Genomic DNA, 72,089 nt, shown 5'->3' with positions numbered 1-72,089 from the left:
ATGCTTTTGGGAAATTTTGAGCTTATCTGCTAGGGACCAAGGTGGTGTTCCACACTAACCACACAGCCTTGAGTTATTTGATGGCTAAGAAAAACGCAAAACCAAGGTTAATTAGATGGGTGTTGTTGCTCCAAGAATTTGACTTTGAAGTCATACATAGGAAGGCTTGCGAAAACTAAGTTGTAGATCATCTGTCTAGGATGGAAGGTGAGCAAGTAGTTTGTGAGGATGTTGAGATAAATGATGCATTTCTTGATGAGGAGATCTTATCTACTTCTATGGAGAGAGTGCCTTGGTATGCTGATTTTGTAAACTATGTGGTGAGTAAGGTCATTCTAGAAAATCTTTCTTTCCATCAAAGAAAGAAATTCCTTCATGATATGACACACTACTTCTGGGATAAGCTGTATCTTTTTCAGCAATATGCTAACAACATTATAAGGAGATGTGTGACAAAAGTGGATGTATTGTGCATATTGGAAGCATGTCATGCTTCCCCAGTTGGAGGTCACCATGTAGGTGACCAAACTTCTAAAAAGGTGTTGCAGAGTGGTTACTATTAGCCAACGTTATTCAAGGATGCTCATGAGTTTATGATAAAGTGTAACTAATGTCAGAGGTAGGGGTCGATCTCCAAGAGGCATGAGATGCCTTTGACTAAGATGCTTGAAGTAGAATTATTTGACGTCTGAGGCATCGATTTCATAGGCCCTTTTGTAAGCTCGTATGGAATGAAGTACATTTTAGTTGCTGTGGATTATGTGTCAAAATGGGTTGAATTCATTGCCTTGTCTGATAATGAAGGGAAGAAAGTTGTTGCATTTCTCAAGAAGAACATCTTCTCTCGCTATGGAGTACCATGTACTATTATAAGTAACAGAGGATCTCATTTCTGCAATAATGTGTTCCAGGAAGCTTTGGTAAAATATAGGGTGAAACAACATAGAGTAGCAACTCTATACACCCCACAAACTAGTGGGGAAGTGGCGGTGTCAAATCAGGAGATTAAAGCCATCCTAGCCAAAACAGTGAACGCTAATAGGCAAGATTGGTCTCAAAAGTTAGGTGATGCTTTGTGGGCTTATCGAACTACTTTTAAGACACCAATTGGTATGTCACCATATCAGTTAGTCTATGGAAAAGCATTTCATTTACCAATCTATCTAGAACACAAGGCTTTATAGGCTCTCAAAAGGGTAATCCTGAATCGAAAGGAGGCAGCAGAGCTAAGATTGGGGCAACTGAATTAGATTGATGAATTTTATCTCGGGGCTTATGAAAGGGAGATCTTTACAAAGAGAAGATGAAGAAGTACCATGATCGAAAGATTGAAATAAGAGTTTTCTGGAAAGGAGATGGTGCTTCTATTCAACTCCAGACTCAAATTATTTCCGGGTAAACTTAAGTCCCAGTGGTCAGGACCGTTTAAAGTAAGTCAAGTCTACTCATCTGGAGTAGTTGAACTTGAAAATGAAGACAAAAGCATCTTCAAAGTTAACGGGCAATGAATCAAGCTTTATATCAGTCCAAAAGACTTGATAAAAAGTATTGATACCTTCTATCTTGATGAAGTCTAAGCAATCGAGATATCTGAGTCATGCCGCGACGATAAATCAGGCGCTAGTGGGAGGCAACCCACAAATTGTTATTGTAACCATAGTTAGAGTTCATATTATGTGTTTGTGCATTTTTTATGTGTTTGTGAAGTGTGCAGGACAAAAAATGCACTAAAAAGGGGGAAGGAGGGATACAGTTGAAGATAGGACACAAATCTAAGCTACTGTAACAAAATTGATGGTTGATTTGGTGGACCACCAGTCATCTAACGAACCAACATTTCAACCATCAGAAAAAGGCAAGAAAGTTCATTTATTGGATTGAGTTGATGATACAAGTGGTGGGATGTCACAATCTTGGTGGGCCATGAAATCAACTGTCAAAATCAAGGTGGGTAACCTACGTTCTAGTAAGGTATGGCAATCAAATTGGAAAACCATCAAAATCTTGGTGGTCTATCCCATTGACCGTCACAATGAAGCAGAATCACCAAAATATTGGTAAAGAGCGACGGCCGGGGTGGTAGCCTATCGTACTTATGACGGACCATCAGTATCTCCTTCGTCTTAACCCTAATTCTAAATTGGTTCAGTTTAAATCTATACTTTTATTAAGTGATCCGTATTTGACCCAAACGAGTGTTTAGGAAAAATTGAACAGTTCCATTCATTGTAACTATTTCATATCCTTTGACTATTCCTCTACCTTAGGATTTAAAGAATCTAAAGGGAGTTCTTCCATCTAAGACTCCCCATCTCCTTCAAGTTCCCTTATTTAATCAAGCTCAATCTCTCCCTCTCTTTATCATAAACAATGAGTGAAAGAAGTGCTAAAGTTCTAAGCTAATTTTTTCCCCTAAAGTTCCAAGCAAGTAGATTACTACAAAACCAAGGTGTGCACATAACCTTCTCTTTTTGTTCTCTATAAGAAATATAAAAGCATGATTTCTTTTCTTGGAGTGCTTTTTTGTGTTGAGTATTGATGCTTTGATTTGAAACTTTAATGTATCCTTTTGGGTGAAGTTTGAATAAATTAAATTGCTTAAAATGAGAAGAATGGTGCTTCAAATGTGAATTTCATGTTGTTGCTATAGCTAAAAATTGATCTGGCATATGAGTTGCTCGACGTAAGGTCGAATCAAAAGCTGTAGCTGAAGATGGAGTGGCAACGGCCAAACTAGTGGATCGTCTACTTTATGACGAACCACCAAATGGACTGTCAAAGGACTCATTGAAATAACACTTACTAGATAAGCCACGACGGACAAGCTGGTGGATCGTCAACTTTGTGACAGACCACCAAATTGACCATTGTAGGGCTCTAAAATTTTTTTGCACACTGGTTAAGGCTTGACGACCAAACTAGTGGACCATCCCATCACTTTTGAACTACCACTTTGACCTTCAAGACATAAAATGCAATGATTTGACTATTTTTGAGCTTTGAATTAATTTCTTACTTCTTTTTTAGGCATTATGGCTCCCAAACTTCCACAAATCAGAGGCAGAAGGTCTCAAAGGAGAAGAAATAAATCCGCACCTGGCTACAACCCCAGAAAATATGAAATAGAAGATTTTGTTCTCTCCCAATTTGAGGACAAGAGTGAGAGTAGCACTAGCAGCACTAGTTTAAGCCCTGATAAAACAATGGTTGCTAAAGCTCAAACATAGCCTGTAAAGGGTGAAACTGAAGCTGCTAACTTGGGAGAACAAATGGAAGTTCCATATGTGGAAGCTGAACTAGAGGATGCTAATGTTATCAGGCGAAAGGATCCCCAAATTTGAGATATAATTAGGTGGCAGATTGAAGGAGTGCAAAAAGAATTCTATGATGGGTTGACACCCACAGTAAGAGGGATCACAAGGTTATTCTTGGAAGAACATCAGATCATGAAGATGGAGCTTCTTAAATAGACTGAGTTGAAATGTCATTTCAATGAGTATGGACTAGCATAGATGAGCAGTCCACCAGGAGAATATCAACAAAACTGGGTAAGATAATTCTTTGCTAATTATCTTTTTATGGTGAAAAAGGACTGCTCAAAGGGGATACCAATCCCAAACAGACCAGACAGAGAGTCTGTATCGGTTCGAGGGGTCATTGTTGATATCTTAGGCCAAACAATCAATAGAATATTGTTTGGGCCTGGATACGAGGCTCCACCCGCTGTCCCTGATTTTGAGTAAAGAAAGATAAGTGCATCCACTTAGAGACCTTGGGTAGCTTTATTGTTGACTGATGACGATAACCCTTCTTGGTTGATGAAGTCATGAGAGCGCATTCAAAAATCAACCCTTAGCTTCAAGGCTAAGTTTTTGTTGGTTGTTGTTCATTTGAGGTTAATGCCAATAAAAAGGGATGGGAACTTGGATCATCACAGATCTGTGTTGGTAGCTAGCTTGGTTTCAGGGCTGCCAATGGATTTTGGCCAGTTAATTATAGATGATTTATTCATGAGGTCACATAAAATAACGAGTTCAGTGCCTTTCCCATGTTTAATCACTGAGTTATGCAAGTGTAATATCCGTTTTTTTTCTTAACTTAAAAATCATCTCAAAGATGTTAAAACTTTCTTTGAAATAAGAATTCATTATTATACATTGGTATTTCCATAATTTTCACTTCCTATCACATGAGAAATTGAATAAGATTTCCATCGATATATAATTCACCCAAATTCGACACCCGAGCGAAGAGTTAGAGCCTTTTTAGTGAGAAAGTGTTTGACCTGAGCCTTCAGCGCGTCATAAATATAGCTCTAATGGCAATTGTCAAATTCCAGTGTTGCTCTGTGATACTGGAGCGTCGTGCCAAACTTCCAGGTCATAGAAGAGGTTGCAACACTATAGCTCTGCATCACTCCACCATGTAATTTCTCATTTGACAATTTTCATTGACACGGCACGATAACGCCGCGTCACGCCAAGGGCCCAACTCAGGAAATTTTATTGAAAATTTAATGACGTGTCCAGGGTTAAAAGGGTTAACTTTCTACTACTATATAATCCCTTTAACACGTTATTCAGCCATTTTTCACAAAAAATATATTAGTTTCTCTCAAGTTTATCTCAAGAACAAACTAGGGTTTCTATTGAGGATTCAAATTCAAGATGGTTTCACCATCAGTATTTACGAAATCACGAACTAAGGTATGCATAGTGTTCATTCATGGACTCCTTTCATTCATGAAGTCCAAGAATCCTTTTTAACTACAAGTTATGGATTTTCTTCATGTTTTCATGCTTTGTATGTTCTCTTTTATGTGATAAATGAGGAATTGATTTCTATTCCATGATTTGATGATAAATTCCACGTGGGTTGATTACTATAGATAAATATTGATGAAATCTCATGAATAAAACCTTGTATGATGGAACTGGAATTGAAGCATGATGTTTAATTGTTGTATAATGTGCTTTACATGTACTATGCCTAAAATATGTTTGATTAAATGCCTAGATGAAGGAAATTTTCCTAACTAGCATGATATCATGGAAATCCCCATGTATGTACAAGATTATGCCTATTAGTGATTTGATGAAATGTTTCAATAAACGTATTGTGGTGATTATCATGTATTCAAGAATATCCAGTCATGTCAGTTTTCTTCCATCGAGTCCTGAGGGTACTTGTACCCAAAATATTAGCTGTGTGCCTAAAGCCATGTCATGTTTTTCATGATACTCTGAATCAAGCTATGAAATCTTAGACTTTAGATAGTCTTATGACTTACGAAAACTCTCTATGATCTCATGACTCAGTCAGTTGTCAGATATAAGTAGTATTTTGTCAGTCACGGAAATTCAGTAACTCGGTCCATGCTTAGTTGAGTTCAGTAAATCATGTTCAGTGTCCATTCAGATGGGAGTAAGAATTAGCACCGACTGAACCCAAGAATAGGGACTCACCTGTTATACGAGGGTATGATTCCTAGAAGAAATCCTTGCATTCCAAAACTATGTAGCCAGCATAGGTTGAGACATCATAGCCTGCTATATAAAGGTAGATGAGGTGGCTTAACTTGTTATGTGAGGGTTCCCACCATTCTCGCTAGATTTACCTATTATATGAGGGTTACTCATATGTTGTCCTTACCAGTGGCGCAGTATTAACACCCTTCCAATCAGGGCATAGATCAAAACCTAGCCCAGCTATTATAGCATATTTGGGGCATGTCAGTTAGATAATAATTTTCATAGTTTCATGTTATAAAATTAGGACTGTCAGATACAGTCAATCAATCTCAGTAATATAACTCAGATAGTTCTTTGTATTTCAAGACTGTTAGATACAGTTAACTCAGTTACAGTATGGAACTCAGATAGTTCCATCAGATTCAAGACGGTCAGCTACAGTCACCCACGTTATTAGTTACACTCAGATATAGTCACCCATGTTATCAACATTATTCATATATAGTCCTTCATGTTATCAGTCATATCAGTTACTAGAATGTCACGTTATCTATGTATACAAACTTAGAAATCATGAAATCACGTTGTCAGTTACAGTTATGTATTTAGGCATGTATTCTTACATTCATGTTAGATAGTCAGTTTGCATTATTCATGCATGTAAATCCTTGCATATAGACTACCTTACATGTATACTCGGTACATATGTACTGACGCATTCACGCTATGGTGCTTTCTTTTTATGTTACACCATGGTTTAGAGACACGAGTTCCAGATAAGTAGTAGATTCCAGATTCAGCAGTCATAGTAGAATTGAGTCCTTATCCTTTGAGGAAATAATGATTTTCTATTATCTTATTGATTAGCTTATTAGTTGGAGTTAGTTGGGGACATGTCCCATCAACTCCTTATTCAGATTCTTCAGACAGTAGAGGCTTTTAGACTATATACAGACTAGATATAGACTATCATATTTTAGACTTCAATTTTATTTTGAATATTCTATTATCCCACACAAATGTTCTGTTATTCAGTTATGTTCATGATTAAACCTTATGGACTTTCAGTGCATGTTTCCACATTATTATGTTATATTATGCAGTATACAGGTATAGATATCAGTCATGGGTTAACTTGTGGTCCTTCGAGGTCATAAGCATCGTGTAGTATTCCGATTCAGCAAATTGGGTCGTTACAAACTTGGTATCAGAGCCTAAGTTTCAATAGAGTCCTAGGAAGTCTGAAAGCCCTATCTAGTAGAGTCTTGTACATAGGTGTATTGCATGCCACATTTATGTGTAAGATGCTATGAGATGTTTAAGAATAGTTTCCCTTCTTTCATTATTGATGTCGTGCCAGTGAGCATAATCATAAGTTAGTCTCTCAGTCTAATCTGCTTCTTTTCTTTATTTCAGAACATGCCTCCTAAGAGAAGAAATCAGTCAGCCCCTTAGCCCGAAGAACCTTTGGGCGATCATGTTTCTCATGTAGAGTTCAGGACCGCATTTACCACTCTTACTCAATCAGTCGTTGTTAGTAATGAACAACCAATAGTTATTTTGGCCAACTCAGCTACAATGGGGATTCAAGACTTTACCCAAATGAATCCTCCAACCTTCCTCGGGTCTATGGTAGATGAAGACCCTCAGGAATTCTTAGATCAAGTTTAAAAAGTGACAGACGCCATGGGGGTGAATACTGTTGAGAGTTCTGAGCTAGTTGCATAATGGTTGCAGGATGTGGCTCATGGTTGGTTCAAATAGTGGAAGTCTGAAAGATCAGATGATGTAGGTCCTATAGAGTGGTAGGAGTTTGTCACTGCTTTCTTAGACAGATTCTTTCCCTAAGATCTTAGAAAAGCCAAGGTGATAGAGTTTATCAACCTCAGGCAGGGAAATATGATAATGAAAGAGTATTCTTTTAAGTTTACTCAATTAGTCAGGTATGCCCCTCATGTGGTTGTAGACAGTAGATCCAAGATGAATAAGTTTGCTTCAGGGGTAAACGACAGCGTGGTTAATGCATGTAGATCCGCCTTGCTAAACAGTGACATGACCTCAGCTAGACTTATGACCCATGCTCAGCAAAAAGAAGAGCAAAAAATTAAGCAGAGGGAAAAGCAGAATAAGAGAGCGAAGACAGGTAGTTTCAACTTTGCTCAGCCTAAATCAAAAGAATGAAACCATTCTTAGTTTCATCATCAGTTCCAGCTCCCTCTAAGACCCAGGGCAGTGTTCGTAGTACCCACACCTATCTTTTTTGCTAGACATGTGGTAAGCACCATCAGGGTGTGTGTAAAATGGGTAGTGGCATTTTTTTTGGTTATGGAAAGCTAGGCCATAGAGTTAGACACTGTCCTCAGCCAGGTCCTCAGGGTCAACAGAATCGCTCTTTATCTCAGTCCGGTCACCCTAATCAGTAGGGTGCCACTTTTAGTGCTACTAGTGGGCAACGCCCAAATTTTCTCTGTTCTCTTTAGACTCGACAAGAATAGGAAAGTTCTCTTGATGTAGTTAATGGTATGTTATAGATCTTTCATATGCATGATTATGCTTTGCTAGATCCACGAGCTTCCTTGTATTTTGGTACTCCTTATATAGCAGTTCATTTCAAAATCAGTCCCAAAATTCTAGGAAAGCCCTTCTCAGTCTCCACCCCAGTAGGTAAAACCATCATAGCTCGGCAGGTATCAGGAACTGCCTATTTATGATATTTCAGAATGTCACTTCAGCAGACTTAGTTGAATTAGAAATGACTGATTTTGATGTCATTCTTGGCATGGATTGGCTTCATTCCTGTTATGCCACAGTCGACTGCAGAAACATAACAATTCAGTTTTAGTTCTCGAATGAACCTGTCCTAGAGTGGAAGGGTAGCGTATCTTCTTTCAGGGAAACTTATTTCCTACCTTCGGGCAAGGAAAATGATATCTAAGGGTTGTGTTTATTATTTAGTTCATGTTAGAGATTCTAGTTTCGAGTCTCCCAGTCTCGAATCAGTCCTAGTAGTGAATGAATATTCAGATGTCTTTCCCAAAGATATTCTAGGAATTCCTTTTGAAAGGGAAACAGACTTCGATATTGATCTTTTCTAAGACACTTAGCCTATCTCTATTCTATCATACAGAATGGTACCAGCAGAACTCAAGGAACTGAAAGAACAGTTGAAGGATCTCTTAGATAAGGGATTCATTAGACCCAGCATTTCCCCGTGGGGTGCACCAGTCTTATTCGTGTGCAAGAAAGAAGGTTTACTCAGAATGTGTATAGATTACCGTCAACTCAATAAAGTCATGGCCAAGAATAAGTATCCTCTTCCTAGAATTGATGACTTATTTGACTAATTTCAGGGTGCCAGTTATTTCTCTAAGATAGACCTCAGATCCGGCTATCATCAACTCAGAGTTAGAGAATATGACATCCCAAAGACAGCTTTCTATACGCTGTATGGTCACTTCGAATCTCTAGTCATGTTATTTGGTCTTACAACACCCCAGAATCTTTTGTAGACTTGATGAACCATGCGTTCAAGAAGTACTTGGACATGTTTGTCATAGTCTTTATAGATGATATTCTGGTCTATTTCCGCACTGAACGAGATCATGTAGACCATCTCAGAATAGTATTCCAGACTCTCAGAAATCATTAGTTATTCACCAAATTTAGTAAATGCAAATTTTGGCTAAGATCAGTAGCATTCCTTAGCCATATTATTTTCAGTGATGGCATTAGAGTAGATCTTCCAAAGACCAAAGCAATAAGAAACTGGCCTCACCTTGTTTCTCCATCAGATATCAGGAGTTTCTTGGGTTTGGCTGGCTATTACGGACGGTTTATTGAAGGATTTTCTTCTATTGGATCTCCTATGTCTAGATTGACTCAAAAGAAGGTCAATTTCAATCGTCAGATTCATGCGAGAATTGAAGACTCGACTCACCTCAGCTCCAGTTCTAGCTCTTCTAGATGGTTCAGATGATTTTATAGTTTATTTTGATGCATCCAGAGTGGGTTTAGGTTGTGTCCTCATGTAGCATGGTAAGGTCATAGCCTACTTCTCCAGATAGCTTAAACCCCATGAGAGGAATTATCCTACTCATGATCTTAAGTTAAAAGCAGTAGTCTTTGCCTTAAAGATTTGGAGGCATTATTTATATGGTGTTCATGTAGATGTCTTCACAGATCATAAGAGCCTTCAGTATGTCTTTTCTTAAAAAAATCTCAATCTTCATCAGATAAGGTGGTTAGAGCTCTTAAAAAATTATGACATGAGTATCCTCTATCATTCGGGAAAGGCCAACGTAGTGGCCGACGCTCTCAGTAGACTATCCATGGGTAGTATTTCTCATGTTGATGATAGTAAAAAAAAGTTAGTCCAAGAAGTACACCAGCTTGCCAGACTAGGCGTTCACTTATTTGATTCTTTAGAAGGTGGTGTATGTGTTCAGAGTAGTTTAGAATCATCTCTAGTTTCTGAGGTAAAAGAAAAGTAAGATAAGGATCCTAGCCTTGTCAATCTAAAAGAGTCAGTTCAGAATCAGAAAATAAAAGTTTTCTCCCAAGGGGGAGATGGTGTCCTCCGTTGTCAGGGTCATCTATATGTTCCAGGTGTAGATGACATAAGGCAGTGAATTCTTGCAGAAACACATGGTGCGCATTAGTCTATTCATCTAGGGGCCACTAAGATGTATTGCGATTTGTGAGAAATCTATTGGTGGAGTGGGATGAAAAGAGATATTGCAGAGTTTGTGGCTAAGTGCTCTAAATGTTAGCAAGTTAAGATAGAGCATCAGAAGCCTAGTAGTCAGTGCTATACAGGAGTTCAGTATTCCTACTTGGAAGTAGGAAGTTGCAAATATAGAATTCATGACGGGTCTACCTCGAACTCATCATCAACATGATTCAATTTGGTTCATTGTAGATAGAATGACCAAATCAGCTCTTTTCCTTTCAGTTCATACCTCTTATTTAGCCGAGGATTATGCCAAGCTCTACATTAAGGAGCTGGTTAGATTACACGGTGTTCCATTGACTATTATCTCAGACAGAGGTATCTAGTTCACCTCTTAATTTTGGATATCATTCAAAAAGGGTCTTGGTACTAAAGTTCATCTCAGTACAGCATTTCATCCTCAGACAGATGGTCAAGAAGAAAGGTCCATTTAGACGTTAGAAGATATGCTAAGGGCGTGTGCAATTTATTTCAAGGAAAGTTGGGATGACCACTTGCCTTTGATTGAGTTTGCATACAATAACAGCTATCATTCCAGTATTCAGATGACTCCATTCAACGATCTCTGTGGTAGGAGATGTAGATCTCTGATTGGTTGGTTCGAAGTTAGTGAGGCCTCAGTCATAGGTCCTGACTTAGTATTCGATGCCTTAGAGAATGTTCAGTTAATCAGAGAAAGACTCTAGGCTTCTCAGAGCCGACAAAAGTCTTATGTAGATGTTCATAGAAAAGATCTCGAGTTTGAGATTGGTGACTATGTCTACATTAAGATTGCTCCTATGAAGGGAGTGAAGACATTCAGAAAGAAGGGAAAGCTCAGTCCCCGATATATCGGTCCCTTCAAGTTTCTTAGTCAATTCATCAAAGTAGTTTATAAGCTTAAATTGCCTTCAGATCTAGGCTCAGTTCATCCAATTATTCATGTCTCTTTGCTCAAGAAGTGTATAGGTGACCCATCATTCGTAGTCCCTATTAAAAGAATAAATGTACAGAACAGTCTCTCTTATGAAGAGATTCCAGTTGAAATCTTAGATTATGAGACTCGTCGATTGAGGAACAAAGAAGTTCCTCTAGTTAAAGTTCTTTGGTGAAATCAGTCTGTCGAGAGAGCTACTTTGGTGAAATCCTCACCTCTTCCCCACCAACTCAGATCAAGCTCAAGGTAACAGTTCTCCTTAAGCTTACTCAGTTTCATGATTAGTGTACATCACAAACTTAGTAACCAGTCTCATGCTCATGTTCCCATGATAACCTTGGTATCAAGTACCACTGCATATTCAGTCATGCATTCATATATCAGATCAGTTTTATAGTTATGCATAAGACATGCATTCTCATTGTGAGAAAACCTAGTTTTTCAAAAATTTCAGTTATGCATTTATGAACCAGTTACGCATGGATCAGATATGCATGTTCAGTATGTTATGTTAAGCTTGTCAGTCACATCCGTCATGAGATCATGTTCCAGTTATTAATGTTCAGTTCATGTTTAGTTTATTGTTTTCCATCTCAGTCAGTCTCATTCAAGGATGAATGTTCTCAAGGGGGAGATATTGTAATACCCATGCTTTTTCATAGCTTGAAAATCATCTCAAGGATGTTAGAACTTACTTTTAAATAAGAATTCATTCTTATACATGTGGTATTTCCATAATTTTAACTTCCAACCATGCGGTAAATTGAATAATCTTTCCATCGATATATAATTTACCCAAATTCAACACCCGGGCAAAGAGCTAGAGCCTTTTTAGTGAGACAGTGTTTGACCTAAGCCTTCAGCGCGTCTCATAGATAGCTCAAATAGAAATTGTCAAATTCCAGTGTTACTCCACAATACTGGCGCATCGCGCCAAACTTCTAGGTCATAGATGATGTGGAAATGTGATAGCTTTGTATCGCGCCACCATGTAATTTCCCATTTGTCAATTTCCAGTGACACCGCACAATAACGCCGCGTCGCGCCAAGGACCCAACTCGGGAAATTTGACTAAAAAATTAATGACATTTCCAAGGTTAAAATGGTTAACTTCCTACTACTATATAATCCCTTTAACACATTATTCAGCCACTTTTCACCCAAAACATATTAGTTTCTCTCAAGTTTATCTCAAGAACAACTAGGGTTTCTATTGGGGATTCAAATTCAAGAAGGTTTCACCATCAATCTTTACGAAATCATGAACTAACGTATGCATAGTGTTAATTCATTGACTCCTTTCATCCATGAAGTCCAAGAATCCTTTTTAATTACAAATTATGAATTTTCTTCATGTTTTCATACTTTGTATGTTCTTTTTTATGTTGATAAATGAGGAATTGATTTATATTCCATGATTTAATGATAAATTCCATGTGGTTTGATTAGTATAGATAAGGATTTATGAAATCTCATGACTAAAACCTTATATGATGGAATTGGAATTGAAGCATGATGTTTAATTATTGTATAATGTGTTTTACATGTACTATGCCTACAATATGTTTGATTAAATGCCTAGATGAAGGAAATTTGCCTAATTAGCATGATTTCATGAAAATCCCCATGTATGTACAAGCTTATGCCTATTGTACATTTGATGAAATACTTTAATATATTGTGGTGATTACCATGTATTCAAAAATCTGGGGGTACTTGTACCCAAAATATTAGTTGTGTCCCTAGAGCCATGTCATGTTTTTCACGATACTCTCAGTCATGCTATGAACTCTTAGACTTCATATAGTCTTATGACTTAGGAAAAATCTCCATGATCTCATGACTCAGTCAGTTATCAGACATCAGTAGTATTTCATCAGTCATGGAAATTCAATAACTCAGTCCATACTCAGTTTAGTTCAATAAATCATGTTCAATATCCATTCAGATAGGAGTAGGAATTAGCACAGAGTGAACCTAAGGATGAGGACTCACTTGTTATACGAAGGTGTGATTCCTAAAGCAATCCTTGTGTTTCAGAACCATGTAGCCAGCATAGGTTGAGACATCATAGCCTTCTATATGAGGGTAGATGAGGTAGCTTAAACTGTTATGTGAGGGTTCCCACTGTTCTCCCTAGAGTTACTTGGTATATAAGGGTTACACACATGTTGTCCTTACGAGTGGCACAGTATTGACACCCTTCCAATAAGGGCATAGATTAGACCCCAGCTCAGCTATTATAGAACATTTGGGGCATGTCAGTTAGATACTACTTCCCAAAATTTTATGTTACAGAGTCAGGACTGTCAGATATAGTCAATTAGTCTCAGTAATAGAACTCAGATAGTTCTTCAGATTTTAGGACTGTCAGATACAGTCAACTCAGTTACAATACAGAACTCAGATAGTTCTATCAGATTCAGAACTGTTAGCTATAGTCACCCATGTTATCAGTTATACTCAGATATATTCACCCATGTTATCAGCATTATTCAGATGTAGTCCTTCATGTTATCAGTCATATCAGTTACTAGCATGTGATGTTATCAGTATACAGACTCAAAAATCATGAAATCATATTTTCAGTTACAGTTACGTATTTATGCATATATTCTCACATTCATGTTAGACAGTCAGTTAGCATTATTCATTCATGTAAACCCTTGCATATAGCCTACCTCACATATATACTCGGTAGATATATACTAACGCATTTGCACTATGGTGCTTTCTTTTTATGTTAAACCATACGTATAGAGAGACGAGTTCCAGATCAGCAGTAGATTCCAGATTCAGCAGTTAGAGTAGAAGTGAGTCCTCATCCTTCAAGGACATAATGATTTTCTAGTATCTCATTGATTAGCTTATTAGTTGGAGTTAGTTAGGGACATGTCTCATCAACTTCTTATTCAGATTCTTTAGATAGTAGAGGCCTTTAGACTAGATGTAGACTATTATGTTTTAGACTTCAGTTTTGTTTTGGGTATTCTATTACTCCACATAAATGTTACGTAATTCAGTTATGTTCATGATCAAATCTTATGGCCTTTTAGTGAATGTTTCTATATTATTATGTTATCTTATGTAGTACATAGGTACAGATATTAGTCATGGGTTAGCTTGTGGTCCTTCGCGGTCATGAGCACCGTGTAACATTTCAGTTCAGCAAATTGGGTCACTACGGCAAGTAAGCCGGTGTACCACTGATTTGTAGAGTTGACAGTGAAATATAGGCTACACATAGAGAGGACATTGAGAATTCGAAAGATAAATCAAAGTTAGAGATGTATCTCACCAAGCCTCTAGCTTATCATCCTCAGTCTGCACCAGCTCCTAATGCTACAGAAATACTTGAAGGTATCTCTTTACCCATCACCACTATGTACCACCTAATTATGTACCCCAAGGTACATTTGCACGGTCAGGTTTTGCACAGTCTATGGGTGGAGCAGATTTTGCTGAGTATAGGTTCAATCCAGAAAACTTTGCTAAAGTGGAAAAGACTCAAAAGAGATTTTAGAGACAGCTAAAAAAGTGGGTTGGAGACTTTAAGCCATTTATTGATGAAATTGTAGCTGAAGTAGTTAGGCCACTTCAAACTATCCAAGTTAGGATGGATAACATAGAATCCCGCATTAACAAAAGGCTAGATTTATTATCTCTCCCTAATCTTGCCAAGCTCATAGCAGAATTCGAGCAAGCAAAGGCTGACATAGCAGAGTTAAAGGGAAAGAAGTCATGGTAGTCTGTGTTTGATCTAGTTTTAGTGGTAAGCAATGATGATAAGGGCATTACGGATCTGATGGGAAGACCCATGAAGGACAAATAAAAGTAGCAAATGGATGAAAAAGCTACAAGAAAAGAAGAAAAAAGGAGGAATAGAGAAGCAATATTACCGGAGGAACAAGAACAACATGCTATTAAGAAGGCTAAAAATAAGTTATTAAAAGATGAAGAAAAAAGGAAAAAGAGATCAAAAGAAGAAGTAGCATGAGTATCTACAAGAGTCGCCCTATCAAGGGGGCAAAGTGCAAGTTTAGTCTGAGAGATAATCCCTCTGACTGTGGAGGGTAAGGTTGTGAGTTCCCTTACTACCATAGGGGCCAACATTGCACCAGTTGAGGATGCAGACATCTCACCACACTTGACAGATGCCTCAGTCTGAATAAGAGGCAAAACAAGTATACTCAATCCTTTGTACCTTACTTTGAATTCTTTAAGGACAATGCATATGATTTTGTGTGGGGGTGGGTGTAATTGTCTCATGGTTGGGTTGTGTTGCTGATATTCTGAACCCTATCATGCATTATCTAGTAGAAGCGGCATGTCTAGGGTGTTCTAGTTCTGCATGTCAGATTTCATAAGCTTGTGATATAAATATCTGTGTTTCATGTTATTTACAAAATGCTCAGTTTCAGTACCTTTGTAGATATGAATAATGAATGATGTTGTCATAAGACTATGAACATGTGTGTATAATTATTTGCTTTATTCATGAAAGCATGTGTACATAACCTTTAGTAAATCTGCATTTGGTACTAATTTGTAAGAGGTGCATGAATCATGTGATGAAGATTCCAAGGGTAGCAGAAGAAGTTTAACTCAGTTGCCTGTGGGTGTGAGAATTTATCTTTTGTTCTTGCATAGTCTAATGCCTAGAACTTGCCTGAGTCATTGATACTATCTTCTAGCTGATTCACTAAGATAGGATGGCAGGCCCCATTGTACCTTCAGTCCGTTGAGCCTAAGTAATTAACCCTACCAAAATTATTTCTCCCTCACTTGAACCCGTTAAGAGCTTTTAGTAGTTTTCTTCTTGACTAGTAATGTTAATTAACTCTCCGTAAGACTTTAGCATTCAAGGTCAACTCTTGCCCTGACCAAATACTGGGTATTGTGCACCTTAATTTAGGCAAAACACCTAAATTGAGGGTGGCTATTGTCAAAATAAAAGTTCCCCGTGTAAAGTTGATTTAGAACTTAGTTAGAAGTATTTGGCAACGATCTGTCAAAGTTATTATGCACCTTAGTTGGGTACATCAGCATAAGTTGAGGGTGGTTGATCTCTTTCTAAAAATAAGTAGAAATGAATAATGAAGAGTGAAAATAAGCTACTTAAAATAGAAGATTGGAGTTTCAAGGATGCTAAAGCAAGGAGAATTAAGTCTTAACGAGTCACTTTACCCAAAAGTGTATCCTCAACTAGCCTGAAACCTCATTGCAAGCGTAGAAAAGACCTATTTGATCTTAGCAAATCAACTGTGATGGTGAGTCGTATGGCAAGGGCAAGTCTATGGGTATTTGGACTATGCTTGTAACTTCATTATGAGTGTAAGAGCTTATATTATGTCCACATGATATAATGAGTGGTGGACTTCTTTGTTTTGAGGGAAACTGGAGTTTTACTTCGGTTTGCTTTTCTCTGTGGGACATAACGTCCATGTGTGTGTGCTGAATTATAATCAACACTGGGTGTAGATCCTGATGTGTTAAATTCATGTGAGTGAAATAATGAGTGAATTATTGTGACAAAATGATTCATTAGTTGGTTGCTTGTCATGATATTGTTCATGTTCATAATTAGGTGTTGAGTTTCTTGAGGCCAAGCAATGATATTAAGTTGAGGGTGTTGATGTTTCATTTTTTGACAAAACATTTTTGCATCTTTTATTAGAAAAATTGGATGTTTTCAAGCAACCAAGGTTGCATTTGATGTGAGTTTTTTGTGTTTCAAGGCAAGGAGTTAGCTGAAGGAAAAGACTGTGGAAAGTGATAGAAAACTGCTTCTGACAGTTGAAATGGTGGACCGTCCACTTTCAAAGGACCACCAACCTTACCGTCAAGTCTTACGCATAACCCAAGGTTTCAAAACTCTCAGCGATGGACCAAATGGTGGACCGTCAGATCTGTGACGGACTACCAGATTGGCCATCAATCTTATCGAGAACATTGCCTCCTGAAAGATTCAACGACAAACCAAATAGTGGACTGACATTCTTATCCAAAATAGTGCCTCCTGAAAGACACAGTGATGGACCAAATGGTGGACCGTAGGTCTCTTGATGGACCAGTAGATTGGCCTTCAGCCTTATCTAGAATGTGACTATCTAGGATCAGCAGTGACGGACCAAATAGTGGACCATCAACCCCTCGACGGACCACCAATTTGGCCGTTAGTTTGGACGCGGTTTTCTGAATTCAAATTTTAAATTCTTTTTTACCCGGGAATGTATAAATACCAGTTTTAGGTTTTATTATTGGGATCTATCTTTCATTTTTCATTTGTTATCATAGTCTCCATATCTAGAAGCTCTTTGTAACATAGTATTTTGGGGAATTAAGCAAATCTTGGGGATCTAATCATTCCATCTCTATTGAAGATTCATGAACAAATTCTTGTAACCTTTGTAAGTAAATCTTGAATTAATTTATGAATAACATAATGATTTATCCTCTTTCTATTAGTGAGATGTGTGGCTAATCTCCCATAACTAGGGTTATAGGAGCCTTGATATGAAAAGCTGAATTGGGTTGTGAATCTAGTACCCATGATTAATTGATATTGCATAAACCCTTCTTCACTTTAATGACTTTTCTTGGTTGCAAACTTGAAAAGTGAGCCAAAGAACATCACTTTTTCAAATGGAAAAGTGTTTATTGGGAAAAGAAAGGGTTTACACAAATCTAAAGGCTTTAACCATTGGATAGAGGGTAGATACCTTAACCTGATCAACACATGTGAGACTATAGTTGAATAAATAATATGTTCCTTATGTTTGAAAGAATTAAGGGATAAAATTACTCATTTAGGTTGAGAAACTAATGGGTAAACCTTAGAATTCTATTACTCTTGCAATTAGAATTGTTCATAGGGAATTCAAAAGAGTTCACAGCCCTAGCTATTTAACTATCTTGGTAACCATAACCCTAGTTTGACTACTCTTACTGAATTACTATTTTTTTATACAATCAACAAGTGGATTATTTTCTGTGACAAGAATTTTTATTCAACTGATAAATCAAAAACACCCTTTTTCTTCAGAAATGTTTGACCAATAGTCTAATAACAACCACAATACTTAGTAAAGACAGTGTTCCCTGTGAGATTCGACACCTAACCCAGTTGGGTTATATATTTGACAACGACCACTTACACTTTCATAAGAAGTTTGTAATTTGGGCATATCAGAATTCTGTGTGGAAGACATGCTCATCCAGGGGATCTGCCTGAACGACCGAAGGTGCTGGCTAATTTTCAATTCTTTTTTCGTTAGTCCTTTTTGGAGGCATATTCTATAAATGAAAATAAATATTGGATTGAACAGAGATTTTAACTTGAGCTCATGCTCACTCACACGATATGGATACTAAAGAAAGGGAATTTGTTCCTAAAATACCTCATAGCCTCTTGTCAATAAGTGTGGCACGTTATAAACCCATGCACAAGACTCTACTAGACGTGGCTTTCATACTCCTTAGGAATATGTTGAACCTTATGCTCTGATACCAAGTTTATAATGCCGGAATCTGCACCCATGATGTAACACGGTGCTTATAATATTGAAAGACTACTAGCTAACCCGTGACTGGTACCTTCTATATATACTGCATAATAATACTGATGTAAATGCAGAAATTGGATTGAAACTGCCATAAGGTTCACAACATAAATTAAATAATGATAAAAGAATACCGATTACTAAATATTTGTCTACAATAATCAAGTTTAAAAGCCTCTAACTGTTTGAACATAGAGTTGTTGGGACAAGTCCCTAACTAACTCCGACTACTAAACATGTTGAACTACTGAAATACTGGAATGATAACTCTATCCTCGAACTATGAGGATTCACTACTAAATCTGTTGCAGATAGTCTGGGCTGCTAAGTACGGTTATGAGCCCATGCATCTGAACCTATGATATAAGACATCACAGAGCAAAATAAAGAGTATGTGTCAATACTTTAAATGTACTGGTATACTAAGTCAGGTAGACTAATATGCAAGTGTTCATATGTATGAATAATGATTGACTGAGTAATATATACGCAATTAAATAAGAGTACATGTATATCTTAAACTACTATAAATACTAATTATACAATACTATGCACATAACTACGTATACTATAAGTGAGATCATACTAATATCGGATACTGAGTTTCGATAATTGAATGAATGATATTTGAGTTTATTGATAATTTTATTACTTTTAACTGGATGACTATTTCTGATAGTTCTAATTCTATAGAACTAAACTGAGTTCTAAACTGAGCTGGGTGATTGTGTCTGACAGTCCTAATTCTGCAGAACTAAACTGAGTTCTATAATGAGTCTAAAACTAAAATTGTAACAATGGGAGTGTTTATCTAACCAACATACCCCAATTATAAACTGAGTTGGGGTCAAACCTATGACCCCAGTTGGAAGGGTCTTAGCACTTTTCCAAGGGATACTAACAATGATTGTGAGATAACCCTATCTAGCAGGAAGATATTTTGTCAACCCTTACTGGCAGAAAACTCATATGAGATATATCAACCCTTATATGGTAGGAAGATATCTCAACCTATGCTAGCTACATAGTTCTGTAACACATGTATTGCTACTAAGTGTCAAACCCTTCACTGACAGGAATGTCCCAATCCCTGGTTCGCTCGATGCTAAATCCTCCTCCCAACTGAATAGACACTGAACTGATTTATAGACTATACTAGGTTTGACTGAACTTGTATTGATCGTGATGTTTAACTGAACTGGACTGAGTTCACTGAATTCTGTTAACTGACTGAATACAGTAAGTTCTATGACTGACTGAGTACTAATGTATGCAACATCACTGAGACTATTCTGTAGCTACTGTAAATCTGGGTAAACAGCAAGATTGTCGGACATTAGGTGCCCCTAGGACTCGATAGCATAAATAGTAAAACATAGCACAATCTTGCAAGCATGATAACTAGATACTTTGTCATAATTCATTCATTGAGATACTTTATCAAACACTTGTACGTCATGAACTTGTGCACATACTATTATGTCATGATTTCACCATTCAACTCACATGAACATTCCATCATACACTTAGAGAGTATAATTAGCAAAATAATGAACAACATGTAGGCATCAAGATTACAATTCCAACTTACAAATTCAAGGGGTTTTTAACATAAAACCACAACACACTACAGACATATTATTTAGATCACATGAAACTTTTTATTAATCATGGATTAGAAAATCAAATAATATCAAAATCATAAATACATTTCCACTTTAATTATGTAATTCATGAAATCCATCAACTTGTAGATTTAAAAGAGGTTCTTGAACTCCATGGGTGGAAGGAAACCCTTGGATAAACACCTAACATACCTTGGTAATGAAATTCGTGAAGATTGATAGTGTGTTCTTGAAGCTCGAATTTGAAATTGGATACCCTAGGGTTTGTTTTTCAGAAAATTTGAGAGAGAATGAGTGATTTAGACTTTAGAAAGGCTTAATCTCATGTTTTTAGGGCTGATATAAGGTGGGAAACTAACACAAATACCCCTCTGAATGCAAACTTTTTAATTACTAAGAATGTGCCCAGCAATGCGTATACCGATGCATTACATCGATGGTACCGACGCAGTGACCAATGCATCGCATCAAGTTCATATTGATTCACTGGAATTTGAACTGAAAGTTATGGAAAATATCCATCGACGCAATGGGCGACGCGACGTGTCGAGGTCGCGTCGACCCACTATTTTGGTCACCCAAATATGATTTAAACAAGGTCTGAAAAATCTAAAACTCACCCAAAGTGACCTATTGACACACCTGATCATGATTCAGTCTAAGGATCGACATTTTAAGGTCATAAAGGTCATAAAATAAGATCAACAACTAATGAAGGCTAATTAATTCTAAGTATAAACACCTAGCTGAAATTTCTAAGTCTGGGACCTCTTTTCATGCTTTAAAAGACTGAGTTCAGCTTAGGATTTTGAGGGATCTTACATCAGAATGATCGCTTTCATAGAAAATAACAGAACATTAAGAAAGCAACTTTGTAGGCACCAAGGGTTAAAATGATGTACAGTAATGAAGGAAACTTATGCCAAAAACTTCTGAAGTTGAGAAAAGGAATCAAGCCAAGGCGGTAATTTCTGAATTTTAACTTGCATCCTATATTTTTGTGTTATGGTTTTGATAAGGTCAAAGCAATGGAAACAAAAAGGTATGAAGATGGGTATAAATCCCAAGCCTTTTTGTTTTTTCTGGGATTGATGTAACCAGAAACACAAACTAAAGGCATATTATGCAAGTGTAACTTATAAAATTTCCACCTTGGATTGATTTCTTATTTCATCTTCAGAAGTACTTGGTGCAAGTTTCATTCTTTACTGTACATCATTTCTACCCTCGGTGCCCACAAAGTTGCTTCCTTGGTGTTTTGTTAGTTTCTCTGAAGGTGAACATTCCGACCATGCTAATAAGTTGTAATTACCTAGCAAAGCGGCCAGCTGCAATATTTTTCTTTTGAGAAAGATGGGTGATGAATTTTTATTTTTTTGATATAGTTTCTTATTTGTATGTCATTTAGATTTTTCATGGTTTAAGTCAATTTCATCATCTAGATTCGCTACACGTTCCTTGGTACCCTGTGTTTCTTCTTAAATGAGGTCTGAGATGATATAATCTTTGTCAACTCCCTTTTCCCTCATAGGTATTATCCTATGATACCTTCTGTCGTATAATTTCCACCCCGAGCAACTCAACCATATAAATTTAGTCTTGGCCAATAACTATATTGATTTTCATACTTTGTGACAGCAGTATAACGCTTCGGAGGCATTTCAAAAGTCCATTGAACCCTTAAAATCAGTCCAATCACTATTGAATCTTCTTACAATGACACTAAAATTTTATCCCTTCATCAAACCTTACACATAAACATTTGCCAAATCATTATTAAACTATAATAGAATATCGACATCACCTACAAAGTCCCTCAGCGTTATCAATTTGAACCTGTCAAACTTAACTTTAAAATTGCAAATATCTTCTTTGAATGATCAATGTCGAATTGATAAAAAATAGCATTCACAAAATCAGGGTACTCTATGTGTGTTTTCATGATAACATGACCAGTAATACATACCTCCCACACATGAAGTGGTTCCATCTGCAAGCATTTTATTCCTCTGAGCTCATCTTTACTCTAGCCTTTTGTGTTGGTTAGTCAAAAGATGATAAACTTTCACTTCCTTATATGTTCAAACAAGAGAAAAAAACTGATGTCAAATAAGAGAAAAACAAAAAGAAAATTACAAATGATGTCTGCTTAATTTTTAAAAAAGGGTAACACAAAATTAAATAAATACAATACATTACAACAGCGTTCCAACAGATGACCCATCTATTGTTACGGATTCCCTATCTATTAAATAGATGAGCCATTTATTGCAATAAGTGATGCATTTGTGGCAATAGATGGTTGACACTTTGTAACATATGGGTCATCTATTGGAATAAATCAAACCAACCTTGTTAGTGGTTTGATTGGTTCCAATAGTTACTTCTTCTGTAGCAATATATGGGTCATCTATTGGAAGAGCTTTTGGATTTATTCCAATAGCTGATTCATCAGTAGCAACAGTTGGAGAATCTATTGCAACACCACCAACACTAACATCAACAACAGCATCAACAGTAAAGAAATAACACCATGTGTTCCAACACTATTAACAACATCAACCACAACATTAACAAGAAACAAACAAAAGACCTACAAAAAATAATACAGCCAACAAGACTTTTTAAGTTCTCCCAACAGATGAATTTTTTCACATATTTTAATAAAAACAACGGTTCATTTATTGAAGGCTTAAAAGACACCTTTCCTTTAATTTTCTTAATAAATAGGAAATGGGAAGTGGGTATATAAATAAAAACAACAGATGTAAATAACTAATTTAAATAACATGCAAAGAAGAAGACGAGAAGAAAAGAGCAATAATGACCTTACCTTCAATGTCAAAATCAAAGGGATCAAACACCAATTTCAGTTAAGAAAATATATAGATCGGTTGAAATTCGAAAGGATCCTCATGCGAAAGTGGAGGTAAAAGAGAGAAAAGAGATAAAAAAAAAAAGAGACGATTATGATTACCCTAAAGAGGAGAGAAAAAGAAAGAAGAGAGATGAATTAATTTATGGATGAAGGAGAGATAATTCTAGATATGGGTTTAAATATTCATTGATAAATTTGTGGGTCACGAGAAGGGAGTGACATTTAAAAGACAAGGTAAGACAGCTCAATGAGGCGATTTGTGAGTTATCCAAGAAATATTTTTTATTACCTTAGTATTTTATATATTTTTATTTGAGAAAGAAAATAATTTAAAATAAAAAAAATCTCTAAACAGATAAGTCATCTATTTCAAAAGATGTCAATATTTGTTTGATAATTTTCAACAGCTCATTCTTTTGTCACAACGGATGGAAACGTCTATTTGATAATTTACAATAGATAAGTCATTTGTTGAAATAGGTTGAACATCTAGTTTAACAAAATTTCAATTGACTTCGTAGGCCCAACTACAATTTCAATTGATTTAGCTAGAATTACGGATGAGTTCATAGGGTCAACTACAATTTTGATTGAGTCGTTGCAATTGCATGATATTGATATCGTGTTCCTCCTGAAATGAGTGATCAATCGGTCAATATTAGTTGAAATGATACATATTAACTTATTATTTGAAATACCAAAATTTATTTAGCTAGAATTATGGATGATTTTACAGTTTCAACTACAATTTCAATTGAATCGTTGCAATTGCATGATGTTGGCATTGCATTCCTCCTGATATGAGTCATCAATCAATTAATATTAGTTGAAATGATTCATATTAACTTATTATTTTATATAACTAATTTGATTTATTTAGAATTATTTATGATTTCATAGGATCAACTACAATAGCAATTTAGTCGTTGTAATTGCATGATGTTTGCATTGTGTTCCTGATATTGTAGTTGCATGATGTTTGCATTGTGTTCCTCCTGACTCGAGTCATCAATTATTTTAAATATATAAATTGATTTATCTAGAAATATGTATGATTTCATAGGGTTAACTATAATTTCAGTTAAGTTGTTCCAATTATATGATGTTGGAATTGCGTTACTCGTGACCTGAGCCGTCAATCGATCAATCTGAGTTGAAATAATTCATATTAACTTATTATTTGAAATACATAAATTTATTTCTCTAGAATTATGGATGATTTCATAGGGTCAACAACAATTCTCAATTGAGTCATTGCAATTGTATGATGTTGGTATTGCATTCCTCATGACCAGAGTCATCAATCGATCAATTTTATTTGAAATGATACATATTAACTTGTTATTTGATTTATCTAAATTTATTTAGCTAGAATTATGGATGAGTTCATAGGTTCAACCATATAACACCCAAAAATTGGGTCCCGAGATGTCATACAATGCTCAAGACTGCGAGTAGCCTTAAGCTAATCCTGTAAGCCTTCTACTTAATCTAAAACTCATAATAGAGAAATAAATACATATAATAAAAGCTAAAATACGAAATTCTTACCAAGTTAAACTAAAATTATTTGAATATATTATGTGAAAATATTAAACTCAAGAGTCTGATCAAGCAATACTGGAAATCTGAATCATATTTAGCAGTCTGAAAAGACTCTACTACTAATAACTAGAAAGTCACTGGGATAAACCCCCAGCTGACTCAAATTGTCTGTGAATACTGATTCATCTATACTATTAAGCTGAAAAAAACTGAAAGGCTAAGTCTCCAAACTATGAGGACTCACCAACTGTTGGGATGTAGATGGAGATGCTTGTAATCACTCATGTTGCAGAAATTGAGCACCTTAACCACATTATGAGACAATATAGAACATAGACGTATATGTGAATCAGTACTTCTGGATTGTACTCAGTATATGGGGGTGAATACAAAAGTAAATCAATATCTCAATATTATTATAAATTTATAAAAGAATGCAAGCTAAATATAAATGACTCATATAAGTTAGAATATCTAAAACTAAAAATCAAAATCATGAATAGAAAAACATGTTGCATAAATCTAGTGAGTCATAACATTTTGTTTCTAAAAGCTGTACTGGTATTTTATCTTTAAATCATGCCGCCTAAGTGTCGAAAGGCCTCACTTTTATATCTGAAATCTAAAATCTGAAACCTCATAACTGATGTCACATGTAAAGCAATATCTGAATAAATTTGTGAGCCTTTACACTTCATTTTCTAAAGCTTTTTTGTGATTCTTTACTCTTTTCTGTAAGTTGTAGGGAAATACTTTTAAAAACTATTATGAAAGTCTGTACTGTTAGGGGGTTCTTCTAACCGACATACACTATGTGAGCTATCATAGTTTCTAACATCTAGTTTCCTTATGGGAAAGATTCACATTGGGGAGAGGTGTCATACTTTTTTCAAGGAGTACAACCTAATATAAGTGATCACATTTGTAATTGTTATCCCTATATAAATGGGAATAGTCTAATAATCTGTACCAACGTTGGCTCATAGTTTTGGTGCATGAAAACATACCCAACTCGGTGCTAAATACTACTCCCTTTAATCTGTATGCTCATTCTGTAGGAAATCCACTTTTAAAAACTAATATAAGGGTTTACAATGAAAACCTATTGTAAATTTGTTTGCTGTAAATTGTAGCTAAATTTGTAAAGTGGATTCTAAATCTAAGCTGAGATCAAAAGATCAAATCTTTGTTCAAAATCTGAATATAACAAATAATGGGATGCTTAAAAGCATAATCTTTTTGAAATAACAACATTCAAACTAGGGCTAATAACCCATGCAACTATTTAATGTCAAATCATCATAAAACTCATGCTAAGTAATGAAAATATTGATAATGTAAGTTTAAATCTTGAAATTTTTGCAATAAGCATTAAAATACAAAAGTGGACATACAATTCATTATCTAATTCATTTGAAATCTCATAATCTTGCAAATAGCAATATTGGGCATAACCCTAAATCAAAACTCATATAAATTCATAGAAAAATTACTTCCAAAGCTAATTTTAGGCATAAGGATGAAAGGATTATCCTTGTAGACAAATCCCACATACCTTGATTGATGATTAAATGAAGAAACTTGAATGTTGAATCTCTATGTGTGCTCTTGAAGATAGATTCTTAAAGTTCTTGAATTGGAAATTCTTAATTTTGAGCTATCTTGGAAAACGAATGATGAAATTTGAATTTCTTGGGGATGAAGGTTTGATGTTCTAGGGTTTCTTTGGGTGAAAGTTGATGAAAGGTATGCATAAAGTGCTTAGGATGGGTTAAATTCTGTGTTTTACATGAATTGGGGGTTGGAGAAATGACTAGATTGCTTGTTGTAAAATTTAACTCGAAACTGAAAAATCTCAAATTGGCACACCACCACGACACGGGGTTTAATGGTGGGTCACTGGATAAGGGACTATTGCCATTTTGGGCTTTAGCGCAACACGGTGTAATCGCGTTACGCCACTGGAAAAAGGACAAGTGTTATTTTTGACTTTGGAGCGATGCATCATGATCGCATTGTGCCACTTGAAAAGAACGAGTGCCATTTTGCACTCCTCCGCTATGTAGTGTCAGTCCATTTGAGAATTTTTGCGCGATACAAGCTAATCGCATTGAGCTACTAGAATGGGACGAATGGGAACTGTAATTTCTATACTATGTAGGCTAATCGTGGTGCTTCACTGGAATTGGGCAATTACGATTTTGTCCTTCACTGTGACGTGGTGCCTGTCGAAATTTCCTACTATTTTCACTAAAATCGCCATAACTTCTCAGTCGAGTATCGGATTAAGGAAACATTTGTATCCTTGGAAAGCTGGTCCAATTATATACACATTGGTGGGTCTAGAGCCTAAAAATTCTACATGTATCAAGAGTTATTAATTTTCAAAGCTAACCTTGACATTCTAGATGCTAAACTGAGCTAGGAAAGGTATGGGGTAGTACATTTTCTCCCCCTTGGGACATTCATCCTCGAATGAGACTAGTTAAGCTGAAGATTATGAGGAACTGGGGCTATATATACTTGCATGCAAAACTAAAACAAATTGCATGACTGAATCTAAAACATACTAAGCGACTGAACTATTCTGTGAGTGCTTGAATTGATATGAAGATAAGTATATAACTAAATTTGAGACTGGAAAAGAACTGAATTAAAGAAGACTATTACCTTCGGTTGAATCTGAGTTCTTGGAGAAAAGGTAAGAATACTTGGTACGCATGTCTACTTCTGCTTCCTAAGTAGCACCCTCAAGGGACTGATTTTTCCACAGAACTTTGACCAAGGGAACTTCTTTGTTCCTTAGTCTACGGATCTAATGATCAAGAATCTCTACTAGGACTTCTTCGTATGGAAGGCTATCCTAAATATTTGTGCTTTCTAGAGTGATTACAACAGTTGAATCATCCATGAACTTCTTCAATAAGGACACATGAAACACTTGATGAACTATTGATAAGTCCGCAGGTAGCTCAAGCTCATATGCTACCTTCCCAACACAACTCAAAATCTTGTAGGGGCCTACATATAGAGGACCAAGCTTAGCCTTTTTGACAAATCTCTTCACCCCCTTCATGGGCAAAACCTTCAAATACACAAGATTTTCTACTTCAAACTCAAGATCTCTCCTTCTTACATCTGTATAAGATTTCTGTCGACTCTGAGTTGTTTTCAATCTCTCTCAAATCAACTGAACCTTCTCCATGGCTTCAAACACCATATCTAGCCCAATCAATGCAGCCTCACCAACTTTGAACCAACTTACTAGTGATCTACACCTTTGTCCATAAAGAACTTCAAACGAGGCTATCTGAGAACTAGAATGGTAATTGTTATTGTAGGTAAGCTCTATCAATTGCAAGTGGTAATCCCAACTTTCTTTGAAATCAAGGACACGTGCCCTCAACATATCCTCAAAATTCTGAATGGTCCTCTCTTCCTGACAATCTATCAGTGGATTAAAAGCTGAACTGAGATAAACTTGGGTACCAAGACCCTTTTGAAGGTCCTTCCAAAACTGAGAAGTAAACAAAGTACCCCTATCTGAGTTGATGGACTAGGGAACTCTATGCAATCTAACTAACTCTCTGATGTACAACTTAGCATAATCTTTAGTTGTGTAGGATGTGTGAACTAGCAAGAAATAAGATGGTTTGGTCAATCTATCTACAGTAACCCATATCGAATCATGTTGTCGATGTGAATGGGGTAATCCAGTCACAAAGTTCATATTTTCCTATTCCCACTTCTAAGTGGGAATACTAAACTCCTAAAAAGTGCCACCAGGTCTTTGGTGTTCGACCTTAACCTATTGACAAGTTGCATACTTGGCTATAAATTCTATGATATCTCTCTTCATACTACTCCATCAATAGACTTTTCACAGATCGAGGTACATCTTGGTGGCTCCTGGATGAATGAAACAACGCGCATCATGCGGTTCTTCCATAATCTGCTACCTCAAATCATCAACATATGGCACATACAATCTACTCTAGTATCTTAACACACCATCTCCCCCTTGGGAGAAAACCTTTACCTTTTGGTATTTAATTGACCCCTTCAGTTTGACCATACTAGGATCCCTATCCTACTTCTATTTCACATCAGACACTACAGAAGATTTTGAACTACTCTAAAACCAAACATTCACTTCACTTAAGTCAACCAACCTCACACCCAATCTAGTTAACCTATGAACTTTTCAAGGTAATTCTCTATTATCATTCTCCATATGAGCAATACTGCCCATAGACAATATACTAAGGGTATTTTCCACTACATTGGCCTTGCCCAGATGATACACCACACTCATATCATAATCCTTCAATAATTCTAACTACCTTTTATGATAAAGATTTAATTCCTGCTAAGTAAATACATACTGCAAACTTTGGTAGTCCTTAAACACATCCTCATGAACACGATAAAGATAGTGCCTCCAAATTTTCAATGCAAACACAACAGCCACTAACTCAATGTCATGGGTAGCATAGTTCTTTTAGTGAGGCTTAAGCTGTCTAGAGGCATAGGCTATAAACTTACCCTTATGCATCAAAAACACAACCCAAACCAATTCTAGAGGCATCACAATAGACAACAAACCCATCTTTATCATCAGGTAGTGCTAAAACTAGGGTTGAAGTAAGCCGACTCTTCAACTCCTAAAACTCTTCCCATAGGAATCTGACCACTAAAAATTAACTTTCTTCTGAGTCAATCTAGACATAGGGACACTGTAACGCCATAAAAATCTCATCCTAGAATGATACACAGTGCTTAAGGCTACAAGTATCCCCAAGCTAACCCTTTGAGCCTGCTACTACTTCTAACACTTACTTTAGGATAGATAAGTCAAGTAACAGCACTATATCTTATCAAATCTAAGTTGGAATAACTGAAATAATCATCTAAGAAATCAACACTAAAAATTTGGAATTCAACTACTAATTTAGTCCGGCAAGCCTCTACTTACTACTGAACTAGAGAGTCATTGGGACAAACCCCCAACTGACTCGACTGAACTAAAAGCCATAAAAATTGATATCAAAATTGAAAATCTGAGAAATAGGTCCTTGAACCATGAGGACTCACCTACTATAGAGTGTAGACAATGATACTCGGGAATCACTATCGTGGCTGAGACTGAGCACCTGAACCTACATTATGAGACAATGTAGCACATAGACATATATGTTGATCAGTACTTTGAGGATGTACTTAGTATATGGGGCTATATACATTAAGTAAACAATATCATTACTTGTTATGAAACCATGCATGGAAATATGAATGACTCACATATCTTGAATAAGTATAACTCACATATCTTGAATAAGTCCAAAATATAAATCTCATAAGTCATGTACAATGAAACATGTAATATAAATCTCGTGAGTGATTATACTTAGTTCTAAAATCTGTATTCTCCTCTTATTCTCAAAGCTTGTAAACCAAAAAGAAATCTTAAAATAATAACTTTTAAACTTATACTTTTATCTTAAGGAGAATAAAGAACATCTTTTGAAACTTTAGGAATTCAAAGACTCATGACTATGAAACTATGGGACTCTTTGGGTACTTGGGAGTTTCTTCTAACCGACATAAACCATGTGAGCTGACATAGAGTCCAACATCTTGACCATGTTGGGGAGAGCTGTACTACCCTTGCCATTGGAATAGAACCTTAACTTTAGTGATCACTATCTTAACCCACTTGGGGTAAATTATCATCCTAAGGTGGCTCGTTGTTTTTGAGCATGAAACCTTGGAACAATACCAACTCGGTGCTAAATACTACTCCCATACTTAGGCTCAGAAATTTAGGAAATCCACCTTAAAATAGTATACTAATGTATAATGAAAGCCACTTATGCTTTTCTTTTCTTCAAATCATAAACAATATGGATTCCTATCTTAGGTTGGGGTCAAAAGCGATCTTTCTTTAAGAATAAAAGTACTTGCTTATTAAATCATGCTAAAAACATAGCCTTCAAGAAATATCACAACTCACACTTGACTTAAAGCATCAACATGTACTCAAATGATCTAAATTTCATAATAAGATTTAATTCTTGACTTCAACTTTGGAAACACTTAAAAATATCAATTTTCAATGGGGAATACAATTCACAACATAGATCCTCAATCCAAGGCATAATTAATTGAGATAACAAGAAATTTTAAGACTTGAACAATTTCTAAAATGATAAACTCAAAATAGAGTAAATTGGATATAAACTCACCGGTAAAAATATGAAATTCTTTCATAAAATCAAAGCATTAGGCACGAGAACAGAAGAAGTGTTCTTGTTCAAACCCCACATACCTTAAATTAGAAGCTTTGAATGAACTCTTGCTTTTGAGACTCTATTTGTACTCTTGTTGCGTGATTCTTGAAGCTCTTGGTTTGGGGATTCCAATTATTAAAGAAATTTTGAAAACTAACGGTTAAATTTTATGTTCTCTTGAGTTTTGGGTTGAAACCCTTGGATGAATTCTTAAGAAATTTGAGAGATGAGGTTATGTTTTGGTGTTTTGGGGCTTTAATTTCCTGTTATGACTGAAAAGGGGTAGGGCAAAATGACTTAATTGCCCCCTTGGACATGGATTTTAAAAGATGAAAAACTGGGCATCGACGCTTTAGGCAATGCAGCATGTCATTGGCAATGATGTGATACTCAATGCATCGCACCATGATTGTGTTGAGCCTCAGTACTTTGACTGGCAGTTCCTACACAAAAATTTGACCAACGCGATGGGCGACGCGGCGCACCAAGATCACATTGGTCCACTATTGTAGGACACCAAACAAGGTCTAAATTCGGTCCGAAAAATATGAAACTTATCCAGGAATACCCATTGACCTCTCGGATCATGAATTAGCTAAAATGTCAACTATCGAAGGTTGGGAAGGTCAGAAATGAAATATTCAAAGTTTGAAGGTCTTGAAAATGACTAAGTCTCAATACTTAGCCAAACTTCTAAGTATAAGGCTTCCTTTATCATGCTCTAAAGGCTTAGACAACGAGAAAACTTGCGGGGTCTTATAGACGCAATAGAAAAAAAACCTTCAACAAAGCATCTATAATATCCAGCGTAACCCAAGAAACTTTGGATGTCTGATAGAGAGATAGGTCTAGGTCAGTTTCTTACAACTTTTGACTTTTAGGGATCAACTATAATGCCATCACTGGAAACAATATGACAAAGGAAAGCTATTGATCTTAGCCAAAATTCATATTTCCTAAATTTGGCAAACAACTAGTGATCTCTAAGAGTTTGTAACACAATTCTAAGGTGGTATACATGATCATCATCACCATGAGAATAGACAAGAATATCATCTATAAAGACTATGACAAACATATCTAAAATACTGTTTAAACACTCTATTCATCAAGTTCATGAAGGCTGTTGGGGCATTTGTTAGTCCGAAGGACATGACTAGAAACTCAAAATGACCATAACGGGTTCTAAAAGCTATCTTTAGAATATCATATTCCCTTACTCTAAGATGATAATAGCCTGATCTAAGGTCTATCTTTGAGAAATAACTTGCACCTTGGAGCTGGTCGAATAAGTCATCAATCCTAGGAAGCGGATATTTGTTTTTGACTGTGACTTTATTCAGCTGATAATAGTCAATGCATATTCACAAAGAACCATCTATCTTTTGCATGAATAGGGCGGGAGCTTCCCATAGAGAGACACTGGGCCTTATGAAACTTTTATCTAATAAATCTTTAAGCTATTATTTTAACTCTTTAAGATCGACTGGATCTATAAGATATGGAGGAATAGAGATAGGCTGAGTATCTGGGAGAAGATTAATACCAAATTCTACTTCCCTATCGGGACATACCCCTGAAAAATCTTTGAGAAAGATATCAGGAAAATCATTGACTACACTGACTAACTAACTGTTAGATTCTCACACATAGTGTCTTTGAATCAAATTAGATGATAGATGTACCCCTTTGACATCAACTTTCTAGCTTTAAGATAGGATATGAAATGACTCTTGGGAGACACTAAATTAACTTTCGACCCAAGGACTGGCTCATTTGAAAACTGAAACCTTACCACTCGGGTGTGACAATGTATGGATGCATAACAAGAATAGAGCCAATCTATATCAAGAATAAGGTTAAGCTCGACTATATCTAAGTCTATCAAATTTGCTAACAACACACCAATAGTAGGATAAAAGACATGAAGCATACTAGTAAAAATATCCAGTGAATCCTCCTACTCTTGATGGGATGGTAAAGCATAAAACTAATTCTAGCGCTGACCACCACCGGTACTGGATGGTGCACCATGAAGAGGGACTGGGAGACCTAGAGGGGCTGGTGAGCTAGTAGCCTAAGTCTAGGGACGAACATCCTTGTTTCCCTTCTTAGCATGTGGACACTCTTTGATTCCATGTCCCTACTTACAACAACCATAACAATCTTTTTGTCCCAACAAACACTCACCAGGATAATTCTTACCACAGTTAGCACAAGGAGGATAATTGGGTTTTCTACCTATATTATTTTGAGATTTGGACATATAAATCTTACCCCACTACTCTTACCTAGCTATGGAGGTAGGAGAATTAGATAAAGATGGAAGTGGCATAGATGAATGATTTTGGAACAGCAAACAATTTCCCCTACCATACTTTGTCTGGCCATACTCAAACTGCTCGATTCTAGACTTTTTATTTCCCCTCTCTCTTTCCTTCACCTTTTCTAACTCAATCTATTAGGCATGAATCATCAACCTAGTAAGATATATGTCTCCAACAAGCATGGCAGTCCTACACTTCTGGACTACCAAACTACATACTTCAGTAATAAACTTGCTCATACTCGCCCTAGGGTCAGCCACCGTATCATGGGCATACTTAGACAACTGTTGAACTTAAGGTAGTATTGTTTCACTATCATTGAGCCTTACCTCTGGTTCACAAACTCTTCTACCTTAGCTTCTCTCATTTTATACAAAAAGAATTTATCGAGAAATGAATCCTAAAACACCTGCCAACTCATAGGAGATGCATTCTCACCTCTACCATTCTTTCATATGGTCCCAATCATATGCTACATCCTTCAATCTATAGGATGCTAACTATACACTCTCCTTCTTATAAATATGCATAATCTGGGTGATCTTCTTCACCTCATCTAAATAAAGTTATCGGTCCTCATCGACTTTTGACCGGAAGAACTCAGGCAGATTCATTCTCATAAAATCTCGAATTCTGGCTGCTGTGAAATCCCCATTTTGCTGAAGTAAGACTGTCCCTTGATGGTTTCCCTGAACATTAGCAGTCACACTTTGGGATAATGCCTAAAAGGTAGCCCAAAATTTAGCATGGGATACATTCTCATTCAGAGGATCAGCAGGCTGGGGTGGCTGGTTATCATTTCTACAGGCATTAGCTCAACGAGGAGGCATATTCAACTATCATGTAAGAGCATGAGTAAAAATAAGATAGAGATATTGTAAGCGTGATAGATCATGAAAGAAAGAGATGATTTCAATAAAATATCTGGTAGCCTCTTGCTCATAAATATGGCGGACTTCACACCCATGATCAAGACTATATGTAACATGGCTTGTCTGACTCCCTAGGACTCTTATAACCTTAGGCTCTGATACCATGTTTGTAATGCTCCAAAAATTGGTCCCGAGACATCACACGATGGTTAAGACTACGAGTAGCTTTAATCTAACCTTATAAGACTTTTACTAAATTTGAAACTCTTAATAGAGAAATATGACATAAAATCAAAGAAAAAATATAGAATTTTGTCTGGGATAAAGTAAAATTAACTAAATATAATGTCTAAAAATACCAAACTCAAGAGTTTGATCAATCAATACTAGAAATCTGAATCATATCTAGTAGTCTGAAAAGCCTCTACTACTAATAACTAGAGAGTCACAGGGACAAACCCCTAGCTGACTCAAATTGTCTATGAATACTGAATTATCTATACGATTAAGTTGAAAAAAATTGAATGGATAAGTCCCCGGACTATCAGGACTTACCAACTATCGGGATGTAGATGAAGATGCTCGAAATCACTCACGTTGCTGAAACTGAGCACCTAAACCTACATTATGAGACAATGTAGCACATAGATGTATATGTGGATCAATACTTCTGGATTGTATTGAGTATATGGGGGTTAATTCACAAGTAAATCAATATCTCAATATTATTATAAATTTATAAAAGAATGCATGCTAAATATAGATGACTCACATAAGCTGGAATATCTGAAAACTAAAAATCATAATCACGACTAGCAAAACCAGTTGCATAAATCTAGTGAGTCATAACATTTAATTTCTGAAAGATGTACTGGTATTCTATCTATAAATCATACTGTCTAAGTGTAGGAAGGCCTCACTTTTATATCTGAAATCTAAAATTGGAAACCTCATAGCTGATGTCACATGTAAAGCAATATTTGAATAAATCTGTGAGCCTTTACACTTAGTTTTTTAATAGATTTTCTATTATTCTTTACACTTTTCTGTAAGCTGTAGGGAAATACTTTTAAAAAATATTATGCAAGTCTTTACTATTAGGGAGGTTCTTCTAACCGACATAGACTATGTGAGCAATCATAGTGTCCAACGTCTAGTTTCCTTATGGAAAAACATCACGTTGGAGAGAGGTGTCATACTTTTGCCAAGGAGTATAACCTAATCTAAGAGATCACATCTGTAACTGTCATCCATATAGAAATGAGAATAATTTATACCTAGATTGGATCATAATCTGGGGTATGTAAACATACCTAACTCGGTTCTAAATACTACTCCCTTTAATCTGTATGCTCATTCTGTCGAAAATCCACTTTTGAAAACTAATATAAGGGTTTACAATGAAAACCTCTTATAATTATATTTAATGTAAACTGTAGCTAAATCTGTAAAGCGGATTCCATATCTAAGTTGAGATTAAAAGATCAAATCTTTGTTCAAAATCTGAATCTAACAAGTCATGGGATGCTTAAAAGCATAATCTTCTTGAAATAACAACATTCAAACTACGGCTAATAACCCATGTATCTATTTTATGTCTAATCATCATAAAACTCATGTTAAGTAATGAAAATATTAATAATGTAAGTCTAAATCTAGAAATTTCTACAATACGCATGAAAATACGAAAGTAGACATGCAATTCAACATTTAATTCACTTTAAATCTCATAATATTGCAAATAGAAATATTGGGCATAACCCTAATTCAAAATCTTATATATTCATAGAATATTTACTTCAAAAACTAATTTTGGACACAGTGATGAAAGGATTATCCTTGTTGAAAAACTCCACATTGAATGTTGAATCCCTATATGTTCTGTTGAAGATAGATTCTTGAAGTTCTTGAATTGGAAATCCTTAATTTTGATCTATCTTAGAAAAAGAATGGTATAATTTGGATTTCTTGGGGATGAAGGTTTGATGTTCTAGGGTTTCTTTGAGAGAAAGTTGATGAAAAGTATGCATAAAATGCCTAGGATAGGTTAAATTCTGTGTTTTAAATGAATTGGGGCTTGGAGAAATGACTAATTTCCCTTTGTAAAATTTAATTCGGAACATGAAAATCATGTATTGGCACACCACAGCGACGTAGGGCTATTGCAGTGGCTCACTTGATAAGGGACCATTGTTACTTTGGGCTTTGGTGCGATGTGGTGTAATGGCGTTCACCACCAGAAAAAGGATGAGTGTCATTATGGCCTTTGGCGCAACGTAGCGTGATCGCGTTGGGCCACTGGAAAAGGACGAGTGTCATTTTTCACTCCTCTGCAATGCGGTGTCGGTCTATTTAGGAATTTTAGCGTGATACAAGCTAATTGTGTTGAACTTCTAGAATGGGACGAATAGGAACTGGAATTTCTCCATGACCCGAGCTAATAACGGTGCTTCACTAGAATCAAACAATTGTGATTTTGTCCTTCACTGCGACGCAGTGCCTGTCAAAATGCCCTATTATTTTCACTAAAATTGGCCTAACTTCTCAACCGAGCATCAGATTAAGGCGAAATTGGTATCGTTGGAAAGCTGGTTCAATTATCTATACTTTTGTGGGTCTTGATCTTTAAAATGAATGAAAATTCTATATGTATCAAGTGTTATTCATTTTCAAAGGTAACCTTTAATATTCTAGGAGCTAAACTGAGCTAGGAAAGGTATGGGGTATTTAAACTACAATTTTAATTGAGTTGTTGCAATTATGTGATGTTGGTATTGCTTTTCTCCTGACCCGAGTCATCAATCGATCAATCTTAGTTGAAATGATTCATATTAACTTATTATTTGAAATACCTAAATTGATTTAGCTAGAATAGATAATTTCATAGAGTCAACTATAATTTCAATTGAGTCATTACAATTGCATGATGTTGGTATTACATTTCTTCTGACCTAAGTCATCAATCGATCAATTTTAGTTGAGACGATTCTAACTTATTATTTGAAATACCTAAACTAATTTAGCTAGAATTATAGATGAGTTCATTGCGTCAACTACAATTTCAATTGAGTCATTATAATTGCATGATGTTGGTATTGTATTCAGCCTGGCCTGAATCATCAATCAATCAATCTGAGTTGAAATAATTCATATTAACTTATTATTTGGAATACATAAATTTATTTAGCTAGATTTATGGATGAGTTCATAAGTTCAACTACAATTTCTATTGAGTCATTGCAATTACATGATATTGGTATTGCTTTCCCTCAGACCTGAGTAGTCAATTGATCAATCTTAGTTGCAATGATTAATATTAACTTATTATTTGAAATACCTAAATTGATTTTGCTAGAATTATGGATAGGTTCATAGGTTCAACTACAATTTCAATTGAGTCATTGCAATTGCATGATGTTCGTATTATGTTCGACCTGACATGAGTCATCAATCGATCAATCTAAGTTGAAACAATTCACATTAATTTATTATTTACAATACCTAAATTAATTTATCTTGAATTATGGATGAGTTCATAGGTTCAACTATAATTTCAATTGAGTCGCTCCAATCGCATGATGTTGGTATTGCGTTCCTCCTAACCTGAGTCATTAATCGATCAATCTGGGTTGAAACAACTCATATTAACATATTGTTGAGCTAATATTAAATACATTAGTGTTCCAATTGATATTAGTTCAATTTATTATGATGAAATGATTAGAATTTATCTCTTTTAAAAAAAAATAATTATGATCAACTCGGACAAAATTAACATTTTTAGAACCTGTCATTCTTTTTAAAAATACAAATCATCCATTTACGGGAAAAATATTTTATCATTTCAAACCTCTAGTTCTCACTCTTTTCTTTCTCTCTCAATAATATAAATAACAACTACTCAACATATTGCTCAACCCTTCTCAACAAATCTATTTTCTTCCTATTTTAGACCTCATAGTTGTTAATTTTGACTTCATTCTTACTTTTATCCATCATTTTCTTTGTCTTTACAGGTAACAGAGTTCGATAAGAATTTTGCATTTTTTATTTTTTCTAAATATTAGGGATTTTTAGTTAATGATGAAAAAAAAGACTTTTAGTTGTATTATCTTTGAGAATAGGGTAACCATTTTAAGTTTGATGCTAAAAATATAGGAAAAACATGGGAAACCTTAGTTTTTATCGCTATGTTCCATTGACTATCATGATATTATTGGATAGTGTTTGTGGTGTTGTTGGTGGGTGTTGGTGTTGGTGGTGTTTGTGGTGTTGTTGGTGGTCTTGGTGGTAATGTTGGTCATCTTGATGGTGGTGGTGGTGGTGTTGGTATTGGTGGTATTGGTGGTGATGGTGGTGATCGCAGTGTTGGTGGTCTTGGTCATAGTTGCGGTGGTCTTGGTATTGGTATTAGTGGTATTAGTGGTGGTGTTCTTAGTGGTGGTGTTGGTGGTCTTGGTAGTTGTATTGGTGACGTTGGTGGTGGTAGTATTATTGGTAGACTCGGTGGCATTGGTGGTGGTCTTGGTAGTTTCGATGGCACTGGTGGTTGTGTTGGTGGTTTTAGTGGTGGTATTGGTGGCATTGGTGGTGGTGTTGGTGCTCTCAGTGGCATTATTGGTTATCTTGGTGGTCTTACTAGTGGTGTTGGTGGTCTTAGTGGTGGTGTTGGTGGTCTTAGTGGTGGTATTATTAGCGTTGGTGGTAGTAGTGGTGGTCTCAGTGGAATTGGTGCTGGTATTGGTGGTCCATTTATTGCAACAGGTGGAACATTTGTTGGGAGATATTAAATAGGTCTTCAAACAGATGATTTATCTATTCCAACTAATTGGTTATTTGTTGGAATATTTTTTGTATTGTGGAGTATAAAAATTTATTGAAATTTGTCTTACCTTTTTTTAAAAATCATGAAAACATCAATGGTAATGTATATATTTTTTTCCTGTTGTTTGAATTTAAAAGATGTCTCCCAAAAGAAAAGAAACTAAGCGGGGATTAACTTCTAACCACCTAACAAATAAGGTTAGGGTATAGATGGATTCGGAGGAACTTCCTGAACAATCTCAATCAGGGAAAAGTGAAGCTGAGGAAAGTTATGAAAAATGATATTAAGGTGGTGGAGAAGGGTATGTAGAGGCTTGTCAGGAAAATAAAAGTGTGGAGGAACAAGAAGAAGATAAACAAGAAGAGGAGGATGTAGAAAATAGGAAAGATGATGATGATTAACATGATGATAATGCATCACTAATGGGGTATGCATATAGATCGAAATCCCAGCATGATCCTGTCAAAACTATTAGTATTGACAGGTTTTAAGTTGCGATTTTGATATATGACCCTGCATAACTAACTGGTGATTTTGTACATAAATCTTAATTGGGGAAACCTTTTGATAACTTTAGGAATACTACAAAGAAGGACAAAGTAGATAAATTGTTAAAGAAGAGTTGTTTTGGACACTTTCTTAATCTTCGTGGGGACAATAATGTCTGTTTCTAAATGAGCATAGTATATGTTCTTCTCAAGCACAGGATCAAGTACGTGGGGGATGTATAGATTAAAAGGGGTTAAAAGATGGATGAAATTTGGATCAACTATAGCGGCATGGCAGTTTGTTTTGGCATGAAAGAGTTTGCCATAGTGATAGGCTTGAGATGTGATCGTTCAAAGAACCTCTTATCAAGGAAACACCCCTCCCCCCAAAAAGTCCAAGGTAAGTAGGACAGCCAAACCACCACCATCAAATAAAGGGAAGACATAGTCAAAGCGACTACCCACCAAAATCAACAAACACAAGGAAAAAGTAGATGGGCTATTGGACATTGCTGGACATTGCTACAAAACCATGATATTTTAGAAGATCTCAAGGATAAAATAAGTACAAGGAGCAATTGTGCTTAGTTTGGTTTGCCATTCCGTTATATTGGAAAGAGACGTCTACAAAGTCATAGAAGATGATTTGTTGGGGCTTGCTAAGGATCTTCAAAATTTCAACAATTGTCCCTTGGGATATGACAACTACAAGTTGACTATCAAATATTTATTGACAAAGCTATCACCAAAGATGATCACATTGTAACAATTTTCCTGGGTTTTCATGGTAAATTTAATCACTATTTGTATACTATTGTACAAGTTTATATTGAATATTTATTATGATTTTTTTGATTGCTTCCCGTTTACATATTTTAGGCTTGGGTATTTAAAGTCATTCCTCCCCTCCAAAAGCAACTCAAGGATTACCCGGATGAGGTTTCTCATCCAAGGATCCTTAGATGGTTGGATGCAAAGAGCAACACGAGAATGAAGGAGGTTTATCTCTTTAACCCTCTGGATGATGCAGTGTAACACCCCGAGTCTGTACCCTGGATGCTACACACTGCTCATAATCATGAGGGACCACAAGCTAACCCATGACTAGTACCTGTTGTATTAACTAAATAATAACATTGTAAATATGCAGAAATTAGGCGAATATCTAGCCATAAGGTTCAATACTATAAATAAATATTGAATATGGTATATCAATACTAACACTGAACATCTTTCTAAAAATACTCTAGTCTGAAAAGCCTCTACTGTCTGAACATGGAGTTGATGGGACAAGTCCCCAACTAACTCCAAACTACTAAAATAAACTAAAAAGCTAAAATAATAATCATATCCTTGAACTATGAGGACTCACCACTAACTCTGAATGCTGGATATCTGAACTGTTAAGTATGATCGGGGGTCCATGCGTCTGAACCTATGATATAAGACATCATAGCACAAAAGAAAGGTATGTGTCAGTACTTGGAATGTACTGTTATGCTAAGTGAGGTAGGCTGAGATGCATAGGTTCATATGTATAAACAATACTGACTGAATAATGTGAGTATAACTAAATGAGAGTACATGCACGAATACGTAAACTATAACTGAGGTCATGATAACACTGGATACTGAGTTTTGAATTACTAATTTACTCATATCTGAGTTTACTGATACTGTATTACTGATAGCTGAATGACTGTATCTGGCAGTCCTTATTCTGTGGGAATGTGCTAAGTTTTATACTGAATTGAGTGACTATGATTGATAGTCCTAATTTCTGTAAAACTAAATTGAGTTCTATTCTGAAGACTAAAACTAAGACTGTGGGAGATAATCATCTAACCGATATGCCCCTTTCTAAATAGATAGGATCCAACCTAGAACCCCAATTGGAAGGGTGTCAGTACTGTCCATGGGTAAATACAACCTGGGAGTTAACCCTCTCTGACAGGAATCTCTTTTGTCAACCTTCACTGGTAGGAAAACTTGAATGAGATGTGTCAACCCTAGTATGGTAGGAAAATATCTCAACCTACACAGGGATTTCTACTAATGGTCAAACCCTCTATTAATAGGAATACCCCTGTCACTGGATTCACTTGGTGTTGAATCCTACTCTTAACTAAATAGACACTTGACTGATTTCTAGACTATACTAGGCAAGACTGAGCTGTTACTAATTTTACTATTTAACTGAACTAAACTGAGTTTACTAGATTCTATTAACTTACGGAGTACTAATGAGTTCTATAAACTGACAGAGTTCTGAACTGAATACTGAACTTAGACTGGACTGATACTTAGTGTACTGAGTTTTTCCTAAGTTCTATAATTGACTGAGACTACTGATTATGACATGACTTAGATTATTCTGTAACTGACATTTTCTATAGGTAAACAGCTAAATTATCAGGCATTAAATACCCCCAGGACTCAATAGCATAAAAAGTAAATCATAGCATAAACTTGAAAAGCATAACCATGTGCACTTGATGGGGAACTAATCCATAATTTATCAAAAACGTGGGGAACTAATCCATACACATGACACTAAACAACATGTAGGCATCATAATTCAAATCCCTATTTATAATTTCATGGGGTTTAACATGGATTCACAAGATTCTATACACATATCAAATAACTCAACATGAATAGTCGTAAAAACATAGATTAGAAACCCAATTAATTATTATAATCATGAATATAGTTAAACCCAACATGAAACTCATGAAATCAACACACTTGAAGTTTTAAAAATTGTTTCTTAAACTCCAAAGGTGGAAGGGACCCTTGTATAAACACTTTACATACCTTGGTTGCTAAATTCTTGAAGAATGATGGTTAAATCTTGAGCCTTGAGTTTGAAATTTAATTTCCTAGGGTTTTTTTTCGTGAGAAATTTTTGAATAGAGAATGAATTTTCCCTATAAAGGGGATTAATTTAATGTTTTGGGCTGATAGACATGGGTAAAAGACCAAAATACCCTTGAGGATTGTGATTTTAATTACTAAAAATTGAATTAGCGATGCATAGACCGACGCGCAGCATTGTTGGCATCGACGCGATGGCCAACACATCGCATCGAGTTTGCATCGGTTCACTGGAATTTGCATTGGGGAGATGGACGAAAATATTCATCTATGCAATAGGTGACACGATGCATCGAGATTGCATCGATCCACTGGTTTGGACTTCCAAACATGCCTCAAAGAAAGTCCAAAAAATCCAAAACTTGTCCGCGGATACCTACTAACATTCCTGGTCATGATTCAACATAAAGATGGATACTTTAAGGTTATAGAGTTTCGTCAATGTAATGCCTCGAGTCTGTAACCTGGACCCTACATAGTGCTCATAATCCCAAAGGACCACAAACCAACCCATGACTGGTACCTGCTATAATAACTGAATTATAATATGATAAATATGTAAAAAAAATAGGTGTAAAACTTGCGATAAGGTTCAATACTGTAAATAATACTGAATATGGTATCACAATATCAAAACTGAACATCAATACAGAAAACTAAACAACTATCTAAAAATACTCTAGTCTGAAAAGCCTCTAAACTGTCTAAACTGTGGAGTTGATGGGAAAAGTCCCCAACTAACTTCGACTGCTAAAAAGGAATTGAAATGCTAAATAAATAATCACATCGTCGAACTATGAGGACTCACCACTAATATGTATGCTGATAATCTGAACTTCCAAGGGTGCTCGAGAGCCCGTGCGTCTGAACCTATAATATAAGACATCATAAGACAAAAGAAAAGCATGCGTCAGTACTTTGAATATATTGGTATGATCATTGAGGTAGGATGAAATGCATGGGTTCATGTACATGAACAATACTACCTAAATATCATGAGTATCATTAAGTAAGAGTGCATGCATATGTATGTAAACAGTACTGAGATCGTAATAACACTGTATACTGAATCTGAGTACTGATTAACTGATATATGAGTATACTGCTACTAAATTACTGGTAACTAAATAAATCTATCTGACAGTCTTGATTTAGGGGAACTATACTGAGTCCTATACTGAGCTGAGTGACTGTGTCTGACAGTTCTGAATCTACAAAATTGAATTGAGTTCCATACTGAAATTGAATATAAAATTGAGACTGTGGGAAGTAATCATCTAACCGACATGTCCATTCTCTAACTGATTTGGGGTCCAACCTGTAACCCCAGTTTGAAGGGTGTCAATACCTTGCCACGGGTAAGGACAAGTACTAAGTCACCCTCATCTGGCTAGTGCTTTGAATAAGAATGTTGGTACCCTCAACTGGCAGGTAGATCAACTCATCAACCCTCAACTGGTAGGTTGATGTATCAACCTACGCTGGTTACGTAGTTCTGGAATGCAAGGACTACTTCTAAGGATTACACCCTCTACTGGCAGGTAAGTCCCCATCTTTGGGTTCACTCGATGCTGAATCCTACTCCCAAATGAATAGACACTGTACTGAATTCTAAATTATACTAGGCTAGACTGAACTATTACTGATCGTACTGTATAACTGAATTGAATTGATTTTACTGTACTGAAGTGGACTGATTATGAGTTCACTGAGTTTTTCTAATTTCTGTAACTGACTGAGTTCTACTAATCGTGACATGACTAATACTACTCTGTGACTGACCATGGCTCTAGACAAGTAGCTAAATTTTCAAGTATTAAATACCCCTAGGACTCGATAGCATAAACTTAAAAGATAGGGCATAATCTTGAGACATTTTAACTAACTACTTAGTCATCATTCACTCATTTGGTCATTCTACCAAACACTTGCTTGACATGAACAACTAACTACTTGGTCATCATTCACTCATTTGGGCATTCAAGCAAACACTTGCATGACATGAACTTGCATACATGCTAACATGATATAATTTAACTATTCAACTTACATGGACAATTCATCAAACACTTGTGGGGCATAATATATGAACATAATACTAAAACAACATGTAGACATCGTGATTCAATTTCAATTTCACAATTCCAAGAGTTTCAATATGAATTCATATGCTAAAGCAGACATATCAATTAACTCTATATGAATCTTGAAATAAATCATGAAATAGAAACCTAATTAAATAATAATCATGAATATACTTTAATTCAAATCATGGAAATCATGAAATCACTCTACATAAGCTTTAGAAGAGCTTCTTGAACTCCTAGGGTGGAAGGAACCCTTTGATTAACACTTCGCATACCTTATTTGATGAATGGTAGAAAATTAACGGTGGAATCGTGAGCCTTGAATTTTAATTTAATTCACCTAGCATTTTTGTTCTTGAATAATTTCTGAAAGAATGACTATAACTTGCTAAATGAGAGCTAAATTTTGTGTTGTGGGGGCTGAAGGGCGTGGGAAAAAAACTTAATAAACCCTAAGGACACATCATTTTAATGATTGTAAACTAAATCATCGACACGCAGGCTGACACACCGCGTCATTAGCATCGATGCGATAGCTAATACACCGCGTTGAGTCCGCATCGGCTCACTAAAATTAGATGCTGGGAGCTGGGGAAAACATTTATCAACTTGATAGTCGAGGTGAAACATCAAGATAGTGTTGATTCACTGGTTTAGAATTCTAAAGGTGCTTCAAACGAAGTCCAAAAAATTTGAAACTTGTTCGGGAACACCTATTGACATTCCTGATCATAAATTAACTCAAGTATCAACATTTAATGGACGTGAAGGTCGCAATAAGATTTCCAACTTTTGAAGGCTAAAATAACACTAAGTCTGAATACTTAGCTAGAATTTTCTAAGTCTGGGACCCCTTAACAAGCTTAAAGGACTGTATTAAGCTAAGAATTTTATGAGGTCTTACATTATCTCCCTATTGGGAACATTCATTCTTGAATGAGACTGACTAAGCTGAGAATACTGGTAGACTAAACTTACTGAAAATGAACATCTAAAACATGATTATTTGACTGTCATTATTGACATACTAAATTTTATGTTGAACCTGCATATCTAATGCATGAGTACATGACTGAGTTGATCCATGAATGCATGACTGGGATTACTAATAAGCTGAGTTTGTTATACTGAACATGCATATCTGATGCATGAACACACATGACAAAACTAACATCTCAACATATGACTGAATATGCAATGGTAACTAATACCAATCTTGTAATGGAAAATCTGAGTAGAAAACTGAATAAGCTTAGGGAAAACTATTACCTTGAGCTGAATTTGAGTTTGTAGAGAAGAGGTAAGGATACTTGGTCTACATATCTGCTTCTGATTCCCAAGTATCTCCCTCAACTGACTGATTCCACCAAAGAACTTTAACTAGAGGGATTTCTTTGTTGCTCAGTCTATGAATCTGATAGTCAAGGATTTCAACTAGAATCTCTTCGTAAGAGAGGTTGTTCTAAACATCTATGCCCTCTATGGGGACTACAGCTGATGGGTCACCTATGCATTTTTTTAGCAAGGAGACATTAAACACTGGATGGACTGAAGATAGATCTGAAGGCAACTTAAGCTCATAAGCTACCTTTCCTAAATGGCTGATAGTTCGGTAAGGACAAATATATCGGGGACTAAGTCTCCCCTTCTTGCCAAAAAACTACACTCCTTTCATAGGAGAGATTTTCAAGTACACATAGTCACCAATCTTAAACACAAGATCCTTTTTACACACATCTACGTACGATTTTTATCGGCTTTGAGCTGTCTTAAGCCTTTTCCTGATCAACTGAACTTTCTCTAAGGTATCAAATACTAAGTCAAGCCCTACCACTGTGGCCTTACCCATTTTAAACCAACCAATGGGAGATTTACACCTCCTCCTATAAAGCACCTCAAACTGAGCCATCTAAATACTGGAATTATAAAAATTGTTGTATGCAAGCTCAATCAATTGTAAGTGTTCATACCAACTACCTTTAAAGTCTATCGTACATGCTCGCAACATATCCTCTAAAGTATGAATGGTCCTTTCTGCTTGACCATCTATCTGAGGATAAAAGGATATACTGAGGCAAATTTGAGTACCAAGACCCCTTTGGAACGCTTTCTAGAAATGAGAGATGAAATAGGAACCTTTATCTGAGATGATGGACAATGGAACACTGTGAAATCTAACCAATTCCCTAATATAGAGTTTGGCATAATCCTCAACTGAGTAAGACGTATGGACTGGTAGGAAATAAGCTGATTTGGTCATCCTATCTACAATGTCCCAAACTAAATCATGCTGACCATAAGTATGAGGCAAACCCATCAGAAAGTCTATGTTCACTTCTTCCCATTTCCAGGTAGGAATGCTGAACTCTTACATGGACCCACTAGGCTTCTGATACTCAATCTTAACCTGCTGATATGTTGAGAACTTATCCACAAACTTTGCAATATTTTTATTCATCCCACTACACATATATATATCTCAAATCACTGTACATCTTATTAGCCCTTGGATGAATAAAGTAGCGTGCATTATGTGTTTTTGCAAGAATTTGCTGCCTTAAGTCATCTACACCTGGAACACATAGTCGACCCTGACAACGCAAAACACTATCTCCTCCTTGGGAGAAAATGCCTACCTTTTGATCTCTGACTGATTCTTTCAACTTGACTAGACTGGGATCCTTATCCTGTTTTTCCTTCACTTCGGAAACTAGGGATGATTCTGAACTACTCTGCACCCATATACTACCTTCTGCTGAATTAACTAAGCGGACACCTATTCTTTCTACTGTCCTTGACATAAGAAATACTACCCATAGAAATTCTACTAAGAGCATCAGCCACTACATTGTCCTTGCTCGGATGATCCAGGACACTCATGTCATAGTCTTTCAACAACTCCAACCCCTTCTATAACGGAGATTTACGTCTTTCTGAGAGAATACTACAGGCTCTTATGGTCTGTAATCACATCAACGCAAACTCTATACAACTAGTGCCTCCAAATCTTTAAGGCAAGCACTACTGTTGCTAGCTCAAGATCATGAGTAGGAAAATTCTTCTCATAGGGTTTAAACTGTCTAGAGGCATAGGCTATGAACTTACCTCTTTCCATCAAAACACACCCCTAACCAACTCTTGAAGCATCACAACACATAACAAAGTCGTCTGAACTATCTACTAAGGTTAACACTGGAGGTGTAGTGGGTCGAGTGTTCAACTCTTGAAAACTCTTCTCATAAGAATCTGACCACTGGAACTTGACTTTCTTTTGAGTCAATGTAGATATAGGGGATACAATAGATGAAAATCCCTCAATGAACCATCGGTAATAGCCGGCCAAACCCAAGAAACTCATAATATCTGATGGAGAGATAGATATAGTCTAGTTTCTCACTACTTTAGTCTTTTTAGGATCAACTCTAATGCCATCACCATAAATGATATGGCCGAGGAAAGCTACTGACCTCAGCCAAAATTTTCTCTTACTAAATTTAGAGAATAACAGATGATTTCTAAGAGTCTGTAGTACTATTCTGAGATGGTTTGCATGATCATGTTCACTGTGGGAGTCGACGAGAATGTCATCTATGAAGACTATGATGAACATGTCCAAGTAGTGCTTAAACACATGGCTCATCAAATTCATGGAGGATGTTGGGACATTGGTAAGACCAAAGGACATGACTAAGAATTCAAAGTGACCATACCGAGTTCTAAAAGCTATTTTTGGGATGTCACACTCCCTGAATCTAAGCTGATGATAGCCTGATCTGAGGTCTATCTTAGAGAAGAAAATGGTACCCTGAAGTGGGTCAAATAAGCTATCGATTTTGGGAAGCGGATACTTTCTCTTGACCGTGACTTGATTTAACTGACGATAGTCAATACACATTCTGAGGGAACCATTTTTCTTACACACGAATAAAAGTGGTGTACCTCACAGGGACACACTGGTTTGATGAATCCCTTATCTAGGAGATCCTTTAACTGCTCTTTTAATACTTTGAGTTCTTCCGGATCCATTCTATATGGCGGAATAGATATGGGCTAAGTATCTAGAAGAAAATCAATTCTGAAATTAATTTTTCTTTCCGGAGGAACTCTGGAAAGATATTTGGGAAACACATCTAGGAATTCACATGCTCCTAACACTGACTCAAGAGTACGCATTTCTGAACTAGAGTCCTGGACTCAAACAAGATGGTAGACATATCCCTTAAATATTATTTATCTAGCCGAAGATAAGAAATAAGCTGACCCCTAAGTGTTGAAGTACTACCCCTCCACTCTAGGACGGACTCATTTTGAAACTGAATTTGGACAAATCTATTTCTGTAGTCGACTAAGGTATAGTAGGAATAAAGCTAATCCATGTTGAGAATGACATCAAAATCAATCATCTCTAATTCAACTAAGTCTACTGAAGTGACTTTCTAGAATATCATAACTGGGTAGTTCCTGTATAACTGCCTGGCTATGATGGATTTACCTACTGGGTAGGGACTGATAAAGGCTCTACTAGAATTTTGGGACTGACTCTAAAATCAACTGTTATATATGGAGTAACAAAGCACAAAGAAGCTCCTGGATCTAGCAAAGCATAAACAAACAAATGGAAAACTTGTAATGTACCAGTGACCATATCAGGAGAACTCTCCTGATCCTGTCAAGACTGAAGAGCATAGAGTCTATTTGGACATTGCCCACTGTTGGCACTGGAAGCAACACTCTGCTGATTCGGGCGACCAGGCTGGGCTGGGGGACTGTTATTCTGACCCTGAGAACCTGACTAGGGATAATCTCTGACTCTGTGACCTGGCTTTCCATACTCAAAACACACATCTCTACCTAATCTACAGATACCCTGGTGATTTTTGCCATACTTTTGATAAATGGGATTGGTTCGAGCACTCTAACACTACCCTAGGGTTTAGGGCCTAGTGCCCAATCCCTACTGCCGTCTCTAAATTTTTGTATACGAGCACTGGCTGAGCACAGAGTTAGGACTGATGATTTTCAAAGAAACTGAGAAAGATTCCCACCTTCTGACTTAGGCTGAGCGAAGTTGAAATTTCTTCTTCTCGCTCTCTAGTTCTCCTTCTCATTCTCTTTATTCTTAGCTTCCTTTATCTACTGAGCATGGACCATGAGCCTAGACATGTCCATCTCCTTAATAAGCATTACGGTCCTACACTCCTTGATCACTCTGATCGACACCCCTAACACAAACTTACTCATTCGAGATGTGCTTCTGCCACCACATGAGGAGCATATCTAGTTAATTAAGTAAACTTCAGAGAATACTTTTTCACTATCATATTGCCCTACTGCATATTTATAAATTCTAAAACCTTTGCTTCCCTTAACTCCAGTGGGAAGAACCTATCTAGAAAAGCAGTGGCAAACTCCTCCCACTATATGGACCCTACATCTACGGCCCTTTCTTCTTTTTACTATTTAAATAATGAGTGAGCCACATCTTGCAACTGATATGCGGCTAACTCCATACTCTTGAAAATGGTTACTGCCATAATATCAGTAACCTTCTGCACCTGATCAAGAAATTCCTGAGGGCTCTCATCTAACTTAGACCAGGTAAACGATAGGGGTTCATTTGGGTGAAGTCCCAAATCCTGGCAGCAGCAGTATTGGCCATTGGGTTGGCTAAAACAGCAGCTGGGCATTTATTCTGGGCTGCCACAGAATGTGCTAGGGTGGTGAATGCTACTCTGAACTCAACGTGGGAGACGTGTTTGTCTAGTGGATTTGGCTGGATGGGCTGGGGTTCTTGATAGTGTCCTGTTCCCCTTCCCTTAGTCCTCTTTGGAGGCATATTTTTGTAAATAGAAGAGAAAGGATTAGACTGATAGTTTAACTAGAGCTCATGCTCACTCGCATGACATGAATACTGAAAGAAGGGAAACTTTTACTAAAATATCTCATATCCTCTGGTCCATAAGTGTGGCGCGCAACACACCCATGCACAAGATTCTACTAGATATGACTTTTAGAATTCCTAGGACTCTGTTAAACCTTAGCCTCTGATACAAAGTTTGTAACTCCCCGAGTTTGTACTCCAGACGCTACATGGTGCTCGTAATCCCGAAGGACTACAAGCTAATGCATGACTAACACCTGCTGCAATAACTGAATAATAATATAATAAATATATGGAAAATAGGCAAAAAAACTATCCATAAGGTTTAATACTATAAATAATACAAAATATGGTATCACAATACAAAAACTGAACATCAATACTTAAACTGAACAACTGTCTGAAAATATTCTAGTCTGAAAAGCCTCTAAACTGTTTGAACTGTGGAGTTAATCTGACAAGTCCCCAACTAACTCTGACTACTAAAAATAAATCGAAATGCTGAAATAAATAATCACATCCTCAAATTATAAAGACTCATCACTAACACTATATGATGAGAATCTGAATTTCTAAGGGTGCTCGGGAGCCCGTGCGTCTTAACCTATGAGATAAGAATCATAGCGGAAAAGAAAAACATGCATCAATACTTTGAATGTACTAGTATGCTCAGTGAGGTAGGCTGAAATGCATGGGTTCATATGGATGAACAATATTAACTGAATATCATGAGTATAACTAAATGAGAGTACATGCATGAATATGTAAATTATACTGAGATCATAATAACACTGAATACTAAATCTGAATACTGATTAATTGATATCTAAGTATACTAATACTGAATTACTGGTAAATTAATGACTGTATCTGACATTCTTGATTCTGGGTAACTATACTAAGTCCTATACTGAGCTGAGTAACTATATCTGACATCATGAATCTATGGAACAGAACTAAGTTCTATACTGAAAGAGATTCTGAAACTGAGACTGTGGAAAGTAATCATCTAATCGATATGCCCCTTCTCTAATTGATTTAGTTTTAAACCCATAATCCTAATTGGAAGGGTGTCAATACTGTGCTACGGGTAAGGACAAGTGCTGAGTCATCCTCATCTGGCAGGTGCTCTAAATGAGAATGGAGGTACCCTCAACTGGCAGGTAGATCACCTCATCAACCCTCAACTGGTAGGTTGATGTCTCAACCTACGCTGGCTACATAGTTTTGGAATGCAAGAACTGCTTCTAAGGATTACGCCCTCTACTATAAATTGAGTCCCCATCCTTGAGTTAACTCGGTGCTTAATCCTACGCCCAATTGAATAGACACTGGACTGAATTCTAAATTGTACTAGGCTAGACTGAACTATTACTGATCGTACTGTATAAATGAACTAAACTGATTTTACTTAACTGAAGTGGACTGATTCTGAGTTCACAAAGTTTTCCTAAGTTCTGTAATTGATTTAGTTCTACTAATCGTGACATGACTGATACTACTCTGTGAGTGACCATAGCTCTAGACAAGAAGCTAAATTTTTGGGTATTAAATACCTCTAGGACTCGATAGCATAAACTTAAAAGATAGGGCATAATCTTGAGACATGGTAACTAGCTACGTCGTCATCATTCACTCATTTGGGTATTCAAGAAAACACTTGCATGACATGAAAAACTAACTACTTAGTCATCATTCACTTATTTGGGCATTCAAGCAAACACTTGCATGACCTGAACTTGCATACATGCTAACATGATATAATTTCACTATTCAATTCACATGGACAATTCATCAAACACCTATGGGGCATAATATAGGCACATAATACTAAAACAACATGTAGACATCGTGATTCAATTTCAATTTTACAATTCCAAGAGTTTCAACAAGAATTCACATACTAGAGAACACATATCAATTAACTCTACATGAATCTTGAAATAAATCTTAAAATAGAAACCCAATTAAGTAATAATCATGAATACACTTTAATTCAAATTATAGAAATCATGAAATCACTCTACATGAGCTATAAAAGAGTTTCTTGGACTCCAAGGGTAGAAGGAACCCTTGGATGAACACTACACATACCTTAATTGGTGAATTCTGGAAAATTAACGGTGGAATCTTGAGCCTTGAATTTATTTAATTTACCTAGGGTGTTTGGTATTGAGTAATTTCTGAAAGAATGAGTATAACATGCTAAAATAAGGCTAAATTTCATGTTATGGGGGCTGAAGGGTGTGGGAAAAAAACTTAATTAACCCTGAGTATGTGGCTTTTAATGACTATAAACTGAATCATTGACGCACAGGCTGACGTACCGCATCATTGGCATCGATGTGATAGCCAACATGCCACATCGAGTCCACATCAGTTCACTGGAATTGGACACTGAGATCTGGGGAAAACATTTATCAACATGATAGTCGATGCAACGCATCAAGATCATGTTGATCGTTGCATCGACTATCATGTTGTTTCACTAGTTTAGGATTCTAAAGGGCTTCAAACGAAGTCCGAAAATCTGAAACTTGTCCGTGAACACCTATTGACATTCATGATCTTTAATTAACTCAAAATATAAACATTTAATGGATGTAAAGGTTACGAAATAAGATTGCCAACTTTCAAAGGCTAAAATAACACCAAATTTGAATACTTAGCTAGAATTTTCTAATTTTGGGACCCCTTAACAAGCTTAAAGGATTGAAATAAGCTATGAGTTTTACGGATTCTTACAGTGAAATAGAGTCGCCAACTTATGAAGGCTAAAATAGCACTAAGTTTGAGTACTTGGCTAAAATTTTCTAAGTCTGGGACCCCTTAACAAGCTTTAAAGGACTGAGTCAAGCTTAGGATTTTATGGGGACTTATATGTAGTAAGTCTTCTTTCAAGTAATATAATTTGACTCAAAGAATGATATTGAAATAAATGATTCATATGTTGCAACAGATGAATAATTTGTTGTAATTTCTCTTAACAGATTACCTATCTGGAGTAATAGATTAGTAATCTGTTACGACAGATGAGTCATTTTTCGTAATAGATTACCTATATATTGCTTTGGTTCTTTGAACCTTACTTAACATATTACCCATCTACTGCTACTGATACAATAGATAGATAATCTGATGCAACAAATGGTTAATCTATTGCCACATATGAACATCTATTGAAACTTAAAGATTATTTATTGCATAAGTTGTCTTTGTTAACACATTACCCAATTGACTGCAAATTATTAATCGATTTCAACGTATCTATATTTTTTAGGTTGTGCATCCATGGATTGTGCCTACTGATTAGAAGTTAGGAATGACTTCTTTTATTACTCTAGGTATTGTTGATACAACAGCAGACCCAACGGTGGAATTAATAAAGAAGGAATTTGCTGGAGAAATAACCATAAGAAGAGTAGTTAGGCAATATCATCCTAATGTTGAGGCTTTTCATGACCAACCTACTGCAACAGATTTGGGTGCGACTTCTGGGGGTATTGCTGGTGGAGTTATTGATGTTGGTGGCAGCCATGTTTTTGTTGCTTCTAGTCGTGACGATAAGAATGTTAATTCTCAAGAAAAAATAAAAATGTTTGAAATGACCCCTTACACTAGTTCCTTTCACCCTTACACCGGTCCCTCTAACCCTTATAGTAGTCCCTCTCACCCCTCTTCACCCTCATGTTCTCATTGTAAATAAAAAGAGTGCATGACAGAAAGGTTAAAATCTTTGAAAAAGTAGAGGCTATCGCTAAAGCTGTCGAGGAATTGAAATCTAAGATGGGTGTCATACCATTAAAGAAAGTGAGTGAGCCACACAATCCTACAATTATGGTTAGAAGAAGAAAAAAGCAATTAGAGATATATTCTCAAGTATGAACCCAAAAAAACTTACAACTCCTTCCTCTCCAAAAGTTGTTGAAGTTCAAGGATAATTAAAGAGGGTGTACATATACGCAAAGCTTGATGCCAAACAGAAGGCTATTCTAAGAAAGACAATAAATTCCAAGAAATGTGCAAAAACCTTCACCATTAATAGCTCTTCCCCTAAGACTTCAAAAAGATGACAGATATAGATTTGTGGTACATGGACAAGGTATGTTTACTTTTCCTAACCTAGCATTCTAATCTACTCCATAAAGAAGAAGCTACGCAACAGATGTGTCATCTGTTGCAACAGCTGGATATTCTAGTGCAACTGGTGGTGGTTCTATTGTAATAGATTACCTATCTGTTGCATAAGTTGTATTAGATGGGTAATCTATTAATAGATCCATAACATCTTTCCACTTTATTTTTTATTTTTAAAAATACTAACCTATTTAAAAAATTTCTTCTTATATCACAATATGTTTATGAAATTCTCTGCCTCAAGAAGGGCAGGCAATTAGCATACCTGGAAGCTTATGATGTTGCCACTGGATAATGGACCTCAACTTCTACAATAATTTCAATGATAGGTACGATAATCTCGTTAAGCTAGGGTCAACTCCCAGTGGCCCGAGATTTGATTTGTTAATCTTTAGGTTCCAATGGGATAAAGATATGATTAATTATTTTAGAGAGAAGAGGCCATATCCATACAATAAGTACTGGACCAAATCAAATAGGATTCTTACGATCATAAATGTAGAGAAAAAACATTTTTTGGCTGTTGAGATACTGCTCAAGGAGAAAATAATAGAGGTTTATGACTACAACTTGCTTGTCTTCGACGAGAAATATTTTTTTACCAAGATACATCCACTGTTGGCATTGCTCCCCAATTTGTTGAGGCAGAGTGGACTGATGAATTGTTTTTCATCGAAAGTGTTGAAGCAAACATGAGATTTTAAAGGCCGAAACAAGGACAATGTCCTTCTAAAATATGAAACTGATGTTGCATATGGGTCGTACGTGCTTGTATACATTGAATGTTTGCTAAACAGCAAAGAAATAACCAACCCAACGACCTTTCTATGCGATAATACTATGTCAAGAATGCAAGAGGTCTGGGCTTATGGAGTACTAACTAAATGCTTGGAGCTTGTGTTTAAACAAGAAGATGTATATACACAAACATCATGATAATTTTTTATATTTGATGAATTGAAATTTTTATAATGCAACAGATTGTCTATCTATTGTAACAAATAGTTGAGTAATCTTTTATGACAGATATTTTATCTGTTAAAATAAGTTAGTCATCTATTGCATTATGCAGATGTCTATATCTAAGTCTATCTATTGTAACAGATAGGTCACCTATTAGAACAAATCAAAAAAGTAGGAAGACTTGTTTGATAATATCATACAGATGACCTACATATTGCAACATATGTCTAAATCTATTTGATAATTTCCAACAGATATGTTGTCTATTGCAATAGATATATTATTTGTTATAATATTTGAAACTAATATTCCATTTCAATTAATAATTTCAAATCTAAGGATAAAATAAAATTCATAGACAAAATAAAATAAATTAAAGCCTTTAGAAATTACATGAAAGAAATCAACAAATAAATATATAGGTATAGATGATCTACTCAACAAATAAATTAATAATTTAAGTTTTTCCAACAATAATTCCTAAGGAGAGGTAAGTTTATTACTTTGATAGACTCAAGCTATAAAGATCTACTCAACAATTTAAGTTTGTTATTTTTTTGGACCCTCTTTGAGATATTGAACTCTTTAAACGGGTAATTATTCCGTTCTTTTGGACTGACAGGCTTCACTTTTACTTCATCTTTGGAAGTTGTTGATAGATTATCAACTATGAGATTCTGCTGTTCAGTAGTAGCTTCTACTGTGACATCCACCTGGAAAGCCAAAATTGTCAATGCTAATCCTAGAGATACAAAAAAAATGGAAAAGGATAACTATCTATTTTAGAAAATCAAATAGGTCTTCCTCCTATTTTAAATTATTCCAAATAGATTATTTATCTGTTACAAAAAATGGATCATCTGTTGGGACAAATTAAAATATAAGGAAGACCTGTATGATAATTTCCAACGGATGACCCATCTGTTGCAACATATGACTCATTCGTTTGGAAAAAAAAAGTAGAAAGTCTTGACTTAATTTGTCCTAGCAGATGACCCATCTATTGCAGCAGATAGGTCATCTGTTGATAAAAACTAAAATAATACGAAGACCTATTTGATTTTCTAAAACAGGCGAGGCATATGTTGTAACAGATAATGCATGTGATACAATAGGTTAGTCAACTGTTGTAACAAATGTATATATCTATTTGATAATTTTAAGAAGATGTGTCATCTATTGAAATATATATGTGCTTATTTATTTGCTGGATATATGATATATATTCACCTTCTTCAGTTCATGTTGCTCTCTTGTGGCCCTTGTAAATTGATCAAAGGTGCAAGACAAAGACAAAGGAGTTGCAATTTTTCTTTTTTGATGCTTGATGATGCCTTTGAAATTTCTTTCCTTCTCCTCTTAGCCACCTTAATCTATAATAGAGTGTATGGATATGAAATTCTATTTGATGGAATGACACCCCTCTTAGATGTCAATTCCTTTACAAAAGTAGTTAATGCATTAATAGTATTAATCACTCCATCATGTTTCGCCTTGCAATTTTGACATTTGCATATAGAACATTCGCTAGGAGGGGTAAAATCTATATAACCAGTATAATCATAATCATAATGGTTTGTTGTTTCGAAAACTTAAAGAGGAGCATCATTAGCCCCAACAGCAGCACCACTACCACTACCACTACCAACAGTTCCATCACCACTAACACCATCAACAACAAGAAGCCCATCCTCCAAAATTATTTTTTTATGATGGCTTTGCTCCAAATAGTTCTTTTTTTATTCTATCAATGACCTTAGGGTCTGATAAAATTTGTACGGATCATAAAGTAAGAAAAATGGCATCTTCGACTCTCGATTGGTCAGAACAGGCCACAGATGCACAATCTAAAATAAATCAGTACATATATTAAAATGATGATTAGATCATTTAAAAAAAATTATCAATTAAAATAAAAACTTAATAATAATTAGACTTATTGCATTCTTTACGGGGGTGAAGAGATCTAGACATTTTGTATTTTTAGCAGTTTTGGCCAACAACCATCTCAGGATTCTTGGACATAAAACCAATTCTTGTAGTTCACTTGTTGTCTCAAATAAGGAATGGTTTCAAATAGCCAATCCTATAAAATCACGCCAATAAATCAAAAGCATTATTCAATAAAATATAAATTAATCATAATAAAAAAATATTTACCATGGAAAGCCATACAAGTTGACTGTTTTTTGTATTAACGAAGTCAACAAATATTTGACACTCATTTTGAATCCTTCATAACCCCAAGGATAGATGTTAAATGCCTCAAGATCGTCAGAGTGCTTTATTAATCCAAGTTGTATGTTATTGGTAACATCTCTCGCCGAAAGAATATTATGAATAAACCAAACCAAACACAATGATGGCTTATGCTTCTTTTAAAGTCTTTTACCTTTCAACGCTTCTATCAAATTTTTGACTTTAAAGCTTGGCCCAATGATATGCCCAAATTACACCTCTCTTACAAGAGAGTAATCGGTCGTTGTCAAATATATAACCCAACTAGGTTAGGGTTGAATCTCATGAGGAATATGGTGTTAATCGTGTCTATTTATGAATAACCTGACTAATAGGTGATGGTTTCCTTTAATTGAGGGTGTTTGTATCGATAAAACAATTGATAAAGTTATAACTATTTTCAGAACTCAAAGCTTAAATTTCAATAGTTCAAATCAATGATAAAGAGAAACTAGGGTTGTGATCACTATGATTATTAATCCCATTAAATAATAACTATAGTATTAAGTTCTCGTGACTTATGGGAAACACCAAATTATCAATTTCAACAGTCCATCGAAGTGTCTCTCAACCTACCTAGATGTTGAAGTCCCTAATTCTCTCAAACTTAGGAAAGTATTCTATTCATATGATTTTATCTCAAGTTGATCAATCTTGTTACAGCATTAATCATTAAATGAGAACTTACCCTTCCCAAATCCTCGTTGATAATTCGCTACCTTTAGTTTATTTCTCAGTTCAAGCAAATCAACATAAGGTGGGATATATTGTTTGCAACCAATAAATAACAATCATAACAAAGGAATTATCAAGATGTCTCCACAATCACTCAAACTCTAGCCAACTATTAAATCCATGGAGGAATAATCATAGATCCCACAACCCTAGTTGTGGGTTTTAGTTCCACATGAGAAAGAAAGAGATTGGAACAATTATATTCATCATAGAAAGTAATTAAACTTACAAAAGATAAAGTCTGAAGTTGATTCTCTTCCTTGTTCAAGAGCAAAATATCAAAACCCAATCAAAGAGCTGAATATTGAATTCTAAGTTAAGAGAGCTAAAAAAAAAAGTAAACTCCCTTGGAATAAGCTCCAGGTATCTAGTGAAAACCAAAAATCTGCTATTTATATATGTACTTTAAAGGAAATTCAAAATAAAAAAGACAGATTTTTGCTCCTTTAGTTGACAACTTGTCCCAAATCTGACGATATGTGTGAGTACAAGTTGTATCTGACGACAAATCTGATGACATGTGTGATGACAAGTGTGACGGCAATTCAGGAGTTTGATGACTATTAAAAAATGTCGTCAGACAAGCTTCAAAATTCTTGCCTTCTATCTCTGAGTAACGACATATCTGATGGTTGTTCAAGAGTCTTACGACTATTCAGAAAATGTCATCAGACATGCTTCAAATTTCTTGTCTTCCACTTCTGGGTGACGATATTCTTGAAGGCTATTCATAAAGTTGATGACTTATCAAACAAAGTCCTTGGATGAAATCTTCAGAACTTAATTTCTTGCATCTTTCACCAAAAATCATCCTTCTTAACGTAGCTTTCATAGATTTTCATGCATCTTCACTTTCCTACAAAATGACATGAAATATAATAAAAAACAACAGTAATTACTGAAGAACTTACAATTATTTTAAGTTAAAAGTCTTAAATGTGCTAACAGAAGCTAGTACATCAACACCCTCAACTTAAAACCATTGCTTGTCCTCAAGAAACTACACAACACCATACTATGATGTTTAACCAAGAGACACATAAGATACCTATGACAGTTGATCATCAATTTTAGTTCAAAATACATTACCCTCTCCATTTTCAATCACTTTAAACCCAACTATGTATATCAATAAAGATCAATAATGTGACATAAGGGAATCAAGATATGGAATCAACTTTGTAACAATTACCATGCCTATATACAAATTCCACTACCTAACTAAGAAGGCAACTAGCAATGCAACCGATGTGCCCTTACAAAAAAGAAGTCCCTCCTCACTCATATATGAAATCAAGCATGTCAATGTAGGGGTGGTCAAGAGACACTCACTTCTCAGAAAGAAATTCCAATCAATGTATGCCAAATACCATAAGCTTGCCCTTATTTTCATCACCGAGGCTTTCATACAGTTAAGCTAAGATCACTATAGGACTTTTCTTTAGCTTGTAATGTAGGCTTGGGGCTGGTATGATATGCAAGGATATTTAAATTGACTAAGCCTCCTTGGCACTACACTATTTTTGGGGCTCACTTATCAACCTTTAACGAATTTCTCCCTTTCTTTATTAAAGCAAATTTAGGCTGAATGCGGTCCTTCAGTCTTCCATTTTTTTTAGAACCACACCCAGCCTTGCATTTTTTTCTTATGTTACCTTTCTTCACACTCACATTACATCATGCACCCCTATGATAGCCACCCTCAACTTAGGTGATTTGTCTAAGTCAAAATGCACAATGTCTAAGGAGGACCAGGGCCAAAACAAGTTCATTGTGATACAAATGGGAAGGTAATAGGTATAATAAAAAGAATAGGCATTCAGGCTCAAAATCAGGATCAAGGGATATTATTCAAACATGAAAGGTCATTTAGGCTAAAAGTGGACTAATATCAAAAATGGCCTATGATACCTTCCTAACCACTCTCCTACAACCAAGGCAAGACCAATCGGGCAAGTTCTGGATTAAACACACAACAGGAACTAGGTAGTATCTTACAAACACCTGGCACAAAGGTACATCACAAGCTACTACCTATCCGGTTCATGAAATTGTTAGCAATGATTATTATGTCCCTAACACCAATGCCATAAAAAGATTCATAGTAGTCGCATATAGATGCACATCATACAGTTACAAAGTAGACAATTGGAGAGGTATTTATTATTCCCAAAAAGTCAACAAAAATATGTCAACTACCGTAGATACTTATTTTTCTCCCAGTTAACCACAACACATCACAAAATAAAACACAATATGTCTAAACATGCTGGCTCTACTAGGATCAAGACTCTAGGGAAAAGAAGCACGACAACAAAAACCCCAAGAGGACATCAACACCCACAAGTAATTCCACCCATAACTTAAAATCGTGTATTATCCCCAATGTATTAAATTAAAACAAGAGAGTTTGAAACATACTTGTGGCACCATGAGTGCAAAAGTCTGATGTCAATAACATTATACGACTAAAAATAACATATACCTTGGGTTTCCTCCCAAGCAGCGCCTGATTTATCATCGTGGCACTACTCAGTCGTCTTGACTACTCAGAATTCATCAAGATACCATGTTGATACCTCTTTACTTCTTTTGGTGGATCAAGAAAGTGCTTCGTCCTTAGTTCTGTTGGTGCATCTCTCCCATCTTCATAGAATACATCAACAATCGAGAAGACACTCATCTTCTTTTTCTATCTCATAGATTGATATACTTCAAAACTAACTTCTTTCCTATTGAGCCTAAACTTTAACCCATTCATCTCCATGTCTACTAGCACTCTCCCAGTTTTTAAGAATGGCCTGCCCAAAATTATGGGCACTTCGAAGTCTACTACACAATCAAGGGTCACAAAGTCAACAAGGAATATAAAATCTACCACCTTTACAAGTACATCATGTAGAACACCAATCAGTTGCTTTACAGACCTGTCCACCATAACTAGTCTCATGTTTGTGTGAGTAGGATCCTCCAAACCTAATTTATTATACACAGCAAGCGGCATCAGGTTTATACTGGCTCCCAAATCACATAGAGATTTTGTAAAATCCAAGGACCCAATAGTGTACAGGATGGTAAATGCTCCCTATTCTGCCTTTTTCTGCCCCAAAGACCTTGTAGAGATAGCACCACAATGATGAAGATTATCCTCCGGCTCATGGCTAACCTTCCATTTCTTCGTGACAAGGTCTTTCATGAAGTTATCATATCTAGGCATCTGCTTAAGTTCCTCTACCAAAGGCATATTGACTGTTAATTGCTTCAGCATTGCCATGAATTTACTAAACTTTGTGTCATTGATCCTCTTTTTCAATTTCTGAGGAAACGAAGGTGGTGGTTTTGGGAGAGTTTCAGTACTAATTCCTTTTCCTTGTCTTTCCCTTTTTCCAACTCATCACTCTACTGATGATTAGAAGGGATATCAATGTCATCCAGCTTTTTGGACTCTATTGGATTACTTCTCTCAGTCTCACAATCTTCTTCAATCATATCTTGGCTTACAGATTCTCCCACAAAAGAGCTCGGTAATATTTTACCACTTCGAGTGGTAATTTCCATGCAAGTACTATCATTGTGGGGATTTTGAATTGTGTCACTAGGAAATGTTCCACTCTTCCTCTGAGTTAATGTGGCTAAAAGTTGGCTCATCTTCTGCTCTAACTGTTTGATTAAAGTTGAGTGTGAGTTTACCAACTGACTCAATGACGAAAAGTCACTTCTCATTGTTATCATACCTGCATTGGTAGCCTCCACTCCTTTTAGTAACCTTTCCATCATGTCCTCCATGGACATTTTTCTCAAGCTAGTCACAGCATTGTCTCGATTTCTAAGAGGCACATAAAGTCCACTCCAGTCAATCTTATTCTTCTAAGTCCCTTGGTCCCGATCTCCATAACTTGATTTATTCTAATAAGTCCAACCTTGATTCCCTTAGCTACTGCCTGGAAAACCCTCCTGGTTATTGAGATAGTTAGCTTCCTCTTCAGCATCAGAATCAACCCATCCTTGGGACTTGATGTCTTTCACTTTCTCCGTCTTTGTAGATAATAAATACTTGGTTAATATGTCCATCCATGTTCTTAAGTATGCCATATCCTAGTCCCGCTCCTCTTCCTTTCTACGTTGCTCAGGAGTCATACCAACAGAAATAGTAGGGCTTGCTACCACAGAATCCCTAGTATGCCAAGCTCTACTTTGTTTGGTCATCTGATCAAACATCTCTGAAGCCTCTTGAAAGGTGAGATCCACAAATGATCCCCCTACAGCATTGTCAACAACTGGCTTTGTTATAGATTTCAACAAAAACTACAACAACAACATACGCAGTGTATTCCCACCTAGTGGAGTCTGGAGAGGGTAGAGTGTACACAGACTATACCACTACCTCAAGGGAAGTAGAGAGGCTATTTTCGATAGACCCCTGGCTTAGGACCAATAATAGTATAACCAATACAAAAAGTAAGTGCATATAAACTAGTGTGGTACACAAAACAAACTAACAGTATAACAAACACAAAAGATAAATGCATAATAAACTAGTACAGGATGAAAAAAGGTCAACACCACTAGCCCCAAAAACTACAGCCACAGCCCTACGAACCAGAAACTCCAGACCCAAAGGAGCACTCCCCTATTACTACCGTCGTGCTCCCGCCCCCTAACTCTCTACCATAATCTGCATCCTCCACACCTTCCTATCAAGGGTCATGTCCTCTGTAAGATGTAATTGATCCATATCATGCCTAATCACCTCCCTCCAATATTTCTTCGGTCTACCTCTAGCTCGCCTAAAACCATTTATAGCTAGAGTCTCACACCTCTACACTGGAGCATTAGGGCCCCTCCTCATTATATGCCCGAACCAACGTAGCCTCATTTCTCACAACTTATTCTCCACCGAGGCAATTTCTACCTTCTCTCGAATAATTTTATTCCTCACCCTATCTTTCCTGGTATGTCCACATATCCATCACAATATTCACATCTCTGTCGCCTTCACCTTTTGGATATAGAATTCTTAACTAGCCAACACTCCGCTCCATAAAACATAGCCATCCAAAATACCACTCTATAGAACTTACCTTTAAGTTTCGGGGGCACCTTATTATTACAAAGGACTCTCGAAGCGAGCCTCCACTTCAACCACCCTGCCCCAATATGATGTGTGACATCCTCATCTTTGCTATAGAGTTCAATGCCTGATAAAGAGTCTCCATCAAATGAATATCCGTCATATTGTGGTTTAGGCACTACATTAATTTTTTTTAAAATCTCTCCCATGTCTGAAGAAGGGCTTCAGTTAAGAGTTGCCTAAAGTTTTTGATCTCATCCCTCAGTTGTACCCACCTGGAAGGTGGAAATAACCTTTTTAGGAAAACCCCTTTCAACTGCCTCTAGTTGGTTATAGAATCAGGTGTCAACTCATTTAGCCATAATGTTGCCTCTCCAGACAGAGACAATGAAAATAAGGGTAGGCAGAAGGCATTTTGTCCCACTCCCGGTTTATCAAAATACTTGTAAATAGTGATAAAATTCACTAAATTCATTTTGGGATCATCACCCGGGAGTCCACCTAAAGACCCCTTAAGATGGAGGATTTGGATCATCGTGCTTGTAATTGGAACTTAGATCCAGGTGCCAAAGGTGGAGGAATAATAGCTCCAGTTGTACCTTCACCATCCATTCCATCCTCATCATTATTAAAATTATTCTGCACAGGTTGGTGATCCTGCCTTGCTCTGTATGGGCAATTTCTGTTTGCATTCATGTCAATCGATGCCACTATATCTTCTGCATGCCTACAATTTCTTAGACCCAACAGATTATCATCTCCCAGGCCCTCTTGTTCTTGATTTGGTACCCAACCTAGGTTTTCAATATTTTGTTGAGTCAGCTAAGACCTATCTAAGGCGGCTAGTCTTCCTGCTTCTTGTGGGTCTACCATTCTACTGATCAACTGAGGTTTCAGATATACTAGAATAATGGGTCACCTAAACTCCGTGTATTTGGCATACACACAAACTACCCAGCAGAGAACAAAAACAACAAATAAAAGTAAAACCATGAAACTTACTATGAGTTAATTATCACAGATATACTCAATTTGCAACCATATTCCCCATCAATGACGCCAATATTTGATACGCCCAAATTATACCTCTCTTACGAGAGAGTAAGCGGTCATTGTCAAATATATAAACCAACTAGGTTGGGGTAAAATTCCACAGGAAAGGTGGTGTTAATCTAGTCTATTTATGAATAAACTGACTAATAGGTGATGGTTTTCTTTAATTGGGGGTGGGGGTTGTATCAATCAAACAATTGTTAAAGTTTTAACTATTTTCAGAACTAAAAGCTTAAATTTCAGTAGTTCAAATCAATGATAAAGAGAAACTAGGGTTGTGATCACTGTGATTATTAATTCTATTAAATAATAACTGTAGTGTTAGGTTCTCGTGACTTGTTGGAAACACCAAATTATCAGTTTTGACAGTCCATCGCAGTGTTTCTCAACCTACCTAGATGTTGAACTCTGTAATTCTCTCGAACTTAGGAAGGTATTCTATTCATACTAATTTTATCTTGAGTTGATTAATCTTGTTATAGCATTAGTCATTAGATGAGAACTTAACCTTCCCAAATCCTCATTGATAATTTGCTACCTTCAGTTTATTTCTCAGTTCGAGCAAATCAACATAGGGAGAGATCTATTGTTTGCAACTAATAAATAACAATCATAACAAAGGAATTATCAAAATGTCTCCACAATCACTCAAACCCTAGCCAACTATTAAATCCATGAAGGAATAATCATAGGTCCTACAACCCTAGTTGTGGGGTTTAGATCCACAGGAGAAAAAAATAGATAGCAACAATTATATTCATCATTCAAAGTAATTAAACTTACAAAAGATGAACTCTGAAGTTGATTCCCCTCCCTGTTCAAGAGAAAAATCTCAAAACCCAATCAAAGAGTTGAATATTGAATTCTAAGTTAAGAGAGACAAAAAGAAAAGTAAAATCCCTTGGAATAAGTTCCAGATATTTCGTGAAAACCTAAAAGATGCTATTTATATCGGTACTTTAAAGGAAATTCAAAATAAATAATTCAGATTTTCACTCCTTTAGCTGATGACATATCTGACGACTTGTCACAAATATGATGACATGTGTGATGACATCTGATGACATGTATGACGAAAAGTGTAATGGCTATTCAGGAGTCTGACGACTATTCAGAAATTTCATCGGAAAAGCTTCAAAATTCTTGCCTTTTATCTTTGAGCGACAACATATCTGACAGTTGTTCAAGAGTTTGACGACTATTCAAAAAATGTCTTCAGACATGCTTCAAATTTTGTATCTGCTGCTTCTAGGTGACGATATTCTTGAAGTCTATTCACAAAGTTGATGACTTATCAGACAAAGTCGTCGGATCAAATATTCAGAACTTAATTTCTTGCATCTTTCACCAAAAATCATCCTTCTTAACGTAGCTTTCATAGATTTTCATGCATCTTGACTTTCTTACAAAATCACATGAAATATAATTAAAAAAAATAACAGTAATTACTTAAGAACTTAGAATTATTTCAAGTTAAAAGTCTTAAATATGCTAACAGAAGGCTAGCACATCACCCAACAAGGGACACCAAGTTATCACCATCACTTGACTTGTATTTACCTTTTGTGAGTGTGCGGGGAGCTTTTTTTAGGTTAGAATAGATATAACTTGAGAAGGAGAATGAGGATAAAATTTTAGTCCAGTAACTATGGCAAACTCCTTCCAACCAAAAGAAACAGGCATGCCACATTAATTTTTCACACCTCATCCATCTTATCTTTATTTTCGTACATAAACCTACGTTTGAGAAGATCATGTACCATTTTTATTTGAAAATGAGCATTGTTTCTCTCCAGCTAATCAATATACTACCCAAAGCAGTTGTCCCTAAAATAAGAATCCTATTTTTATTCTCAAAGTATTTTTCGGAAGGCGTCGAAAAATTTTCCCATGACTGACTTAACCATGTAATCACCATATAAATCTGTAATACCATCACACTGCATTATCACAGGATAACTATCAATACTGGAACTTTTGAGCAACTCTTTGGTGGAAGGGCTATTAGAATTTGGATCACCTCTTTTGAAACATTCCTCATCCCCATGTTCATTATTTTTTTCTTCTGATTGAGATATCGCTTGTAAAGCAAGCTCATAGAGTGGTGGATGTAGCCTAGCCGCTTCACTTGTTCATTTACTTAGACTTGATTCAGTTTCTTTTCTTTTGGAAGCCATATTATCTAAAAGTAATTGAAAAATAAAAAAGATTATAATTGATTAATGCATTATTTAAAAAAGGATAACAGTAAATCTAACATGTGCAATGGTAAAATAACAGTTCCAATAGGTCACACGTCTATTGCACCTGGTAAGTCATCTGTTGGAATGTATAACTAACCTCTTACAACAGATGAGTAATCTGTTGGAAATAATAAAAATAGATCACTCATCTATTAAAACAGATGACTGGTATGTACAACATATTATTCATCTATTATAACATATGAGTAATCTGTTGGAACTGTTATCAAGTGTCAATACTTTTTAGATTTCTTTCAATAGAAGGGCCATCTGTTGTAACATATGAATGATCTATTATAAAAAATCAAGTCTTGGACATATCGTCCTGTTGGAATTATTTATAGGATTTTATCCAACAGATGGTTCATCTATTGTATCAGATGGTTACTCTGATGGTAAGTCTGTTGCATTAGAATTTGCATCCGATGGTTCATCTGTTGCAACAAATGGTTAATCTGTTGCATCAGATAGTTAATCTGATGATTCATCTATTGCATCAGATAGTTAATCTAATGATTCATCTATTGCATCAGATAGTTAATCTGATGGTTCATCTATTGCATCAGATGGTAAATTTATTGCATGGTTAATTTGTTACATCAGATGGTTAATCTGTTACATCAGATGGTTAATCTATTACATCATATGGTTAATCTATTGTAGAAAAAAATTAATAGCAAGATTTTGTTCAATTGACCAACAACAATATCACCATTTAATATATCAAATACACCATGTTTACCAAGAACAAGTAAAATCAACCCAACAACGGGCGCAACCCCAACATTGTTGTTTTGTTTGTACAAACACAAACAACAAAAATCAGACTTCAAAAAACACAAAAAACAATAAAAAATTATTTTTCATTCCGTAAAGAGAAGAGAAGAAATACTAGAAATTATGTTTTTCTTCAGTCCCTATTTCAAATTTAAGTGGTAAATACTGAAATTGTTAACCAATACTAGGAGAGAAGTTGGCTCAATTTCCTTTTTTTCCTTAATAACTAAAAAGCCCTAATTTTATACCTGGAAAAAAGAAAAAGAACAATGAAGAACTCAAAGTTGTTGTCGCCGGAGAGTAATGTTGTCACGTTGATTGACGGTTGAAAGTTGAAAAGAAACTCGAAGACCAACTATTTATCATCGGGAGGTTGAAGTCGTCGGGGATTGAAAGGAAAATTTATAGAATTATTGGTTGGGAGAAGCTTGATGTATAGAGAGCGGGGATAAAGACGGTTAATTTAGAGAGGAGAGGGGTGTGGGTTGATTTGTATTTTTTAAAAAATTAGAAAGTTTTAAAAATATTAATCAAGTCCACAATTAGCTTAATTAAGTTTCCTAATTATGTTTTACCCTTTAAGTTGGCCAATGTCACCAATCTTTTATTCAAGACTTAAAAGACACCTTTCCTTCAATTTTCTCCAGTAACATTATTGTTGCACGAGAGTTCACACACATTTTAAAAAGAGCGAGGGACCTGTCGTTCACAAGATTAGTTTATAAATTTGATTCCTACTAATATTACTTTTTTCGTTTCATATTAATTGGTTATTTTATTAAAATTAATTGTTTCATGTTATTTTATTTTATTTTAATTGGCCTCTTGCTAAAAAAATTTATTTCAATGTAGTTATCCTAGTTATAAAATCAAGAAATTTTATTATGTTCTTCGTATATTAGCCCTATCATTAAATAACTGGATAATTGTATATATATTCAAATTTATATTTTCAAAGTATAATTAATAAGACTAACGGGTGAAATCAACTCCTAATAAATATTTTCTTACAAAAAGCGTAAAATTAATAGGTTCAACTATTTTGAAATGAAGGAACTATTAATTGGCCACCATACTAAATTGAAAAAAATACTAATTAATTTTTTTTTTCTTATATTACCCTTACAATTAATTCTTTTCGTAAGTGTTTACACTTGTTTGGAAAAATTTCAAAAAGTTTTCAAAGGTGTTATTAATAAAATTATATTCTTATTTATGAATACTTAATCACCGTATTAAATGAAATATATCAAATTAATATAGAACGGAAGGAGTAATTAATTAGTTTGATATAGAATAATCTTTTTGAGAGATTTTACTCCGTTGCACCGAAATTCCTAGTTATTTTTCACCTTTTATCTCATATATATATAAAAATTAGTGTTGTTTGGCCCGTGCTTACTACATTAACATTTATATCTGTAATTGTTTTTCATTTTTTGCTATTTTTACTTTTTGTCTATTTTGTACCATTATATTCATTACAACATAGTTTGATTATCCTATTTTTTTTAGTTCGTTTTAAAAAAATGTCTCTTTTCTTTTTTGGATTAATTTCAACTTTCTACGTGTTTAAGACAACAAGATCCATAGATATCTTGGTCCTTCCTATTTATTTTTAGTTTAATATCACAAAATTTAAAAAGATTCATTAATTTTTTTTTTTTTTTTAACTTTATCTAAATCAAAATCAAACAAATAAATTAAAACAAAGGGAGTATAAGTCCTTATAAGTTTACATTTTTCTTATGGTATATTTTAGGCTTTCTTTTATTTTCAACCAAATGCACACACTAAAAAATATTTTCCTTTTTCTTTTACTGAATGTTTTTAAATGAAAGTCTTTAACGATCTAAATTGATTTTTTTTAGTATTCAATTAATTTTATTATTTTTTTCTGAATTAAACTTTAGATTGGCTAATTCATTTTCTTAAAAAATAATACAAGTTTTGATTAATCTAAAAATATTTGATACTACAAACTATTGTATGATTTATGAATAAAAATAGTATTTAAACTAAATAATTAAAAATCATACTCAATAAAATAATTTTTTGTAGATGTTTCTTCAATTGGTGAAACCTTACAAGATTATTACACCTTCAAAATTTTCTTGTGAGGATTTAAAAATATGAGTGTTTTCTTTAATTAAATTATTATTATCCCACATGAAAAAAAAAGACAACAAAATATTGAAGTAATTTTAAATTTATTTGGATAAATAAATATTTTGTAGTATCACTATCACTTCTTTATGGCTCATTATTTTTTATATATCATTTTAAAAGCTCATATAATCGTTCAAATTTACTAAAATGGATGAGATCTTGAAAGATCATTAAAACTATACTAAAGATAAAATATATTCATGAGAGGACTATCAAAATGAGATATTCTCCTAGATATATAGTAATAAATTGGCATAATACATAAATATGACCCTAAACTTGACATCAAATTATAACTTTGACCTTAAACTTTGACAGTACACAAATAGGACCTTTAACTATTCAAAACTGAACTGCACAAATATGACCTCCGATCCTACGTGGCAAAACGCGTGTTCAACATGCAAAACTGGGCGCGTCCAGCTTAAAATCGATGGGCATAATACATAAATATGACACTAAACTTGACACCAAATTATAACTTTGACCTTAAACTTTGACAGTGCACAAATATGACCTTTAACTATTCCAAACTGCATAAATATGACCTTTAAATGACTTTTCACTATTATTTTTTTCATTATTTTCGGCTCAAAGATGAAAATGGGATCTAATTTCTTGTGACATTGCGGAAAAAGAACATTATTGAAGATTTATTAATTAGGTGGGTCAGCCTCATACGAAAAAATCATGCGGGTATGTATATATATTATAAAACAAAGGGCGAATTTATGTTATATAATATATCTAAATATAATTTATTTAAAAATTAAATTAAAAATAAAACTATACTAATAATTAAAAAATTATAGTTTTAATAAAATGTTATTAAATTAACATTATTAAGGATAGTAGTAGTAGTATATTAAATTAACGTTATCAAATTAACGTTATTAAAATGTTAGTATTAAATTAACGTTATCAAAACGTTTTTAGATTAACGCAGGGGAGGACCTACGTGGTTGCCATGGGGTTCATCCGACCCCCTCGGAAAAAAAATTACGTTGTATATATAAGGTAGAAATTTTATATTTCTGTATGTATATTAATGTTGAACCATATGAAACAAGACATTTAGATAGCCTAGTGGTGTTATTTTCTCTTCTTTGGTGCTTCCTTCAGCCTACTGCACGAGTTCGATCCCTGCTAGTGGTTTTTTTTAATAAAAAAAAAACTAGGTGTTGCTGTTATAGAATAAATAAATAAATACATAAATAAATAAATAAATACATAAATAATAATAATAATAAAAAAAAAAAAAAAACGACGCCATTTTAACACAAAAAGCAAAACTTTGATATTGCACAAATATGACCTTTAACTATTTAAAACTGCAAAAATATGACCTCCCTCAAAGTTAGCGTTTTTAATGACGTGGCACCGTGTGATTGGATGAGCTTTCCACGTAGGCGCGAGTGAAACTCACGCATGAGGGTGCAAAATCGGAGGTCATATTTGTTCAGGTTTTGAATAGTTAAAGGTCCTATTTGTGCACTATCAAAGTTTAAGGTCAAAGTAATAATTTAGTGTCAAGTTTAGGATCATATTTATATATTATGCCTAATAAATTTGGTAGTTTTTGTTAACAAACAGATTTTTTAAACTTCATTCAATTTTAAAAATTAGCTCAAGATGTAGAAATTGTCCCAATCATTTTAACGAGATCACTCATTCATTAAAAAAATAATTTTAGGACTCTTCGCATACTCCTCGTGTTTGATACTGAATATTTAGTATGTGAATAAATTTATATGTAATCCAACATCTAAGAGGAAAATTGGAAACTACTGTCATCACCATCCTATTTTCTGCGAATTCTACTTTCAGTTTGTTGTACTTTGACTTTTGAGCCACTTCTTATGTTCCCATAGGAGATTGCCCTAAATAATCCTCCATTTTGGTATGCTAATAAATACCGTTAATAAAAAAGTTTACTTTCCGTTTCAATTTTATTATTTAAAAAAGAATAACATAATTTTATATTTAAAAATAATTTAATTTTTGCATTTTAGTATGTTTTTATTGAAAAACTACATAAAAATTATAATTTATAAATTGTTTTCTTTCTTAAATTATACATATCTTTCTCTATTTTAAAACTTCGCATAAATTAGAATGAAGGAAATAATTAATACTCCCATGAATGATAAATATGTATGGGAGGATGAAGTCTTACCTCGCTAAGAGTAAACATAAAGTTTTAATTTACCTCGTCCTGCTTTAATTAGAATTTGATAATCATTAATTTATCTTGTCTTGATTCATTTTTTCTTTTATTCTTGTTTTCGTTATTCTTTTTAGTGAGGTTTTCACTTAATAATTGACGTTTC

The 72,089-nt window shown here is 35.4% G+C and overlaps 1 protein-coding gene across 1 annotated transcript; it reads left to right on the top strand.

Annotated features, from left to right (window-relative positions):
• Positions 1–16,999: 16,999 nt before the first annotated feature.
• LOC107841212 (glycine-rich protein 5-like) lies at positions 17,000–39,441 on the top strand. Its single transcript, XM_047402349.1, has 3 exons — positions 17,000–17,169; positions 38,654–38,979; positions 39,329–39,441. Exons 1-3 carry the CDS (start codon positions 17,000–17,002, stop codon positions 39,439–39,441), a joined length of 609 nt encoding a protein of 202 aa, XP_047258305.1.
• The last annotated feature ends 32,648 nt before the right edge of the window (positions 39,442–72,089 follow it).

Source organism: Capsicum annuum, unplaced genomic scaffold (genome assembly GCF_002878395.1).
Source record: "Capsicum annuum cultivar UCD-10X-F1 unplaced genomic scaffold, UCD10Xv1.1 ctg1936, whole genome shotgun sequence".
Taxonomy (NCBI): Eukaryota; Viridiplantae; Streptophyta; class Magnoliopsida; order Solanales; family Solanaceae; genus Capsicum; species Capsicum annuum.
The sequence above is the reverse complement of the archived record's forward strand: the minus strand, read 5'-3'. Positions and strand labels throughout refer to the sequence as shown.

Coding starts and splice junctions, on each gene's coding strand:
- LOC107841212 (XM_047402349.1), top strand. CDS start 17,000: ATGGACCAAATGGTGGACCGTCAGATCTGTGACGGACTACCAGATTGG. Junction 17,170..38,653: donor GATGGACCAAATGGTGGACC/GTAGGTCTCTTG, acceptor TGGTGTTCTTAG/TGGTGGTGTTGGTGGTCTTG. Junction 38,980..39,328: donor TGGTCCATTTATTGCAACAG/GTGGAACATTTG, acceptor AATGATATTAAG/GTGGTGGAGAAGGGTATGTA.